General features: G+C 31.6%; 9 protein-coding genes, 1 long non-coding RNA gene and 1 other non-coding gene across 14 annotated transcripts in view; 4 read left to right on the forward strand and 7 right to left on the reverse strand.

Moving 5' to 3' along the window:
• Positions 1-3,933, forward strand: part of LOC111315594 (nucleobase-ascorbate transporter 3-like) — a 5,037-nt gene extending 1,104 nt beyond the window's left edge. For both annotated transcript variants that reach the window (XM_022917478.2, XM_089758152.1), the window contains 12 exons: positions 1-133; positions 701-801; positions 970-1,045; positions 1,135-1,194; positions 1,276-1,460; positions 1,562-1,658; positions 1,884-1,970; positions 2,114-2,172; positions 2,608-2,699; positions 2,791-2,868; positions 2,964-3,124; positions 3,496-3,933. The exon at positions 1-133 is cut by the window's left edge and continues 44 nt beyond it. In XM_022917478.2, the coding sequence (XP_022773213.1) occupies positions 1-133; positions 701-801; positions 970-1,045; positions 1,135-1,194; positions 1,276-1,460; positions 1,562-1,658; positions 1,884-1,970; positions 2,114-2,172; positions 2,608-2,699; positions 2,791-2,868; positions 2,964-3,124; positions 3,496-3,711 (1,345 nt within the window). In that variant the 3' untranslated portion in view covers positions 3,712-3,933. The remainder of the gene's footprint in view (positions 134-700; positions 802-969; positions 1,046-1,134; positions 1,195-1,275; positions 1,461-1,561; positions 1,659-1,883; positions 1,971-2,113; positions 2,173-2,607; positions 2,700-2,790; positions 2,869-2,963; positions 3,125-3,495) is intronic.
• Positions 3,934-5,438: 1,505 nt separating this feature from the next.
• LOC111315524 (putative disease resistance protein At4g33300) lies at positions 5,439-8,689 on the reverse strand. The gene is made up of 5 exons (XM_022917367.2): positions 7,930-8,689; positions 7,392-7,795; positions 6,945-7,300; positions 6,637-6,842; positions 5,439-6,462 (listed from the first exon to the last, which is right to left on the reverse strand). The coding sequence occupies exons 1-5, from the start codon at positions 8,597-8,599 to the stop codon at positions 5,624-5,626; spliced, it is 2,475 nt and encodes an 824-aa protein (XP_022773102.2). The 5' UTR covers positions 8,600-8,689; the 3' UTR covers positions 5,439-5,623.
• Positions 8,690-15,773: 7,084 nt separating this feature from the next.
• Positions 15,774-17,100, forward strand: LOC149519547 (uncharacterized). The gene has a single exon (XM_089758153.1). It carries the CDS (start codon positions 16,459-16,461, stop codon positions 16,819-16,821), a length of 363 nt encoding a protein of 120 aa, XP_089614279.1. The 5' UTR covers positions 15,774-16,458; the 3' UTR covers positions 16,822-17,100.
• A 762-nt stretch (positions 17,101-17,862) lies between these two features.
• Positions 17,863-20,275, reverse strand: LOC111301054 (uncharacterized). Its single transcript, XM_022896569.2, has 3 exons — positions 20,164-20,275; positions 19,464-20,032; positions 17,863-18,318 (listed from the first exon to the last, which is right to left on the reverse strand). Exons 2-3 carry the CDS (start codon positions 19,926-19,928, stop codon positions 18,139-18,141), a joined length of 645 nt encoding a protein of 214 aa, XP_022752304.2. The 5' UTR covers positions 19,929-20,032; positions 20,164-20,275; the 3' UTR covers positions 17,863-18,138.
• Positions 20,276-20,871: 596 nt separating this feature from the next.
• LOC111315769 (uncharacterized) lies at positions 20,872-21,826 on the forward strand. The gene is made up of 2 exons (XM_022917805.2): positions 20,872-21,132; positions 21,239-21,826. The coding sequence occupies exons 1-2, from the start codon at positions 20,952-20,954 to the stop codon at positions 21,472-21,474; spliced, it is 417 nt and encodes a 138-aa protein (XP_022773540.1). The 5' UTR covers positions 20,872-20,951; the 3' UTR covers positions 21,475-21,826.
• A 1,412-nt stretch (positions 21,827-23,238) lies between these two features.
• LOC111315705 (transcription factor MYB56-like) lies at positions 23,239-24,809 on the reverse strand. The gene has a single exon (XM_022917684.2). It carries the CDS (start codon positions 24,592-24,594, stop codon positions 23,893-23,895), a length of 702 nt encoding a protein of 233 aa, XP_022773419.1. The 5' UTR covers positions 24,595-24,809; the 3' UTR covers positions 23,239-23,892.
• Positions 24,810-29,590: 4,781 nt separating this feature from the next.
• Positions 29,591-31,021, reverse strand: LOC111301065 (protein MIZU-KUSSEI 1-like). The gene has a single exon (XM_022896575.2). It carries the CDS (start codon positions 30,386-30,388, stop codon positions 29,699-29,701), a length of 690 nt encoding a protein of 229 aa, XP_022752310.1. The 5' UTR covers positions 30,389-31,021; the 3' UTR covers positions 29,591-29,698.
• A 631-nt stretch (positions 31,022-31,652) lies between these two features.
• Positions 31,653-33,675, forward strand: LOC149519548 (uncharacterized). Its single transcript, XR_016338145.1, has 3 exons — positions 31,653-31,814; positions 32,721-32,768; positions 33,493-33,675. It is a non-coding gene; the product is annotated as an uncharacterized LOC149519548 (long non-coding RNA).
• A 5,750-nt stretch (positions 33,676-39,425) lies between these two features.
• Positions 39,426-43,921, reverse strand: LOC111301075 (uncharacterized). Of its 3 annotated transcripts, XM_089758155.1 has the most exons (13): positions 43,675-43,921; positions 43,356-43,492; positions 43,174-43,257; positions 42,623-42,724; positions 42,380-42,496; positions 41,985-42,225; positions 41,714-41,871; positions 41,264-41,625; positions 41,060-41,159; positions 40,759-40,818; positions 40,467-40,550; positions 40,256-40,372; positions 39,426-39,947 (listed from the first exon to the last, which is right to left on the reverse strand). In XM_089758155.1, exons 3-13 carry the CDS (start codon positions 43,231-43,233, stop codon positions 39,648-39,650), a joined length of 1,701 nt encoding a protein of 566 aa, XP_089614281.1. In that variant the 5' UTR covers positions 43,234-43,257; positions 43,356-43,492; positions 43,675-43,921; the 3' UTR covers positions 39,426-39,647. The 3 variants fall into 3 exon arrangements, with proteins under 3 accessions (XP_089614281.1, XP_089614280.1, XP_089614282.1); XM_089758154.1 differs by having other exon boundaries at positions 43,356-43,921; XM_089758156.1 differs by having other exon boundaries at positions 42,822-43,257; positions 43,356-43,921.
• Positions 43,922-49,301: 5,380 nt separating this feature from the next.
• Positions 49,302-49,374, reverse strand: TRNAF-GAA (transfer RNA phenylalanine (anticodon GAA)). The gene has a single exon. It is a non-coding gene; the product is annotated as a tRNA-Phe (tRNA).
• Positions 49,375-49,952: 578 nt separating this feature from the next.
• LOC111315843 (polyadenylate-binding protein RBP47-like) lies at positions 49,953-54,615 on the reverse strand. Its single transcript, XM_022917892.2, has 6 exons — positions 54,092-54,615; positions 52,466-52,931; positions 51,138-51,196; positions 50,924-51,054; positions 50,715-50,811; positions 49,953-50,463 (listed from the first exon to the last, which is right to left on the reverse strand). The coding sequence occupies exons 1-6, from the start codon at positions 54,458-54,460 to the stop codon at positions 50,293-50,295; spliced, it is 1,293 nt and encodes a 430-aa protein (XP_022773627.1). The 5' UTR covers positions 54,461-54,615; the 3' UTR covers positions 49,953-50,292.
• Positions 54,616-70,884: the final 16,269 nt, after the last annotated feature.

Genomic DNA, 70,884 nt, shown 5'->3' on the forward strand with positions numbered 1-70,884 from the left:
CATTAATACTCTGCTTCAAACGCTTATTGGCTCAAGGCTTCCCACAGTGATGGGTGCATCTTTCGCATACACCTTACCATTGTTGTCGATAATCAATGATTATACAGATGAGGCCTTCACATCTGAACATGATGTATGTAAACTTTAGTAAGACATAAGCAAAAGTAATATGAACTTATAAATTATAAAGGTCTTTGCTCTGTAATTAAGTTGGGACTATTCATCGTTTAGTAGGTAGATGTAATATAAATATTGTTGTTAGGTTTTATAAGTTATAGACTTCTACTAGTAATGTCATGGTTATGTGTTTTGCGAATGGTCTTGACCTGAACATAGAACTGTTGAACCAAATGAGTACTTCTTGATGTCAATATGCCTGCTTTGCATAACACACATTTTCCATCCCAAACTTGAACTTTAATTCATTTTTCTCCAATGCCCTTTGAGAAATGGTTTTAATTTGTCTCCACTATTTTTGTTCTTTCTGATTAGATCTCAGATATCTCCCAAAAATGTTACTTATATTGGGTTATAAGCTACAGCATCCTTGGTGTTCTAACGTAGTATATATCATATAACTAAGTTGATGTACATGTTCAATAGATTTGCTCATTGTTGGTGTACTCTTCCTATATTCCCTTGCTCATTCTTGGCTATGACCATATTACTTAATGACTATTATTTGGGTGCTTGCTTGCAGCGGTTTGTTCGTGGTATAAGAACCATTCAAGGGTCACTAATTGTTTCTTCCTTTGTCAACATCATCCTTGGGTATGGCAGGGCATGGGGGGAGTTGACAAGGTAATAGCTAATGTAGTTTTGAGTATCAATTCATGCAACCTATTTTATTTATTGTTTGCAGCTCCTTGCCCGCTCCTCAGTTATGGCTTGAGATGTTTGTTCAGTAAATTATCAAGTTTTCATCACTGATTTCTCTAATAGCTTTCCCTTTAATCTCTTTCTCTCTAGATTCTTTAGTCCCTTAGTTGTGGTGCCAGTGGTTTGTCTCGTTGGTCTTGGTCTGTTTGCAAGAGGTTTCCCATTGGTAATTTTCTTTAAACGTTTCTGTGCTTGGTTGGGGCTGATAATATACTGATACAAACTGCTCTTTGATGCAATGCATTTATGAGACAGCTAGGTAACTGTGTGGAAATTGGCCTGCCTATGCTCATTCTGCTGGTTATTTCTCAACAGGTAATATAAATTACTCTGAGTGTAACGTCTCATACTAACATCCTTCTTCATTAAATTGACTAAAATACTTGTTTGCTGCAGTACCTGAAGCACCTTCATTCAAGGGCCCATCAAATACTTGAGAGGTTTGCTTTGCTTTTCTGCATTGGAATTATCTGGGCTTTTGCTGCTATCCTCACTGTCTCTGGTGCTTACAACAATGTCAAGACTACCACTAAACAGAGTTGCCGCACAGATCGATCTTACCTACTGTCATCTGCTCCATGGTATGGTTATGATGTGCTTTTCTCCTTGTTTGATTGAGTTATAATTGATTTTGCAAAAGTCCTCCTTTTTGTGACTCATTACTTCATGTTATTATTTCTAGGATTAAAATTCCATATCCATTTCAGTGGGGTACTCCTATATTCAGAGCTAGCCATGTCTTTGGGATGATAGGTGCTGCACTTGTTTCATCAGCCGAGGTTTAGTCACTATCTTAGAGGATTTAATTCTATTTAGTATTTTTATTTCATAAGTTTGACATTTTGGTTTCACTCAATCCAATTTGAAACTTTAGTCTGCATCAAGCTACATAGACTTTGCTGTATTTTAAGTAGCCTTAAAACATTTTTTATGTTCATTTACCTTGTTCTGATAAATCAACTGCTAATGAAACTTTTCTAAACTATCTACGATTTTGAATGCAGTCAACTGGAACATTTTTTGCAGCAGCTCGCCTTTCTGGTGCCACAGCCCCTCCGGCATATGTACTCAGCAGAAGTATTGGCTTGCAGGTCCTTCCTGGATGGCTGTGCATTTTTTTTTTTGGAACTTATTCATCAATCATTTCTCTAAAATGATAAACGGTAGTCCTGAATCTTGTGATTTTATTTTGTCAGTGGTGAAGATAACTCAGTCATCTTGGTTCTAAATGCAGGGTATTAGTATGCTGCTTGAAGGGCTTTTTGGTTCTCTTGTTGGTACTACAGCATCTGTGTAAGGAAGCATCGGTTTTGTAAAGAGAAGTTCCATTCTAAATAGAGTAGTTATTAACTATAAAAAACCATTACTGATGGGCAGCACCATATTTTAGAAAGGGTAAACTTCACATACACCCTTTGTGGTTTGCAAATTTCTTACTTACACCCATTGTGGAATTTTTTTTTTCACCTATAACCCTGTGGTTCACTGCCGTTACTAGAAAAGAACGGCGTTACAAATAAAGGTGAGGATAATTTTGTAATTTCACTAAAATCTGCTTGATTTTTAATGCCGTTACTCTCTTCTGGTAATGGAAGTGAACCATAAGGTTATAACTGAGAAAAAAATTTTCTTAAAGAGTGTAAGTGGGAAAGTCGCCAATCACAAAGGGTGTATGTGAAGTTTTCCATTTTAGAAACTTTTTTCAGTCTCATCCCAATGATATTGCAGTGAAAATGTTGGCCTTCTGGGACTTACACATATAGGAAGCAGAAGGGTGGTGCAGATTTCGACTGCTTTCATGATATTTTTCTCCATATTTGGTTTGATTTTTTTTCACTTATTTTTGCATCTAAAAATCTGCCCTATATTTATCATGTTGATACTTGATTGCATTACCTTACGTTCTTTCAGGAAAATTTGGTGCATTCTTTGCCTCTATTCCATTGCCAATATTTGCTGCCATATACTGCATTTTATTGGGCATTGTTGGTGAGTGACTCTATAGTCATGATAGTTTTTGTATCTGATATCCTATTGTTTCTTTAATTGGGAATTTTCCTCCTTTCTTTTCCCTCTTGATGCAGCTGCTTCTGGGATCACATTCATACAATTTACAAATAATAATTCCATGAGAAACATCTATGTTTTGGGTGTCTCTCTATTCCTTGGGCTATCGATTGCTCAGTACTTTTTACTGAACACAACTTACGACGGTTATGGACCAGTTAGAACAAATGCTAGATGGGTAAGTTATGTACTGCGATTGTTTTATTCTCCATATTCTTGTCACAATCTAGTCAATTAGAAACTAATGTATGGAACAAGGGTCTGAAGAAAATAACTAAACTCGAACAGAAAACAGGCATGCATAATCTTTACAGGTTTACATTAAGATAGGGAAGAGGATTCATCATGTGAATCACATAATTTTACCTGATTATAGTTTCAAATTCCTAGCTGATGGTCTGTTACTGTGATTTAATTGTGATAAATGTTCGAAATGTTGGTCGGTTTCCATTAATTTACCCGATTTTGAGACGCATTCACAGTTGGAAATATATTTTCTTGTCTATTTGCTTCATCTGTCTGATACACATCCACTTACACTCCATGCAGTTTAATGATCTATTGAACACAATCTTCTCATCACCTGCAACTGTGGCGATCATTGTCGGGACTGTCCTTGATAACACACTAGATCCGAAACATGTGGATGATAGAGGAGTTCCATGGTGGAAACCATTCCAACACAGCAAGGGAGATGCTAGAACCGAGGAGTTCTACAGCTATCCCCTCAGAATAAATGAATATATCCCCACCAGGTTCCTCTAAACATAGAACATTGTTTGTATATTAGTTGCAGTACGGTCATGTTTCATGTTTATATGCAGGAACTTTGTGTTAAATCATTTACAAAACTGTCACAGTTGGTCAATGTGCGGAATTTTAATCTTCTACCGCCATAGTTATTTTCTTTGCAGTTTAGATTGTCAAGTATTGTAGCTTTTCATGGTAGGCAAGTAGTGAAATAGATGACATTTTATTTCTTATTGATATTCAACTGGGTGAGAAAATAAGAGGGAACTAGTGAAAATAGTTATCCTACTTTTATCAAGTAACAGTTCCTTGGTTATTTGGAAGAAGAAATAATCTTCTTGAGAAGTCTTAAAATGAGGCTTTGAGATCATATTCTAATATCTTTATTTCCCTGTGTTGAAAGGAATGGGAACAAGTGAAAAAAATGGGCTTCTTTCAGCAGTTGGCTTGATTATGAATCTTGGAATGAAATTTCAACTTTTGTCACGATTTAAATTTTGGTCGGTGGAGAGTCCAACACTTTACCAACAATTTACGCGACTATCATCCTGCTTATAACTTCATTTGATTTAATTATCATTGCTTTGAACAACAAATGCATCCCAATAACACCGGAGTTGCTTACATTTTATGCTAACTTGATCTCAATTCACTTCGCTGTTTAGTGATGCCCACCTCCAAGAGTTGATCAAAAAGTTGAATAACGTGTATTTTTTCTTGAAGTTGCAAAACTTGAGAGTGATTTATCACTTTCTTTTGATCTTTTCAAAACGTGGAGTGGTGGCAAAAGCAACATCAATTATCATCTACAGAACTTCTAGAGCCGCCTTAGTATAACAAAGTGGGGGTCATTGTGGGATTTCTTAGTCAAGGAAGACTTTGATTAATAATAACCAGTTAGGCCAAAATAGTTTAAAAAATGAATGGCTTTCTACTATTCCATCACACTAACTCATGTTTTTCATCACTGATGACTAAGACGCAAAATTTAACTGAAAATTATTAATGGGTTTTGGTTTAGATTGTCAATCATGGATTTGTGAAGTACTTTAAGTTCATTTAAAACAGTATAAAAAGGATTGAAGTGTGAACGCATTTCATGCTTCATTGCCTAGCAGCTAGCATAGCGACAAGAAATCTATGAGAATAACTGGGGAAAGCAACGGGCCAAGCCCTCACTCTGAGGTAGATTTTATTTTGGAAAATCTAATTTGTGGGATCCACGCGTTTCTATCTCTTCACTCGTTTTCTTCCCTTATGAAAGGGTCTTTTGCCGCTTTTGTCAGTTGGACTCTAAAGTAAGCAAACCGACAAAAAGACTTGATTCCATCTGCAGAACAGATGATTTTTACTTGATGAATGCGTTGTGAAGATTTTGCAAAACAGGGTTTAGGATCAGGATTAAAACGAGGAATTGAATTTGTATCCAATCCTTTTGCGGACAATTATGGTCAGAACTGGTCTACATTCATCGAATTGATAGAATATTCCAGTCCTAACTATTGGAACCATGCACGAAAAGCATGGTTCCCTAAGCTATCCACTAATGCTTCCTAGCCGCCTATCACTATCTTAGATGATAACATAATCCTCAATCATGGCGTAACTTTTATACATTGCTGGGCCTCTTCTTGACTTGACAAACAAAAAAATTGTTACCCTTTGTTAGAAAGGACACAAGGTTTTCATATAATTCTAATATTTGTAACTGATTCTACAGGAGAAATCGGTGCACAACAATGTTCAGAGCCAGGATCCAACAAATTTATTAAGTCATGAGCTATCTTACATCAAGAAGCCTGAGAAAGTCATAAAAGAGGCAGTAATATAAAGAATGTAATCCACCAGCACCAAGTCTAACAAACATTGCAATTATTAAAATTATGTACATTAATATTAACATCGACAGCCAGATACCCATCCTGTTTCAGCCATTAAGCCAGTCCAAACTGTACCAATTCTCTGCAACTTGAACATGAAGGTCTGGAATGACCTTCTTCACATTTTTCCAACTCCCAGAAACGTCATCATCACATACAACTCGACGCAGTGACTTCAAGTTCGAAAAGGCAGCCGACGTTGGTAGATTCAGATTCAGCGAACACTCCCTCATGTCTATCTTTTCCAGGCTTGTTAATCTACCTATCTCCTTAGGTAGGCACCTCAAGTTAACGCATTGTGAAACGTCAAGGTATTTTAACCCAATTAGCTCGCCAATGCTGGAGGGGAGCACCTTAAGTTCTGGACAAGCATACAGCCTAAGTATCTGTAGTTTCTTCAGCATACCCAAATCAGCAGGCAATTCACATAATCGGTGGCAGTTGGTTACGCTCAGACTGTGAAGTGAATTCACCTTACAAATGCTTAAGGGCAGCTTAACTAAATCACCACAATGATCAATTATGAGCTCTGATAGACGAGGGAAGATCTGGGGCATGTCTAGCACCGATGGATCAAAGCTATTATTAACCTTGCATAGAACCATAGATAGTTTCCGCAAGTTCCTCAATGGAACAGTGGCATTGGACAACTGAGGAACGGACACTTTTTCAAGCCATAGGCTCCGCAAATTTGCCAGATTAGTAAAAACTGAAAAATTCTGAAGCGTCGCCTCAGTTGTACCATAATTTATCACAATAAGTGCCCTAAGCTTGGGCATATCATCTATGAAAGGAGGCAAGAAGTATTCATTGGAGGAAAAATTCACAACGAGTACTTCAGCTTTAGGGAACTCCATGCGGAACCAGTCCATTTCCCTCATTTCTCCTGTCGTCAAGTAATGAAATTTCAAATATAATAAGCAAGGACAGTGGGACAGCAAGATGTATTGCAAAAGAAATACTAAATAAGTTTCAGAATTGTTAGCTATGCTGGTTTTAGTGGAGGTAATACTACAAACTTATTTAGTGCAAAGCAATTGAGAACAAGTGATAATGATACCTGTATGAACTGAAACAATCTGAGCATTGAATGGCTGATCTGTATTTCTTTCCCATTCTCTAGGAAGATCTGTATCTCTTCTAGGCATAAGTAACTGCTTTCGCTCATTCACATCTCCACGATTGCTTAGATGAATAGTAAGATCCCTCAACACATCATGCTGAGTAACACAGATGTCATAGTAACTGCTATAAGCATCTCCAGCCCTATCCAGTACAATTCAGAACACAAAAATCAGACGTCTCAAGTAACAAAAACCAACCCAATTTACTGACTTCATTAACAATAAAGAGTCTTGAGTAACATACCTTGCATCTTTCACCAAAGTGAGTAGGTTCTTATCCGCAAGTTCAACAAGAATAGCAAAAGCGTCTTCCTCATCGATGTCATGAATTTCAACCCACATATTTATGAGAACATCAAGGGGAATTTTCTTATCTTCTGGAAACGATCCCAGATCCAAGAAGCATTCCTTAACCTTCTTGTTCAAGTACTCCACGCTTATTGCCATCCGCTCAAGCAATTTGTTTTCGTGAGACTCGCAAATCGGTTCTCCTCGAGATAACCTATTCTTCGCACTAACCCAACACATTTCAGGCTGGTCTCGCAAAGAAGCTCCAATCACTTTAAGTGCCAAAGGAAGTCCTTTACATTCATTAACAATCTGTCAAATTCAAACTTTCATAACACCATCAGCAAAGATAAAAAGTAACCAGTTACCGAGCTCGGAGAAACAAAAAGAAGATCATCGTTACCTGCTTGACCAACGTCTCATTGGCAGTAGGAGGAATCAATTTTTGCCCGAAAGCAGAGTGGCAAAACAAGGACATTGATTCATCTTCCTTCAACAACTCAACTTTATAAACTTCATTAACAACACTTGTTGGGAACTTAAACCTCGAAACTACCAGGGTTTTGTACGTTGGTATCCTGAAAATCAGTTGTTCGAGTACGGACAACGACCAGACATCGTCCAAAACAACCAGAGTTCGCGGTCCACTTCCCCACTGACACTGTAAATTCCCTGGTGGAACACACAAGTTATTACTATAACCCATGGCCTCATTTCCTGTAATAAATCCCCATATTTTCGCCCTCAATTGTTCCAGATCCGGTGATTGTGATACAGTTAGAAACAAAATTCTGTTGTTGAAGTAACCTTTAAAAAAAAAAAAAAAAAAAAAAAAAAAAAACAGAATAGATATTATTTTCATAATCGGCCATTAGCAACAAAAAAGAAAAAAAAAAAAAAAACTTGCTTGATCAATTACTTAGATCAAGGAAGAAGATTACTTCGAACTTGATTGTCTCTACAAAGTTCATTAGCCAAAGTAGTTTTTCCTGATCCGCCAATGCCCCAAATTCCAACAACGTTTAAATCATCTCTTCCGATAATCATTTTTTTAACCTCGCTTTTCCCTAAATCCAAACTAACACCACCCAAGATTGCCAAACTAGCCTCCTCTTCAACTTCCATTCTCTTAACTGCTTCTTCCACCCACCCTCCACCTCCAATCTTCATTGAATTGAGTCTTTGCTCCAACCGGCCTTCCAACCGGTCGAACCGCTCCATCGTTTCGAAACGCATATGGTGCACGTCAGCCAGTAAGTGAGCCTGCATCGGCCCGCTCACGAACCTCGCGACTTGTTTCTCTAACTTCTCCATCTTCCTGGCCAGCTGGAGGTTTTTGTAGACGTTCCAACGGCCGGAGGCGAGGACTTTTCGGGCCAATTCAAGGCCGCCACGTAGGGTCTCGGAGAAACGGTCGAGTTGAGATTGGCGGAGGGCAGGGAGTTCGACGCCGGAGTATTTGATTTCGTCGATGATGGGAAGGAGTTCATGGATGCTTGTTATGAGATTGTCCGCACTCGATTTGCAGAGGCAGGACTTGCGGGAGATGGTGATTAACTGTTTAAGAAGTTCCGTTGCGATTTCTCCGGCGAAAAAGTCGTTAAACGCCATCGTTTTTGGTTTAATTGGCCAGCAGCGTTTCGTGAGGTATTGAGTACAGAGTTAAATCCTAAATGGCGGTCGCTAACCAAATTGCTGCACGGTTCGGCTGCCTTCAGTTACTGTCTTTTAAAAACGTAGCATTTATGTTAAAAAAAAAATAATTTTAAAATAGGACGTGCAATTCTTTTTATTTTTCTATTTTTTTTCCCTATTACACACCTTGGATGCATGTAATTAAATTTTTCTCTTTTTTTTTTATTAAAAATTTTTCTGTCAACTTAAAAAAAAAAAAATTCTGTCAATTGAATATTAATTCAAATCTTATGCATATTAATCAAAATTTTAAAAATTACAAATTAAAAAAAATTTATTAAAATTTTTAAAAATTACTAGTTTAAAATGTTTAAATGTTAAAAATAAATTTATAAATTAGATAATTTTCTATTTTTGGTTTATTTAGAAAAAATATTAGGTACTTTTTTTGAGTGCTAAATGTTTTTGAAGTATTTGAATCTTATATTATTAGTATCTTAATTAATAATAATGTTTTATTTATTTTATTTTAATTCTAAAAGAGAAAATTTGAGAAATTCATAAATTTGATCATTGACATGAGAATTATTTTTATGGGGGAGGAGGGATTGGTCAGGTGTTGATATCTATTGATATCTTCAAAATTGAAGTTCTTATATCTAAAAACAACAATATTCTAGAGAACTTGCAAACTTGGATAGAAATTTTTTTTTAATATTAATTGTTTATGGTCAAAAGTTATATTTTCCATAAAAAAAATAGTAAACCATAATGATCCAAAAAAGTTGAAATAACAAAGAAGTTTTATGAATTTTATAATTTTACCTAATAGATTAGTATATTTTTGTATTTAAATAAATTCTTAATCTTTAATTTACATTCAAATAAATTTTTAATATTTAATTTATATCAAAATAAATCTTTAAATTTTAAATTTATACTTATAAAAACTCTTAACATAAATCATTTGAAACAATGATTTATTTGGATATAAATAAAGTATAAAGACTTATTTAACTATAATTAAAGTATCAAAACTTATTTAAAAACAATGAAATAGTTCAATGACTTTTTTTTTTTAATATTTTAGGCATCCAAAAACTATACCAAATTTTGTATTATCATTCCTTAAGATTTAACACACAAAAAAATCCAAAATAAAAATTAAGTGGTAATACCAATTCATCATGCCATATCTTTTGATAAATAATTTAAACTTTTTTAAAGTCTTACTTAAAATGGGAACAATTTGTTTAGTGATGATATCCTAATTACACGAAAAACCCTTGTTATAGTACTTGAAAAATTAGTAGTATGTTTTTCAACAAAAATATTCTCCCAAAGAACACTTAGAAATTGCAATAAACCTTTTTTTTTTGTCATTTTTTACCTAAAAATGGGAAGAAAGGTTTTTTATGATTAAGATGAATGGGAATTGGAATACTTTATGTTTTGAGTTTTGCTAGCCACTTAATTAAAAGTACTTTTTTAAATAAAAATAATCATATCAGTGTCTCCAAACCTTTGATTTAGTGATTAAAAGCGTTTAAAAGGACATCAAAAATTTAGTTTCGAATCAAGTCTCTCTTCTTCCTCTTATTTGTACTAAAGCTTTGTCTTCTTGATATAATAAAAAAAAAAAACATATTAGTTAATGATATATAAATAAATAATAATTTAACTAATTTAAAGAGTAATCTTTATTCTTAGATATGCTTGTTGACAAAACTATATTCTTTTATTATAAATAATATGTTATAAATTTATCTCTATTATTTTTTTTAACAAATTGGTATCTATTATTTATTTTGAATAAAATCTTCATTTATTAAAAAAAAAACTTTATATTTGTTACATTTTAAGTGAATTATATTAAACAAGCCAAATTTTCTTTTCTTTTTAATTTGCATCCTTAAATAAAACTTAGAATCTTATGGTTTTTTTTTTTATCCTCGGTCTGTCCAAAGTCCAAACAAAAAATAAGTCATGGAAGTAGAAATTCTTTTGGTTTGATGTGAAGTTAAAGAAATTAACTAACTTTCAAAGAGGAGAAGGGAATGATGACACTTTGGTTCCTTATGCGTATTAATCATATGACCAAAAAAATTACTCACAGTATTGTAGTCCCAAGTCGACGACCAATAACAAAACAAAGGGCGTAATTAAAGGAATTAAATAATTGAAAAGCATGCAAAGAAATTTTTTTTTTAAAGAAAAGAAATGAAAACGTCATCTTTGCGAAGATAATTAAGCTATGATGATGTGTCCATCACCGTCGGCCATTGACGAGTGAAATGGCCGTCGTGCCCTCATCATGTCCAAATTGGAAGAGACGACTTGCTAGGTCAAGCCTGTACATAGAGTCAACACACCAAAAAAAAAAAAAAAAACTTTTAGGGACAAACAGCACTCAAAATGAGCTGATCAGTGCTTCACTTTCAGTAACCCTAACATCACATTAAGAGGACGTCTGATAAGAGAGAATTCATAATATATATTTTTTTAGAATTTTAGTAGTGAAAATTTGTTTCTTACGTTTAATTTAAAGCAATTCAGTTACAAAGAAAAATATTATATTTTCAATAATATTCAAAATCTTCAAATAAAAAATTTATTTTTTATGATATTTTAAGATTTAAAAAAAATTATTTTATTTTTAAATTTAATTTGAATAAAAAATTTATTATTTATCTGTTATATTTTTAAAAAACAAATATGAAATTCAGTTTTAACTTTTTTTAATTTAATTTATTTTTAATTTAGTTTTAATATATAGGAATTAAGACATTTTCTTCCTATAAATGTCTTAATTGATTATCAATTAAAACATTTAAAAAAATAAATAAAACGTTTCTTTAAAAAAATGATCTTCTAAAATTTTTATAAATTAAAATAAAATGCTTCTTTAGAACAAATGTTTTATTTGATATTTTTTTAATATGTTTACAAATATAAATAAGACGTTCAACTCTTTCAAACATCATAATAAATATTTTTTATATTTTAATAGAATAATTATGACTTGATATTTTTATTAAAACGAAATGAAATGTTATTTACAATTTATCAAAAAGATTATAATAATTAAACATGAATTAATAAATTAAAATTCTCTTAATTAAATAAATGAATTTAATTACAAAATATCTCAAATTTTAAATAAAATTTTAAATATTAAAAATTTTAAAATATCATATATATTTTTTTAAATTTAAGATTTCATGAAACGTACGTTAACCATTCTTCAATGTTACTATTGTTAGATTCCTTCACATAGTAGGTTGATTGATCTACAGTAGGTGGTGACAAAGTTGATTTTTTTTCTTTTTATTCTTATGAAGAACGGGATTTGATAACATTGACTTTACTATGTCTTTTTAACAACTTTATAAATATCATACTGATTTAGGCTTGATTTGGATTTAAACATAACTATAGTGAGACATGATTAAAGATGTAAATCGCGTAATTTTTCGTTTTTGAATAACAATAATGCGGTGCCTCACTATGATAAAGCTTCAGTTGCTCACTAAAACTTCATTGGTCCAATGAATATTTTTTAATTTCAGTCGTAGGAATTATTTTATTTTTAATTTTTATTTATTTATTTTTCAACTTTGTTTATTTTAAATTTTTTATTTAAAAGTTTTTATAAGATAAAATTATTAATTATTAATATTTATTAACAAAATTATTATTTAACATAAAAATAATTTATCAATTTTATAAATATTTAATAATTTAAAATTTTAATATATATAAATTTTAATATAATATATTTAACGATTATTTTTCTTTTTACTACAATTTATCTTATCGTCATCATTACGTTTGCATTTAAATATATATCTTCATTACTGATTTTAATCTTATAATTACAATAACTAATTTTATTTTTACTATTATTTTCAATTGGATCGAAATTAATTTTATCATCCATCCAAATGAATCTTTATTATGATAAATTTTAGTTAACAAGATATTTACTTTAGGTATCATTCATCTCATTTATTAATTCATAAAATTAAATTGAGACTTAATTCAATCACTTTGACAATATAATATTTAATAAATTTAAAATTTAAATTTCATAATTTTTTTATCCTTAAATTATAATATCTTTTATAAAAAAATTAATTCTATATGTAGCATGATTCACCAACCTTGACGAACTAATGTAATCAACGACTAATCATGTAAAAAAGTCAATGCCAAAACAGAGATCTTTTTTTGTTTATTCTATTGTTTCAAAGAGCCATCATCTCTTAGATGAAGATCAGTTCTGTCCGTACAATTTCCTTTGACTCTTTGGTTCCAAGATACATATAAAATTAGAGGTAAACCACAATTAATAATATTGGCTTGTCAAGAGCTGGCAATTATGGCTATTTGAAAATCGACAGAGACTTTTATGTTTGCATAAACATGTAGGAAATTAACCCATGGTTGGGTTAAGATTGAGCTACATGGAGACCATATCAGCCCTTTGGCAGTTGCCATTTGGGTTTGGGGTATGTATATGCCTTAAAGCATGGAGCATACCTCACTAACTACTAACACAGTTTCAATCCCAATGAGTACGTAATATTTGTTGACTATCTTTGTTTGACCATGGAGCATACGGATTATGGACCCTCACCCTAATTCTCACAAAAACGATAAGTCTTATGCACCAAGATTTGCTCTTTCTCCTCTTGTCCGATTTCATCAGCTTTCAACATTATCTGCTGCATACGGTATACTAAAAGTCCCTTTTTTTTTCTAATTAAATTACGATAGAGATAAGCTAATTTAATAGAAAATATGGCAAATGGAGTATATCCATGTTTTCTCTTTGCTAGTTTACCGGTCCTTTTATCACGGGTCGAGACTTAAGCTTCGAAATCGCGCGACTTCGGGACCCAAACATTCACCTTTCCGACGTCCCAGATCAGTCTACATGTCACGGTTCACACCCTTATGAGATATTGTCCATTTTGACCCCCCGACCTCACGGTTTTATCTTACAAAAAGCACCTCAAAAGGTCGAGATAGTGTGAACTCTTATATACCTCAGTGACCTTCCTATTATATTCGATGTGGGATTCAAGACTTCTCTTTAGGTCCGTGACATTCTCTCGCACCCAATCTCGTGACGCCCTCGTCACAGAGGCCGGTCATCTTACCTACCTCTTTCGAAGCGCTCGGCATGGATCGAATGGTTTAAGATTGGCTCTAATATCACTTTGGCTCTAATACCACTTGTCACGGGTCGAGATTTAAGCTCCGAATTCGCGCGGTTTCGGGACATGGGCATTCACCCTTCCGATATCCCAGATCAGCTTACATGCCACGGTTTACACCTTTGTGAGGTATTGTCCGTTCTGATCCCCTGACCTCACGATTTTGTCCTACAAAAGGTGTCTCACAAGACGGAGGTGGTGTGAACTCTTATATACCAAATAACTTTTTCATTATGTTCGATGTGGGATTCAAAACTCCTCTTTAAATCTGTAACACTTTCTCTTGGACTTTACTTCAATCGGTAAAATTTACATCAACTATAGATTCTTACGGATAAACTATAACTGTTGGCAACTAAAAGACTGATGTCATCCCTTGTTCCCTCTCGTTACATGTATCAATTGTATGTAAATGTTGTCCTAAATATGGTGGCTATTTGATCACCAGCTTTTTGTATGTATATCATCTTATGAGATTGCTGATTTATAGCTTCTTTCTTTTCATATTGCTTCAGATCCATGGCACAACATCCTTGAACCTGGGTCTAGATCTTTTGGTGTCTAACAATATGGTATTTTGTATTTTATAATTTCAATATTTTTTGTTATTCTAAGTCTATAACTATTGATTAACGTTCATATCAGCCCTCGTTCCCTGTCCGTGCATTTTTTTTTTTTTGGTTCAGGGGAGGGCATAATCCTTCAAAGGAGAAAAGAAGTGACGATTCTAACTCGAAATCAGGATTTCAATAACCTCTTAAATCCTCCTTAGCCACTAAGCCAAAAGGCGGAGGACCTCTTAGTGCATGTTTATTATTCTAAGACAATTGCTTCTGTCTTTCATGTAACCTTTAGATCCATGGTATTTTGTATTTTATAATTTCAATTTGCGTTCTCCAGCTTTTTGTATGTATCACCTTGTTAATGATCTAAAGTGAATTTATGATGTATAACCTTGTTAATTGATCATCATATGACCCAAACTATTAAATGTCCATCCATGTTTTGCTCAAGTGTTCTGTATGGTTGAATTACATTGTGAGGCAGGCGTGCCTTGCTCTTTGGAATTTAATGACAACTTGATCTGCTGCCGGTGAACCATGAAAGCAGATGCGTCTTCTGTTTCATTGGGTTATCATCTGTGAAACAGAAAGTATAGAGGAAAATACTGCCCCAAGACCAACCTGTTTGTTTGAGCCATTGAAAGACATTATTCAACCAGCTGAACATATGTTAGAACAAAAATGGTAAGAAATTTTGCTATCAGACGTGGTTGGTCAAATGTTTATGAAAGAGTTAAGGGTTTAAATATGAGCAGTAAATATTATAAGATCTTTGACTCCATGTATTACTGTCTTTAACAGAGCTCAACTACCATACCAGTGAGATTGAGCTCTCCCCTTAAGATCTGCAAAGCCTTTAAGAACAAATGCACGAGTAGTGTATTCTGATTTTTTTTTTTTTTAAATAAAACTTGGTGTTTGCTATGGAGAATTTGTGATCACAAAACTAAAGTAGTTTAGCGAGCAGAATTTTGTCTCCTTTGACAACAAAAACCGGTTAAACCTATCTCATGTTTGCTTGAATCAAGCCTTTAACCAGTTATTTGTTTGGCTTTATACGGATTTCTGACTATTTATTAGCATACACTCCCACCCTTTTTCAGATTCCAGTACTATCAAACTGACTGGTGCGACTGTCCTTGACTAGAGATGGTACGATGTCATGTTCTTAAATTTCTCTTACTGTTAAGAAAGGATGTAAATACGGGAGGCAATAGGAGAACAATGACCCTGTATTTATCAGATTGGTGAGATTTCAATAGAGTTGTTCGAACAGCAAGGGGAAAAAGGAAAGAGGAGGGATTCACCATGGAAAGAAGAGAGAGGATGCCGAGCGGTAACCATTGGTTGGCTACAAAAGGAAGGAAGACTGGCAGATGTGTTCACGGGCTTCCGAGTGAGAGTTAATATTTGGGGTTTCTGAATTGTATATTCGTTAAGGTTGTTTTCCATGGTTTCTTACACTGACCACAAAAGTACTGCAAAAGCTAGTCAACTTTTTTGAAAAGGGCTTCTCTCATTGGAAAGGTTTTGGACTTTTACCTTCCCATAGATTCCCACTACTACCTTTTCTGATTACTTTCTGTTCCTAGGGTTCTCCAACTAAGTTTTTATATTTTTCTAATATGCTGCTGAAGCTACCCCACATCCTTGTCATTGGTCGCCTGTAGCAAGCAGATTTATGATATTTCATTTCACTCATTTTTGTTTGAATCTTTCAGACATCTCTCTCTCTCTCCTCTTCCCAGATGAAATTCCAGACATTGTTCCATTGGGCAATTTTTTTCTCCCTTGTGCGTTGCAGACACTGGAAATGAGTAAGGTCCTGTTTCTCTTCAAGAGCTGAACCCTCCACTTTGAAGATTCTCTACCCCTTTTGCTCCCAAAAACAAAGAACAAAAAAAAAAAAAAAAAGAGTTGCAATGCTCCTTTTAGACCCTGTATAGTCTCCTTTGTGCTAGAGAATACATTGCCCTTGGCAACATTTGAAACTTTACAACCATTTCTAGACTTGGGCAGAAAACAAAATTTGCTCTGGGTCAGTGCTAAAATGTCAATGCCATTAGTCCAGCAACCACCGCCGGTGACTGTAACACAGCAGCCATACAACTCTCATGCCAGCCATGCTTCTATTGGTCCTGTTATAGCTGTACTTTTGGTGATCATAATCTTAGGCATACTCGCAGGCATGATCGGACGGCTCTGCACAGGAAGGAGAATCATGGGCTACGGTCAGTATGATATTGAAAGTTGGATAGAAACAAAATGTTCTTCCTGCATTGACGGTAGGATATATCCTCCTTCCCCAACAAGGGCAAATGCTTCTGGTACCTCTGTTCCAGCATCAATTCAACACCAACCTCAGCAAGAAGATCAATCTCCTCAAACCCCACCACCTAACGTTGATTCTTAACCTGGGTTCTTGCATATAACAGCATATTTCTTGCTGTTAAATATTTTGTACGATAAATTCTTTTCCTTCTTTTTTGGGCTAGATTGTTGTCAACTTTGTTAGCTTATTGTTGCTAGTTTAGTGTGAGCAGCAAGCTCAGTTGGAGGACATTCTGTCGTGGGTTAGGAAGTTGCTAAACTTAGAAAATTTCCTTTTATTTTTGAATTGAAAAATGTTTTGGCACTTTCACTAGACTTTTAACAACATCCAACAGAGAAAAGAAAAGAAAACAACTCTTTATCCTGGATAATCAATCGGCATTGATAATGTTAAAGCAAGTTTCTAACCAATAATATGTATTAAAGAGCGTATTTTGCTGCCTTGCTCACTTTGAAAACCATTCTTTTGTCAGTTGAGTATTAACGGTATTGAGTTCTGCAACCGAAAGGGTAAAATTAAAATTGGAGGCGCTACAGGCATTGCCACGACAAGAAACAATTAATTGTTGGCTGCTGCCAAGGCAGTCAGAGTTGCACCGTTAGGCATGTCAGTCACATTATTTCTTACATAAATCATTCTCCATTAACTGCTTAGGCATGTCAGTCAGATTAAGCGATTACCAGAAGGTTTGCTTCATTTACATCCCCAAAGGCCAAACCCTTGCATTTGATTCCTGCTCCATAACCCAATAGTCAATCAACCCACATGCACATGGTGAACATTCACTATATATTTTCTTCATCAACTTATCAAGAAAGAGAGATTGAAGAGTGGAGTGGGGCATGTAAAAACTAGTAGTAGTTTTAGCACCATGTGAATGATGTTAGAAACTTAACGAGAGAAATATTTAACCAGACAGGCGTCAAACATGGCCCGGGAGCTGCGGTGAAAAGGGGAGACCTTTTCACTACAAATATTTGTTTGCACTTAAGCTAAGAAAGTGGCGAATCAAATCATGCCGCATAACCAACATCATGTGCTCATTCTTACAAATCTTCTCAAATGTTGGTCTAACGTTAAAGGTCTGGAGCTACAAATTTGCTGACAGGTGACGTCAACGCATGACTGCAAATATGCAAATGCTGAAATATATTGATCATAAACATATTTAACCTCTTATCAATTTGCATTCTTCATAAAGACAGTTGTCAGCAATGCCCCAAAAATGAAGTTCCAAATATCATGGTTAACAGTTATAAAGCTGTCAGTTCGAACTCTTCATCATAAAGACCTCTTAATTGACTACAACTACATATTAAGGCATTGCAAACACCCCCTCCTTCCTACAAAGTGAAGGGAGAAAACCTGTCCTCAAAGAACTTACAATAGTTAAAAATTTCATCCATGAGAAGATGTGCGGAAGCTACTACCACATGTAGGACGCTTTATCTTGAGAAGGTGAGAGAGACCTGCCACTACATGCAGCCGACTGCTAGGAATATCTGTCTTTGCAAGTGCCAACCCATTTTTGTCCAACAGCACAAAGCAAGGAACATATTTGATGTCGTAATGGAGAAGCTACAGGAAAACGAATATAACTAAATCAACCAGAACTTATATCAAATTAGTTTGTAACTGAGGTTCAGGAGGAATTAGTTCTCCAACATGGGAAGAACATATTCAACACGATAGAAAATCATCAATTATGGTTCTCGTAACTCTTAACTCAATACAGACATAAATACTTAGGTTGTTATAAATGAAAGTTAACATATAGTAGGTAAGCAAAAGAAGATATAATCATAGTCCACGGTACATAATTTTATGAAAGAAAAATAGAAAAAGGAAGAAGAAAAAGTGGAATAACATGAACTTACGCAAAGAGGAGCTATTTGAACTTGCTATATCTTCTAATTTACTAACTAGTACTTGAAGCATGTTGTCAAACAAACTTCCTCAAATGCTGCAATCCTAAAGCGCAGCTTCTATTTTCTTACACATTTTCTGACTAAGAACCAATTAAACAAAATTCAGTTACTCATCCCTACAGGCACTCTCAGATGCCACATGGATACTGAAATATCAACTTACTTAAGAGGTCCTTCAAGATCCAAGTAAAAGCCATATAAAACAGGGGAAAAGAACCCTAAGCCTTAACTTAAACCAGTAAAACGAGTGGCACAATGCTGTCACAAGAAATCCTGATACTGAAGCTTCTGAGTTCATTACTACAAAGTCTTTAAGCAGATATGGAAATGAAAGAGATTGATATATGGAAAGGGAAGACATGCATTGCACCATAAATGTCAAAATTTCTGGCACAAAGTACAGGATGTCCTCTAAGGTTTAGATATAATAAGTAAATCATCCCTTGTGATGCTTAATAAATCAATACCAATTGATCACAACCTATAGCAATATCCATAATCCAAGTGCATGACCATCAGAAATTAAATGCAAAAATGTCAGGATATAGAGCATTTAGTTTACATTGATACCGTGTACTTATTTGTGGAAGCAAAAACTAACCGATTTAATAGAGAGAACTTTTAGCAAGTGGTGGAAGAACAAATTCAACCATATACTTATTTGTGGAAGCAAAAACTAACTGATTTAATAAAGAGAACTTTTAGCAAGGGGTGGTAGAACAAATTCAACCAGGTAAAACAGTAGTATTTCATATTTCAATCTCTAACATATTATCAAAATCAGGAGATAAGTACCTCAGGCAGCCATTTCTGATTCTCAGCATCAGCCAAGACAATGTTGAGCCAATCTGAATTCCTATTCTCCACCCCCATGACAAACTTGAGTAAGGAATTACATAAACTACATTTAGGTGAGTAAAACTCAATCACTGTAGCCTCCTTCCCACTCGCTAGAGCTGATGCAAAAGCTCTATGCTCTGCCTCCGCTTGTTCTTCAGGACTCAATGTTTTTCTTTTCAACCTCAAGTTGCTATTTTGATTAGTCCCAGCATCCAATTGGGCAGGATTAAAATTATTGACCCATGAACCAGAAGATTTCGAAACCGAATTGAAGGTATTTAGAACAAGGGACCCAAGATTTTGCATAGACTTGAATAACCAAGGGCCCTCAAAGGTACAAAGGTTAGGACTTTTAGGCTGTTTGTTTACATCCCATGGCCATTTCGGACAAAAGAAATTATGTTTTGGAACAGAATTCATCCTCTAATTTTTTTTTCCTGAAATAAGAAATCTTCCAAACTGGGTATTGTTTTTTATCCTTTTTGCCACACAATGGTAGAAGCAAGATTCAGAACTAATAAATACTGCATTAAAAAAAGAGTACTTTTAGAGCTCATGTTCCAGTTGCTACTAAAATTGAAAAAAAAAATTTGATAACCCAATAGGAAAAAAATACCAAGGGATGAAATATCGGAAGGTACTGTAGAACACTTACCTCTGAACACTTCAGTTCGAAACTCATGAAGAAGGAAGACACCATGAGTAGGCTGGGGCAGCATAAAGCCATAAACCGATAAGGATTTCTTCAAATTGTGCATGTTTTTTTTGTCTTGGGCTGGGCTGCCTTGACTTCCATGGATTTTTTTTATTTCTTTGTTCTAAGTTAAGCCTTTTTGTGTTTTAGGACATGAGGACTTGCCCATCTTGTCCAACCCTATAAGCCCAAATCTAAATATCAACCTAGTGATTAACGAAGTTCGGTTCTTGACTTTGTTTTAAAGTTGTAACAGGCTTCACCTAACATCCACGTCCAAGTAAAAGAGTTGGGGCAAATGCCATCGGTGTCAGGTGTAAGTCTTTATCATCGAAAATCATTTAGCTAACCCACAATCAGTTGTATTTGGATGACCTTAACAACTCCCTAATCATTTCCAAACCCTTTTGTTCAATCTCAAAATGGAAATCCACCCAATTTTTTATGACTAAATGTTGCTCCTCAACCCCTTTGAATGACTGTTAAGACAAATTTGCTAATGGGAAAAGAATTAAAACTAGAGTCAATGAAGTTCCAAAAGTTTGAATTATGAGAGTGTTGAATTATTTTCCATTTTGTAGAGATAGAAAAAACAACAAATGTGACTCTACAGGAGGATCCTATTGAATTATAATGCCATTCCTGTCCTATATAAACCCCAACTAGTACTCCCATTGTCATCGCCATCTCATCATTTCAATTCCCAAGCAACAGCTTTCTTCAGGCCCACTAGAGAAACTCCGAGCAAAATGGCTTCTTCTGGCTTCAGTGCTCAACAAATCATCCTCTTGGTAGCTGTAGCTGCCTCTCTTTTGGCAGTCACTCAGGCTGCCACCGTGGTCGTTGGGGGCTCTGAAAACTGGCGCTATGGTTACAACTACACGGAGTGGGCTGCCAACAATGCACCGTTTTACTTTGAGGACACCTTAGGTTCAGCCCATATATAATAAGTTTATGAATACATTATTTTGCCCTTTTTTGGTTCCATTTTATATGTTACTGATGTTTATTTGACCGTTGTTGTATAAATTTGCAGTGTTCAAATATGCGAAGTCCCCAGCTCATAGCGTTTACTTGCTGCCAAACTTGTGGAGTTACTTGACATGCGATTTCAGTAAAGCCAAGCTTTTGGCTAAACCAACTCAAGGGCACGGTGATGGCTTCGCATTTGTGCTAAACCAATGGAGGGTTTTCTACTTTGCTTCTGCTGAAGGTAATGACTGCAAAGATGGGCTGATGAAGCTGATTATTGTGCCTTGGCCACGTTATTAAAATCCTTGATACATCACAAACAGAAGGCACATCACTGTGTTGATCAGATCATCAGTAACAAAATTGTTCAATCATTTGGGAGAGGACCATCAACCATGATTTAACAATTATAATACATATCATCGCTTGATCATCTAACTAAATAAAATTGTTCAATGTTATTATACATTTTGTTTTATTTTTACTTTTGTTTATTATACTTTTTAGGAAAAAGTGCTGAATTAGTGTTTGTTTTTGTTAAACAAAATGAATTGTGTTTTTCTTTTTCATTGTTGAATGCATATCAGATATATGCAAATGGAGTATATTATTATACAAAATAAAATCTAGTTTTCTTTGTTTACAGTTTCAATTAGTGCTGATCCCTCTTAACCATACATGTCTACCAGTTTTCCTATTTGCCGTGCAAGGGTTCCATGTCGAAGTTCCACTGATGACCCTCCTCCATCCTTTCTAACATTATAAAGATCCAAATATAAATTTTTGACATGACACAACTCCATAGTCTTATATCTCTCAAGTCTCGACCTTGTCTGCAAAAGTGTCAAATGAATCAGGGCTTGTCTGGACAGGTGGTGCTTGTACTTTGGAATCACCTAAAAAACTCTTTAATCTTATGGAAGTAGTTCCAACTTGAATAAGACAACAAAAATTTTAACTTTTTCACACACAATCTGTAACTTGGTAGCTTATTTTTCCTCCTTTAGAACTTTAACTCCCATGAAATAAAGAGCATGATTGATTACCTTGAAATTAAGATTACTCTCGTTCACACATCTTAAAAAATTGGTTATTGGATGTATTACAGGGTTGCAGCAATATAATTGGACCGCTGAACTGAAATCATACAGCATTGATAACTACATCCATTAAAAACTTTCTTTTTTGCCTAAGGCACAGGGCATTAACACATTTAAAACATGCATGCCTTGATCAAATAATATAAAACCCAAAGTTGCTGCTGTAAAGTGGGACAGAGATTTGATTAATTGAATCTGCTTCCAGCCAGATACAAACAGAGTGCGTTCCCTACTCTCCAATGCTTTGCTTTTTCCACCCTTCCATCAAAACAAATCCTCCCCATTTTTTCATCAGGCAAGGTCCACAACTCCACATTCTTTGAACTTGTATGGGTAAAGACACCCTGGCTGATTTTAACATGCAGATAAGATGAAAAATGTGTGGCTAGTATGTTTTGGCACTTTTTAAAGTTGCTTCCAAAGTTAATTGGCAAATAAGAAACGTGCAAAGAGTTCACTGAACCTGAAAATGAATGCTTGACGCTGTAACACTCCATAGCCAAAGCTCACTGTGGTAAGTGGAGACTGCTGTTTTGTACAATTGGGTTCTTGTTCATTTGCAATTGTTTCAGGAACAAGTAAAGCTTTTGAATGGTGAAAAACACAACTTCCTTTTGGTCTACAGCTATTTCCAGTTTGATGTAGGAAGTAACTGGGAATCAAAGCCAAATACAAAAAGGATTTACTATTTTTTTTTATTGAAGAGCATTTATGAGTTTCTTCATCAGGTGTAAACCAACCAGCAGCTTGCTATTTTCACATGTTCCTCCAAATTGTACTGTGAGACAAAAATATAAACAAGTTGGAGAATTTTGTACTTTGAGCAAAAACATCAGTACTAGTTTGTCTTTCCATGTGATCACAAACAGAGCACAAATTTCCATAAATAATTTCTATTGATTCCTCTGAATTGTTATCCAAGGAATAAAACAATGGGGATATTAAAGAATTTTACACACATCCATCCTAATAAATCATCTCAATCCTTATCATTTCATTACTCAAACACTGATACAAGATCTAAATTTTTTCAACTAAGATATTGAGAATCCAAAGTTTTAGAGAATATCTCCCTTCCGAGCTTCAAAAGGTGGAGTAATGACATCTCGTGAATAGAATTCTATTTTCTCTTAGCCAATATAAAAAGATTTGAGAAAGAACATTTACTCAGCATGTTGCCATGAGAATCAACATTGCCTGAACTAGCTAGTTTATGTATTTGTCCTCTGGTTGCTTTGCCTGGCCTCCCACTATCCCTGGACCCTGATTTCCTAGAATAGGGAGAATTGTCAACAGAATATACTCATCGTTTTTCCCAAAACTTTCAATTTTTTAGCAACCAATTTTTCTTCTTTTTCACTACTGGTGACAAGCTGTATTATCTTGAAAAGTAATTTTTCTTTAATGCCTCGAGCTCAGGCATTCATTCATAAAATCTTACATTTCTTCAAAGCATTTTGTCCTTTGACGAAAAAAAAAGAAAGAAAAGAACTAAAGATCACCATATGAAAACCAAGAGAAATGGGACAACCCCAAAGGAAACCCTGAAGTCATAAAAAACAGAAAACACAGATTGGCTCAGCAATTTTTTTCTTTTGTTTTAATGAAACCTGATGTCTCAGCTCGATAACGTTGAGCTCATATACTCTCTAACTTCTCTTGCTATCACATTTCTCATCAGATCCCAAAACTCCGCCGGCACTCTCTCCTCTCTCTTCCTCCCCTCAGCCACCACCGTACTTCCACTACCAGGCGGCGCTAGAGTCAACGCCGTCAACGCTTCCTCATCCATCATCATCCCCACAGATGCCAATGCACTATCACCACCCTCCACTTGCTGATGATGAGTACTCTGAATGATCTGTTCCTGTGGATGTAGCAGCCGCGGCTGGTGTTGCTGTTGTCCTTCTCTTGCCCTCCTCTTCAACGTCGAGTTCCAATGATTCTTCACAGCATTATCAGTCCTTCCCGGAAGCAATCTAGCAATGGTGGCCCACCTGTTACCAAACCTAGCATGAGCAGCCAAGATGGTCTCATCCTCAGCTTGAGAAAACGGACGGTGCTCAACTTTGGGGCTGAGCTGGTTACACCATCTAAGCCTGCAAGATTTCCCTGATCGACCCTTTATATAACGGCTTATCAAAGACCAGTTTCTAGGTCCGTATCTTTCAACCAGTCGAGTCAAAATCCTATCTTCCTCCGCACTCCAAGGACCTTTGATCTTCTCATCTTTGTTCGAAGCCCTTGCAGAGAAAGATGACTCTGAAGAGGATGTATCAGATGATGATGTAGAAGATGAACACGCATTCATTCCTTCCATCTTTAGTCACTTACCCAAGACCAAGAGAGATCAATCGAAAAGAAAAGTCGTTTCTTTTGTGGTTTATTTTCGTTTGATTTGTGACTTTGAGTGAAGCCAAGAATCAGATGCAGTGAATTGGGGTGGGGTGGCTTATATATGGAGAAGGAAAGGTACATGAACATATCAGGCGCCTAGCATTTAGACATTGGGGGGTACTTCCAGGAAACAGGCTTTTGGAAAGTTGGTGGGGGGTCTAAAAAATATAGACTGGAGAGGGAAAGGTTTGTGTAGATGTGCAGCCCTAGCTTTATTTTTTCCTGGTGAGAGATATCTTGTCATTGTCTTCACTTGCCAATTTACCATTTTGTCTCCAATTCAATTCAATTTGAGAATTGAGAAGAAATATTTGTATAAAAAAATGAGCTCCTCTTTGCATGGTAAATCTAACAATGAGTTTTGATTTTAAATAATTAATTTGATAAGATTATTAATAAATTTTCTATTTATAATAAATAGATAATTTCTTTTAATATTTCAATCAAAATTTTGTAAATATGATTTAGTCACATCAATTTTTCATGATAATTTTCAAAAAATTAAATTTATGAGATTAAAACTTTTTGAACATTAATTTTTTCAACAATTAAGATCAATTAAAAATTCAAATAACTAAACTAGATTTAATCTTTGATTTTTCTTATACCCTTTAACATAGATTTATTTTTTTTATTGTTGAATTAATTATAGCAATCTTTTTGTTGAATTAAGTGTAAAATGAAGTTAGCAAATGTCTTTTATGGAAATAGTCATACAAAATAAATCCACAACATGAAAAATGTGTCTTTTTTAGATGTCAATTGGAAGAGGGATATAACACTCATTTCATTGAGTGCACCATTTTCCTACAACAATGTAGGCTACTTTATGCTCTATAACATTTATTTTGTCGTATGAAACACATGGTCGTGGATAAGGACTTTGAAAAGTACATTTATATGGAAAATATAAAAATTAAATTACACATCATTCTTGTGATTTCATGTACTTCTAACCATCCAAAAAAGAAAAATAGTATCACCCCTTAGTCTTAATTCAACCAAACTTAGGCTTTGAGTTTAAATTTCAAATAGAGATGATAATAAATTGAGTTGAGATAGAGTAAATTTTTATTTATTCTAAATCTAATTTGATTTTATAATATTAATATCTGAATTTAACTTGACTTGATAGAATATTAAAATATTATTTTTTGTATTTGAATCTGATTAGACTTACATATGTTTAAATTTTTAATCGATTTAATTCAAAATCAATAAAATATTAATTTTTTAATATAAAAAATATTATTTTTAAATATAAATATAAAATTAAATAAAAAAATAATATATGTATGGTTGGGTTTGAATGAATTTACATAAAACTCGACTCCAAATTTATTTTAAAAATATTTAATCTTATTCAAAATTTGATTAAAAAAATTTAAAATATCAAGTTAGATCGAAACCTAATAAATACAGACTAAATTATCAATTCTAATTTCAAAGTTAAAGTTTGGTTCGATTTAAATTACTATTTAATGAATAAAAAATATTTTTATTTAAATTTAATTTTTAAAATATAAAAATATTGATATAAAATATTTCTTTAATATTTTAATAAATTTTAACAATAATCAAGCATGCTCGAACTCAACAAATCGAGCTTGAGTAAGAGATTTTAGGAACCCTAAACTTAAAAAAAAAAAATTTTAATTCAAATTTATGGACAAAATATTGAAGAAAATGGGAAGAAAGAAAAAAAAAATGTATCCTCAAAGTAAGGGGTAGAATTGGAATTCAAGGGATACCAATGAGGATCTGAGGAAGGGAAAAGAAATCAATAAAATCATTCTCGTACGGGCACAAACACAATGGTTACGGGAGCGTTTAAAACATAACAGGAAAGGTAGAGCTGTTTTACACAAAACAAACGTTTTAAAACGGAAAGTGGGGCCCTTTTACTTTTTTGACTACTTTTTATTGCATCAGATTTACAGCTGTAAGTCCAAATCCGTAGCAATTTTAAGATTCACGCCAAAGCAGCGGCTCCCAATCAACCGTCGCCAAATAAAAAGAACACTGTAAAAAAGAACCATCATTTAAAACAACCTGTTTGAAGATGACTTCAAAGCCATCCACGTAGGATGGCCTACTTCCAGCCTGTAAGAATCTCACGTGATTCGAGTTGAATCCCTTTGACTTTGTGGTTTTATTAAAAAAAAAAAAAAAATCCCTCCCTAAGGAGCGTGTGACTCACTCCCCAAAACAATTTGTCATCAATTTTAACTTTTTCACTTGTTTTTAAGGAGCGGATAAATGAATCATTTTGTTTTTTCAAACGATCTAAATTTTTATCTTTTGCGAGCGGGTAATGAATTGTGTCAAAATTTAAAATCAATAAATTTTTTATTTGTTTTGTATTTATTTTCTATTAAATTTATATAAATAATAAATCTATCATATTATAGTTAGTATAAATATTTTAAATAAAAATATTATTTTAATATATTTTAATATTATTTATTAATTTTGTTAAATCTATCCAAACTCTAATCACACCGACATTTGTTTCAAAGTTTTTATTTAAAACAGCGATTGAAATCGAAAAGATGGATTACCGAATGGTATGTATAAAAAAATATTAAAACCACAAATAATATATATATTTTTTTTCTTGATCTATTTTGGCTTAAGAAAAAAGGACGGTAATAATTGCGTACTGACGGTTGTATTTGGGGGACATGAATTTGGACGCTATCGTTAAATAGATAAATATAGATATTTCTTCTTTTTTTTTCTTTTAAAAATGTGATCAAACAGATTCTGAGCCAATTGATTCGTGGTAATCAGGGTGGGGCCATTGTTGTCTCCTTCCAACCCATTTGCCGGTCGGCTTTGCCCCTTCCGTAGTTTGGAGGGTTTTAGCTCAATCCGCGTCAGAATGGGTGGCTCGTCCTCTTTGTACCAGTCAACGCACTGGCTACAAACATGGTTGTTGAGTTTTTTTCCCTCTTTGTTTCTTAATAGATTTATCATTTGACAGTCGACATGTATCAATATTCATATATTCGATTACATTTATTCGTATATTTATATTATATAAAATATTAAAATTTATATATTTATTTATATTTTATATAAAAATCTTATATCATAATTATTTATATATAAATATAAATATAATTTATATTATTTTTATATTTTATTATATTTATGTTTATATCATATTATTATATTATATTTTATATTATTAAATTTAAATTTAAATTTTTATTTTTATTAAAAAAATAAAAATTATTATATTATAATTTATATAAATATAATAAATATAAAATATATATGTTTTATTTTTGTTAAATTCATATTTATATATTATTTCAGGGTTACGTTTTGTTGCGTGCACGTAGAAGGTGTTTGGTATGGTTTCTTTTCGGTTGTAACCTGGTCCGTCCAATAAGGAAATGGGCCGCGAAGAGAGGTAGGTGGGGTTGAGTTTTCTGATTGGTGGTGGCCCAAAATTTCCAGATATGGGGCACGCATGGGCTAGTCTAGATATTTTGGGTTGTGTCGGCCGAATTGTATGATTCAGATTAAGGCGTTAAGCGTATACTTTCATTTCAACCATTCCTACCAACCAATGAATGATCATTCTCATGATTTATCGCTCAACTTCAAATTTATTTTCTCATGATCATTCTATAATTTTATTGGAAATTAATAATTTACATTGATACTCAACGAATAGCCTCTTGAACCGCTTGCTCGTCAGCCTTGTTTCAACTTAATTTCAAAGCATTGGAATAGAAATTGGAGACGAGAATTAAATGGAAATTTCCTGTTAAGCTTGTGAATAGGACTTTGCAGAAGCCGGGATTTAAACATGGATTCATATTTTCATGGACTGATTGTTTTGTTGTTGTAGTTTGTTCTGTATCTGCTTGTTTTCTAGTTTTTGTTCCAGCAGGTTGCTTCTTTCTTTTCCTGTTGGTCTAGTTGTTTTTTTCTTCCACTTTCCTGCCCCTATCAGACCGTCAGCAGCTTCATACTTTATTTTATAATGGGAACTCCAAGTCCTCCTTTGATTTGAATGATGGGATTTTTATTTGATTCTATAGGGTGCAATAACTACCTAGCTAGCTTAGTCTCCTCTTGTGTTGCTTTTGTAATCTTCTTAACAAAACAGGGATTTGCAAATCAAACCAACTTCAAATAATTTTACTTAGACAGAAGTTAAAACGCAAAGCTTGTCCTTAATGAATGAAGAGCATACTGACAAATTTTTTAATACAAAGGAAGCTGTAATAAACTTGTTACATGTCATTGTATAAATTAATTGAGTTCATCCATAGTTTCAGCAAATTGACAGATTGCGAAAGGGATTGTCTGCAAAAGATGTTAACATATATGGCATATGAAAAGCAAGTGGGAATTGTTGGTGGCTAGAATTTATGCCTGGGAGGCCTATGAAATGGAAGTAAACGCTCAGAATTTCAGCCACCAGAGAAAATTCTATTTGGGAGTCGACGTCAATTACTTAAACCTGAAGACATCGATTTTTGAGTATGCTTAAATGCTAACCACTAGTATTTTCCACAATATTAACCACTAGTATTCAAGCAATGATTTTCTTAATTGGTTGTGTTTAGTAGATGATAATCTTTCTTGACATGTTCGTTGTCAAAAGTAACTTAGATAAATGTTTAATTAAAAAAGATAAGCACCTTTTTCCTTTTCTTCCAAAAGTTTTCTGTAGAATTTGTAGATATTGAATTACACCAGACTAAAAGTTTTTTCCTTCATTAATGAAGATTTCATGTTCATTGTGCATTTTGAAATAAAGGGTTTATGGTTTGTCGGCATTCATCTTATTCTCAAGCAAGAAATAGGAGATGATATTGGCTTTAACTCCATGAAAGTGACAGAGCAGCTAATTTAGGTTTGGTATCTAGCTTTAACCATGTGACATAGACATAGTAGACCAATGGTGATCTGTTTGCTTCCGTCATAGAACAAGTTAAAACATTAAAGAGAAAATAGTTTTATGGCACTCATGTAAAATTTCAAGTGTACAAATAACATGAATTCTAATGAGCTCTTACAAAGAAAATACTTAGTTCCGGGCCAGCTGCACCATCTGGATTAATCATGTATAGAGCTTCCGAGTCCTTTGATCCAACCACCCTCTCAAATCTTGCTCTCATGTACGTCAATTCCCCATCGGCTGTTTCCTTCTCATTGGGGCCTGGAAGGACCCCTGCACCCATTGACACACCTCGCAAAAGCTGCATAACATGAAGCTCATCTTCAGACAATTGTTTCCTTCTGATCGAGTAACCCATCTTTCTTCCATTACAGTACACTGCCCAAACAAACTCCTCCAACAGTTTCTTCTTGTGAGTCTTGGTCTCACTCTCTAGCGCTATTCTGACAATATCAGATGCCATCTCCTTTTGAAGTAAGCTGGTAAGCATTGGTAGCTCAATGACAAACAATGGCACGCAATGAGGATCATCCTGTATTGCTAAGCAAACTCTGCCTTTACGGTAGCCAAAAATAGTACCTGTTGTAGCACTATCCTTCAGCAAAGGCTTCCGGGGTCTACCCAATAGTGCAACCATCTTGCACCCTGATGTTAGCATAGGGAAGAGCTTGAACATACGCAAGAGACCACCACTACTGGACTTTCGTTGCTTCTCTCCAGGTGTAGGCCGGAGCAATGACAGTATTGCCGGATTGTCCATTTGGAAATATGGACTAGAGTGAACCGGTGGCATTATTGGACTTTGTTTAAAATACGCAATTCAAGAAGCTAGAAGAGAGCTATTCTAGTAGAATTACAAAGATCAAACTAAATAGAGGGAGAGAAATGGGAGGCTGGAAGGGGGGGTCTGCTATAGGAAATAAAAGGAGTGAGTTAGGCAGGTGGTGAGTCACTTGGTTTTGATTGTCCTTGGAATCTTTGAGGTGGGGAAGAGAAGAGAAGAGAGAGCCTACAAGTTGGTTAAGAGAAGAAAAATGAGACTAAAGCTTGATGTGACCAAGTTTAGTGATGAAAAAGAGAGGGATTGAATGCGATGAGATAAGGAAGGTCGGACCAAAACTTGTGGGGAATGGGATGAAGAAAAAGAACTCTCAAAAAAGATGAAAAAAGGACTCTGGTAATGTTGGGTTTAGCATGTGCCTTTCTGATCATTACATAGGGCATCAACATCACCTTCTTTGTGCTTTTGCAAAACTCATCTCAAACTCTCACAAATTATTGAGGTGCAGCTCATCTTCCCTCAAATTTGCTACTGTTTACCGATGGAAATGGAAAAAAATTGTGCTTTTTTGTGTCAGACCATAGTCTCATTCGATAGAGTCATTTCAGGCAGTAGCACAACTGAAATAATGATCATGTTCTTTTGAAATTCCTTTAATTCTTTCTTGATATAATGCTACTGTTTTGGTATTAAAAGTGCATTTCTCATCATTTCAATTCCAAGCAACTCATCTCCGGTAGTTACATAGTAAATTTCCACATCAAGATTTTGAATTCTTCTCACATTTCCTGTTAATGATTGCTTAGCAAAGTAATTCTACTTATGTTTAGCAGCCATGTGGAAACAAGACAGGTCACTGTCCGAGAGGGGTTCATCTGAAAAAGACTAATTAAAAAAAAAAAAATAGACAAAACATCTTGTCTTAGCCATCTTCTGCTGTAATGTTAAACAGCAAGCTGCTGCTTTTCAAATTACAGAATAAGAATTATGTACATTTCTCTTCAATAATTGTGTGATAGCTAATCATGGACCCCTGAAATAAATTGCTCTATCTTAACTTGATAATAACACTTCAAGAAATTTGCTCAAGATTTAGAGATTGATATGCTTTAAATCTGCTTTTGGTTATTGGCCCCCCAGACTGATTAGACAAAGGGTTACACTTCATATAAATATATATACTTGGCGTGTGAGAGTTAAATTGTAATACCCCAACCCAAATAATAATTGGCTAGACTAATATTAAAGTCCATCAGTTTATTAAGATATTATTTAATAAAAGAAAAAGGGCTGAAGTATTAGATGAAAAAAAACCTAACTATCGTGAAATAGAAAGGAAATAGAGTTATTCTTCCTCATCTTCCTTAGGGTTAGAGAATATGAAAAATCAAGTTGGAGATTCACAATCAGAGGCTACAATCAAGTTAATCCCTTAAAGGTGAGTACATGTTCTCTTTTTATTTGAAAAGAAATATCAAGTTGATTGCTATTATTTGGAGTTAAAGTTTTGAGAGCAAAACCAAGAAAAATCATGAAATCTTTCATTAATCTTCATGATCTATTTGGGTGAATTACTGAGCTTTGTTTATTTCATGTTCTTAAGATTTATTGATGATTATTGAATGGAGTTTGAAGGCTGAAAGTAAGGATTTGAGTTTTTAAAGATTGAAGGAGAAATTCTATTTTTGGATGAGATGTTATGATTTATAATAATGAATTAAAATAGAATTTTGCATTAATGGATAGATTATTGCTGTGATTATTATATATCATTGGAAAGCATGTTGAATCTAGTTTCTAATGAAACAAACGAAAGTCAAATATGAGTTTTCTATAAAGAGTTGTCTAATTTTAACTTAAGGATATGCAGGTTGTAAGACAATAGCATCAGGGTTGAATTACGAAATTCTTCTTAATCTGTATACAAGGATTTACAGATTAAGCCATATATGTTTGGAAAGCTTATTGAGTCTACTTTCCAATGAAACAAGTGGAATTGAATTTGGAGTTTTCTGTGAATAAATATATAGTTTTTATTAGAAGGTATACAGGCTGTTTGGCAGCAGTATATGACGTGGATTTCAAAAATTGTTATAATTAATCTACAAGGAATTACAAGGTGAGCCATATATGGTTAGAAAGCTTATTAAGTCTAGTTTCTAACGCATTAAGGAGATCATAATTCCGATTTGGATATATTGAGATATGACTGTTTTAATGAAAAGAGGTCAGGCTACCAGTATTAATTAGTTAAGTTAACCCTTATGTAACTTAGTTGATTTTTGTATAAATGATCTCAAAAAGAGTTGATTAAATTCTGATCTGTTGAAATGATCTTGGATAGGTCATTAATTATTTTGGGAGAAAAACTAAATGGTATAATCGAATTGAGGTAAGTAGAATCTCACACACTTTGCTTGTTTTAAAATCTATGTATATATATATGTTTTTAAATGAATGAATGTTTTATTTCTTTATTTTCGATATATGAAAATAGGATCAAGCATATGATTATTTTGTGTTTCTCTATATAAATGATGGATCATGCTTATGAATGAAATGAGAAAATAATTTATGATTAAAGAATGATTTTGTGATGGCTACGTTTTTTTTTACATCCCTGGGAAGTGGGATCATTAACACCAGAACTTAGTTCTACGACCCTGGCTAACGGGTAATAGTAGTTAGCGTAAGCCCTAGCTAACGGGTTATAATAGTTAACAATGATCATGAGAATAAAATTGTCGATACGACCAATATCACAGGTTATAGCAGTGATCGTAGCTAATGATTTGAATGATAATGATAATGATGATTTACGATTATTTTTAATGATTGATCCATGATTTAGTTTGATTGTGATGTTTGAATGATAGCATATTTTACAATGATTTATGAAGTGACATATTTTGACATTAATTTATGAATGTATGAAATATTTGACAAAACGATGATCTTGAAATGTTTTGATATTATGATTTGATGAATGTTTTGAATGATCTATATGATATGTAAGAAAACGATGCTTGATCTGATAAGCTTGATCTGATAAGGTGTGTGAACCTATACTTATTAAGCTGTGATTTGCTCATTCTCCTTTTACTTTTTCTTTACAGATGACTAAGTGATAAGTTTGGTTAATCTTATGTGAAACTAGAAGATGAAATGTGTATGATTACTTAATCGTTAGAGAATATATTGGTCAATGAGATTTTAAGAGGCAGTTTTGTATTTTATATGGTTTGTATTTGGATATATAAAGATATATCATCAGTTGGATTAAAAATATAAATTTTACTTGGTAGATTATTTTATTAAAAAATTTTAAAATGTTTAAGAAAGAAGGCTTCGTATTACTTTGAGATATTCTTTAAAGTAATATGATCGTGTTATGTCTCGATTCGGGACATGACATAAACAGCTCAATAGCCTGGGCTCCATGTTAGAGTTTGCTAATGGTATTTGATGAATATGGACTGCAAACAAAAATGCAAGCTAAGAAGCAGTCTTGACTGTGTTTGAAGATAAAATCACCCATCAACAAAGCTAGCTGAAATGATAGATATGATGTTTTCGGCTTGAAAAATATTGATTACATATCATTTGAAGACGATGAATGTTACTTTTCCCGTGTCCTAAATGTCCTTCATATTCTACCCTCTTTTTAGATTAAGTCAATTGACTTTGATATTATTATATCCAAATCAGGGAATTTCAAATGGATTAAAGTAATCTAAAATGATTCCACGATCTAAATACTTTGTCCCTGCCTTTTAATTATTGTGCCCATGATGGGACTTCCCGTCCCATGTCCACTTTGCTTGCTGCTGTTCTACCTGACTTGTGGCTGGTCTTCGTTTATTTGCAATTATTACTTTCTGGTAAAGAAATGAACTCTGCCGCTGTAGTTCATTGCTAGTCCATGATCAACTCTCGGTTTAAACCTGTGTTAGAAAATTTAATTTGGTCAATTTCTAATGGCTTTAATATAATTATTCTTGATGATTGCTTAATCATGTTTAAATTCGGGTCCAGGAAAAGCCTAATCATCAGGTAGCCTTCCAACAGAAAAAGTTGGCAACAAACACAACTTCTGAAAATGGAAAATGGGCACCTGAATAATTTCTTTGATATACAAATCTTGATAGTTGAAACCGGCAAGGGCAAATCACACTGAAAGCTTTCACTTTTTAGAAAACATAAGAAAGTATATGTTGCAAGCAATTCTATATTCTTCGAAAGGTGCTTCTTTTTGCTGACTTTAGAAGCTTTCGTACGCAATCATCCTACTGTGTTCAGAACCAGATGACCTGAATCTGGTGCTTTTTTCCAACATTTTGCTTTTGAGTATTTAATTGGAATATTTTTTATCTTACAATTTGCAAATGTAAAAGACTATGATATGGTTATCAGATCTAGCATATTATATCCAAAGAACCTCATCCAAACTAATCAATTAATTATTCATCGGTGGATAGAAGCATGACCATAAGTCCCTCCTACTACCTAAGATGTGGCTTTGATTTAATGTTGAGAACTCGGGGACGCTGCCCTTCAAGCCCAAAACACCTCAGAATAAGCTAAGAAACATGCCCTTTCCCTCTAAAGTTTTGAACTCCTCGTATGTTTGTAGCAAATGGTGCCCTAGTTGTATCTCACTAAGGAAGCTTTCTTGTTTAGAAATTATGCTTAAAAAGTAAGACCATGACCCTCATGCAAGTTAGGCAGTCTTGGGCCCCCAAATGTGGTCTGCTGTCAGGTAATGGATCAAAACCTAATTTTATTTATGGTAAGCGGTTACTTTCTTTTTAAAGAGACATCAGCATGTGGAACTGCAATTTGCAAGGGATGGGCTCATGGGCAGACAGCAAGAGGCTAATACTGGCTATGGTCTGTTAACGCTGCCTTTTTTTCTATTTCCCACTTGCTTTGTCAGGAGGCAACAACTGTTTTCTGTTTACTATCTCCCAGGTTACAAATGCAAGAGATTAAGATAAATTCAATCGATTAGTATATTTCTTGACATGCCTCGATACTAAAATGCAACACAATAATATTATCTTGAAATAAAATTTAAAAGTAATATGAAATTTTTTCTTTTAATCATTTTAAAATTTTTTAATAAAATAATCTGTCAAATAAAATTTATATATTTAATCCAACTAATAATATATTTTTACATATATAAATACAAATTATATAAAATACAAAATCATTAATAATATCTCATTGGCCAATATTATCTTCGACGATTAAGTAATCTTTTTCATTTTGATCTTCGAACTTTTTACAAGACTAATCAAACTTATTATTTACTCATTTGTAAAGAGAAATAAAAAAACGAATAAACAAATCACAATTCAGTAAGTATAGACTCATATACCTTATCAGATTAATTTTTATTTTTATACATATTATATAGATCATTTAAAAATATTTATTAAATTATAATGTCAGAATATTTTAAAAATCGTAATTCTATAAAATATTTCATAAATTATAAATCAACATTAAAACATGTTAATTTTTAAATTATTACAACGTATATTGTCATTTGAATACCATAATCAAACCAAACCATTAATCAATATCTAAAAATCATTGTAAATCATCTTAATATATAAATCATTGATCAATGTTTAAAAATCATCATTATCATGGTAAAAAATCATCATTATCATTAGTTTATCATTAGTTATGGTCACTGTTATAACTCATGACATGAGCCGTATTAACAATTTTATCATCATAATCATTACTAATTATTATAACCCGCTAGTCAAGGCTTTACACTAACTACTATAACCCGTTAGCAGGGCCATATGATCATGCATATGCTAACTACTATTACCCGTTAGCTAGGGTCGTAAAACTAGTTTTGATGTCGATGATCAAATTTCTCAAGGATATAAGAATGTAGTATTATAAAATCGTTTCTTAAATATAAATCATTTTCTCATTTTATTCATAGGCATGATCCATCATTTATATAGCAAAAACGTACAATAATCATATGCTTGATCATATTTTTATATATAAAAAATAAAAAAATAAAATATTTACTCATTTAGAAACATACACATATATATATGTTCGAAAACAAGTAAAGTGTGCAAGATTTTACTTACCTTTTTTCAATTCCATCACTTAATTTTCCTTTCAAAATAATTAATGGTCTATTTAAGATCATTTCAACATATCATAAGTTAATCAACTCTTTTTGAGATCATATATATTAAAACAATTAAGTTATACAAAAATTAACTCAATTAACTAATACTAGCAGCTTGACCTCATTTTATTAAAATGACCATGTCTCAATATATTCAAATCAAAATTAAGATCTCTTTAATGCGTTAAAAACTAAATTTGATAAGATTTATAATCATATATGGCCCACCTCGTAATTCTTGATAAATTAATTATAATAAATTTTGCAATCCACATCATATGTTGTTACCAGACAATATATATACCTTGTAATAAAAATTACATATTTATTCATAAAAGATTCCAAATTCAAGTTTGCTTGTTTCCTTTGAAAGTATATTCAATAACCTTTCAAACATATATTCAAACATATATAGCTAAAATTTTAATTTATTGTATAAAATTTAAGATAATTTTCGTAATTCAACTCTGATGATGCTACCATACAACATACGTATCCTTAAGTAAAAATTAGACAACTCTTTATAAAAAACTTAAATTTAACTTCTGTTTGTTTTATTAGAAAGTAGATTCAACGTGTTTTTTAACGATATATAATAGTCATAGCAATATCTAATCTCTTGATATAAAATATTATTTTAATCCACTATTATAGATAATATCATCTTATCCCAAAACATAATTTCTCTTTTAACCTTTAAAAATCTAAATACCCACATTTAGCTTTTAAAATCTACTCAATAATCATCATTAAATCTTAATAATATGAAGTAAATAAAACCCAATAATTTACCCAAATTGATCATTAAGATTAATAAAATATTTCATAATTTTTCTTGATTTTATTCTCAGAACTTCAACTCTAAATAATAACAAAAAATATGGTATATTTTTTAAATAAAAAAATGACTTATACTTATTTTTATGAGATTAACCCGATTGTAATCTCTGATTTAAAATCTCCAATTTGATTTTTTGCGTTTTTTTAACTTTTAAAAAGATAAGAAAAAAGAACTCCTATTTTTTTTTTTTTGTTTTATGATAGTTAGATTTTTTATTTAATATCTTAATTTATTTTATTAATTAATATTTTAATAAATTTATAGATTTTGATGTTAGTCTAGTCCAATTATCGTTGGAGTATTTCATTTCTATAGTATGGAATTCGGCTCTTTCAATTCCCATGTATATGAATTTCCATGTAAGTTCTCTGCGATGACGAACAGCCCAAACTAGGCATTAAGCTTTAAGTAGAACGGGTCTTTCATGCAATACATAACAAAGGGCTTTAACTGTTTAAAGAACGGCATCATGGATCAAACTTTGACAATGTTAGGCCGGATAAAATACTCGCATGTGGATCATGGGAGAAGGACGGATCAATCTTTTTCTTAACCTTTTCCTCCCACTCAACTCCAGGCTGGGCCAAAGTTTGAAAATCTTAGGCCCATTTAGCCATTCTACTAAAAAGCTCAAAATCTTGAGGCAGAGTTTGGGTTACAGTTCACCGGTGATGACAGGCCTTCCCTTCCCTTCCTTTCATTCCAATACTCAAAACTCTGATGGGAACTTTTCCAGTTCATCATCTAGCTATTGTATGTGGTTCAGCAGTCACCAAAAGAAAATGTTGATGTATTTGTACGTTTTCTAAAGGATCTTATAATTCAGGGCCACTGCCCGGCCTGGCACGCATGGCATGGCATGGCTTAAGTCAGTTCATTTTCATTTTTATCACAGCACTGCAGATGTTATATGGGTAAATCAATAGTAATAAATGAACTAGAAATCTAGAACCAACAAGAAAACTAAAGGCTTTGCCGCTTTAGATTTGGCTAAGTTATAGGTCTGACAATCACTTTGCAAAAGCTCGAACGTTCTTTGCTCCAATATAGGCTATAGCGGACGCATATAATCCACTAGGTCGTGTACCATTTGTGGGGACAGAAGTCAGGACCACCTTATTACCCTTGTCTTGACAAAGTTTTGATTCCACCAACCCTTCTTTTCCAGAGTTTCACAACTGTTGGACAGCACCGGTTTTATTATCATATTCCTACTAAAATCTCTGTTACTACGGTGTAAGCAACAAATATGAATGTATCAAACACGGATTATTCAATTCTCTGGAGTTTTCTATAAAAAATTTGAAGGAAATACCCTTGCTTTCATCTATATTTTGAATCGTTGATGTGTTAACGTGAATTCGACAGTGATATATCTAGAACATGAAGAATCAGAATAGTTTGGTTTAGATGTTGTGCAACTAAATGCTGATATATTCTCAAGGTTTGGTGGCAAACAGTCAAGCTCTCAAATTAGACTGCTAGAATTAAAACTTCAATTGGTATTGTTCTTAAATGGTTGTCTGAACAGGTCATAATTAGTGGTACAGCAGGAGCGAGCTCGCACATAAATGGTTCCTTGGCATGCCGTGCATTGATTAAATAACAAAGGGGATTGGAAAAAAACTGACCTGCTTCATATGGACCACAAGAGATAACGTTTGGTATTAGCAGGGTTTTCCTGTATCAAATATCAGTAGCTTTCCTTGAATGGAAGGCTTCATAATTTTAATTGGAATTCCAGTTCTGTTTCCCTTTCAATGAGCCATTAATGCATGCTAATATCTGATCATGCCAGTCAGAATATTGGGCTGCCAATGCTTATACCTAATTTTCTTGAATGAAACTTCAGACTCTTATTGAATTATCATTGTCAAGTAGTTGGCAATCCTCTCAATAACATTAAGAACATCATCCCGAGGAGTTCATGGTTCCTTTCTTTTCAATGAAGATAGCTTAAAACCTGGATATGCTATCCATGATAATTATTCAATTAAGAAATCTAGATCATCCTGTGATATGGTAGGCACCAAATGGAAAAAAAGGAATTCACCTTTTCGTATAGCTCTTCTCAAAACGTACTTATTACATGCAGAAATCCATTATAAACATTCCTCTCACAACTACTTACAATTAAAGATAGGAGACTACATTACAGCTTTAGTTTTATAGCATCTAATCTAAGACCGTGTACAAAAGCAATACTCCAACAACATTAGAACTGTCTAAGCAAAATTTTACGTGAAGCAAATAGTTTATTATGTGCATAAAAGGTACCTAAAGCTGAACTCATACGGTATAATTTGAACAAACTGTAAAAGAGACTCACTTTTAGCTGTTCCAAGATGCTTAATTGCCTCTTTTCCTAGTTCACTAGGTAATTGAAGGCAAATCCAATCGAGCAGCGAATCCAAGTCCTTAGCAAAGTCAAGCAAGTACCAGTCCAACAGCTTAGGAATTGCAAACTTGATTGATGAAATTCCAACGGCAGCCTGTAAGTAGTCTTTCTTTGCAACTTCCAATTCGTTCTCAACTTGAGAAGCAGTATATACTCGCACCTTCATTTCACAGAATTGATAAATCAATAACGAGTATTATGTAATGTTAGTTAGTGCTAAAAAGAGGAGAAAGAAGAAGAAAACAATCTGCTAATAATTTTAAAATAAAACAACATCCAGTGCCTGGGAATAGTGGTTCCTATATTTTGCCTACATGGTATACAACTGGGTGATGCATACAGTCAATTATAAGATAACATTCAACTCAGGACCACTGAAAGACTTGTAATTATCACAAGAGTAGATGCTGACTAAGGTAGAGAATTAAATTAACCAAGCTTCTCTTTCATACAAAGTTACAAACTTACAGCAGGAGAGGACCAGCTTCCGCATGAGAGGGCAAATGTTACTAATGGTTCAGATAGTTCCAATCCAAATATGCTCCTGGCAGTCATTTCATCATTCTTGGCACCCTTTGAAAAGGTCTGATCAGAATTCAAGTATAAGAAATATGGCATTGAAGACTTGATTATCAAGCTGAATAAAGTTTGCAAAGAATTGAAATAAGGTAACACTTACAAATTTTGAGTGGTAAGGCAATCTGAGAATAAAATGTTCAATAGTAATTCCATTGAGCAAGCGTCCCCCAACATTTATGGTTGCCTGTTTCATACAAAATTTTGTATAAAACTACCAACTGCAAGCAATATGATAAGTTGATGTGCAGGCAAAATGACTTCTGGGAGACTTTAATCATCTGATAGAAGTGCTGCTGGGCCATCGTGGTTGAAAATGAAACAGGACACTATCCTACGAGTGACTGAAATGCAACAATATTATAACAAAACCATGTGGTCTGGGACATCCATACCTTTCTCATCAATTCCATAACCACCTCTGGACTCTCGGGTGTTCCATGTTCTAAGAAAGCCTGAATTAACATCATGTAATAAATGATTCCATCTACTAGAGTAAAGCAGCTATGGTAACAGAAACTAATTGCATTAAAAGATAGAGTACCACCATAAGAGAATGTGGGGTTTAAGAAATTCATGTAAAAGAAACTAGTATGAAATAATTAGTTTGGATTTTGATACATATTAAACCAACAGTTAATAATTAATACAAGCCCAAGCCTTTTCTGTTTATATTTCACAAAATCCTTCACATACATTCATCATGCAGGAATTGTAGATATTTATCCAGAAAGCAAGCTTCTGCTGATGGTTGAGGTTCTGCAAGTTGGAGAAGGCAAGTCTTTGCAGGAGGAGTCTGAGAATTCAACATAAAAAACAATCACAATTCTTTAGAATTTTTACAGACATTTGAATACCTTTAAGAAACAAAGAAAACTGATCTAATAACAGATGACTTACTTCAACCTGCGCAGCAGAAATAAACAATTTGATGGTCGATTTAGATTGATTGAGCCAGCATCAACTGAAAATAAATGCTTATATGGGCCAACATCTCTCCTTCCAAAAATTGAACAAATACCATAAGGATCCCGAAATTCTGTTTCTTCACTGCTTTCTTGCGACCCTAACATTGATAATGAAGCAAAACTTTCAGCAGTGGACTTTATCTTTATTGAGCTCATTCTCAAGAAAATGCTGGACAAGCATTTTACAAGTTCCTCAGAAACTTTATTCGGGCCATCATTTCCCAACGATCTCTCATCTGGAGTGCTTATATTTCTTGCTTCCGCATTGTCTTGGTCTCTCACTCGGAATTCCAGCTGAACATGTAAAACAAGTCATACTCATTTAACAGCAAATAAGTCGACTACAATTCTATAACTTGATGAAAATGAAACTGGTTCATGCCTGCAATTTTTGAGGATCTAAATGCTTCTCTGCTGGCTTTGAATCATTCGGAGGTCTCTTCACAGGAGTTCTTACTGATTGGCTTTTATGTACCAAGTATCCCTTATTGCTTTTTGTGGAATTAGTACAAGATTGGTTCTCTTTTCCTCTCGCATCATCTGAAAGAAAGATGAGGAGTACAGTTTTACTTTCACTTCAATACCAATTCTATAGGTGCATGTATCAAATGTTAATGGCAGGAGAAGAAGATTTAAAAAGACAAAAATCTTACCTGAAAAGGGTCGCAAATGCCTTGCCATGGATGCATTTCTTGTTAAAATTTTAGGTTGCTGAGGTTTAGGACTATTATCCAGGCAAGGCTGAATCAAATCAGCTGAATTCTTCATGTTCCTTTTGGACGATGATACATAGACTGCTTCTTGATACAAGTCCTGTCTAAAGTGCACGACCTGTTCTTCGAGCCGAACAATCTCCTCTTCCAGTACTGCCACTTCTGCTAGAAGCTCCACTGTCTGAAAAATCATAACCCAACATTAGAATTCCTGTTTGCGTTGCCCATATGTGACCTTTTTCTCTAATCGATTGTTTCTCTAAATTTTTTAATAAAAGGGAAAAAAAAAAAAAAAAACAATGTGAGGAATCAAAAAGAGGTGCTGAATTACTAACAGAAGGAGGGAGATATGGAGGAAGACGAGGCAAAGCTCCCAAAGGTCTGTTAAAAGCCCTCTCCAGAGCTCTGTGAATGTTTTCTTCCTGTCTAAGCTTCTTCTTCAGTTTATCAACCTGACAAATATTGGAGTTTCAAATTTCAATACAATCAACAAAAGAGATAAGAAAATGAAATCCTACAGTAAATTGTGGTAAGAAATACAAAAACTTGCAACTCTGCTTAGGAAAAGAAGTCAATACATCTTGTTGTAGGGCTATTTTTCTCTCTTTGCTTGACGCTTGTCGATTTTTCATTGCCTTTGTGGCAACTGTTGGCCTGGTCCCCTGAATTTCAGCTTTCTCCTGCAAAAAGAAGAGAGTTACAAACAGTCAGCTTGATTAGGCACAAAGAATACGAAAATGGAAGAATCAATGAACTACTGATAGACTAGGACCGCACCACTGCCTACTGATGAATGAAACCAACTCACAATTGCCTGGAAAACTTCTTGTGGCAACTGAGAATTTAACAATCCCAGAGAATAGTATAGATGCTTTCTTTCGTTTAAGATTTCAATTGAAAAACCCCACCTTGGATTCCAAACAAAGTGCTTACTTTTCAAAATTTTCCTGGAGCTTTCAGCCCCTGGAGAGCATCTTCTTGAAATTGAAGATAAGTAAGGAATAATTCATTCCAATCTACAGTGCAAACCGTTTTTAAAAACAACATTGTATTAAAATAATAACCAGTAATCCAGGGACCCCAGTTTAGCCATTGATTAAAATTTTTGATAACTGTGATTAGTGATTACTTTTTCATGCTTCCCAGGAACTTTCCTTGACTGCAGGGACATCCTGACTCTGGTATTCATCTTTTTAACACTCCAACACCAAATCTGCAAACACCCAATTCGAAAACTTCAACAAAAATCACATAAACAACAATAACAATACATCGAATGCCAAAAAAAACAGAGAGTGATCAGATTCAGACCTCTAACAGAAAAAAGTTAAACTTTCCATTTACAAAACCGACACACTTCAACGCCTCCCTCCAAGCAAGTAAAGACTAAATGACAAAGCTTTCATATTTTAACATCATTGGAAGAAGCAAACACCCCAACACCAATTCTAACAAGAACAAAGGGAGTAGGTTACTAGGCTTGCAGCAGTGTCTTGTTTGAAAGAGGTATTATTATAATATTTAAAGCAAAGAAAGAGAGTAAGTGAAAGGTGAAGTGGAAGAAGAGGAGGAAAATGGAGGTTTGCAAAACGCAAAAAATGCGCATCTTGGAAACAAGATAGAACCGTACATAAACTCCACGAAGAAACACATCATGGATCAACGTGCGTCTTCTCCTTTTCCACTTAACCACCTACTACTACATTCTACTAACACATTCTTCAGTTTCCCTTTTAACCCAAATTACCCCTAAAGCTTGCTTTTTGTTTTTCCTTTCAGGATTTCAGAGATTGCGTGATTTTCTTCTTTCAGTTTGTGAAAAAGAAAGGAAGTGTTTGGTTATTATAAAAACAAATGGCAATGGCTCGATGATGGTTATTGCACTATTGGGGTTGACTCTATATATATAGATGGGAATGGGATTTCTTTTCTTGCTTTTCTTTCTTTTTTTTTTTTTTATGTTTGTGATGAAAAATAGGAAAAAAAAGGGAAAAGTTTTAATATTAATGGCTGAAAATGGGGTTAGAGAGGGTATTAGAGGTAAGCAAGTGTTGTTTTATGCTTAATAATTTGGAAAGTAATGGGGTGTTTTTTGTAGGCAAAAGCTGCACAAATCACATGTTTGCCAACTAAACATTTTTTGGTTTTCTGTAGGACTTGCTGGTAATATTGGTATAATATTTTGCACTTGCCTTTCTTTTGTCACTCACGATTACAAAGATTAATATAAATAAAATTGAACTGGAAGAGATTCTTTTTTTTTATTTTATTTTTAATCGAACCCATTTTCGATCTTTAAAATCTAGTCCACTGGAAATTTCTATGAACTTGAATTACAAACAATCTTTATTCCATTTATTGATTGAAAGTGAGATGATACGTACACATGGAATTTTTGCTAAGCTGGGAAAAGCTATTATGATGAATGGTGGCAGAAGATGAGGAAAAAGAAATTAAAAGTTTTTTCTTTGAATTTTGTGTTATGATTAAAATGAAATGGACGTAGCACCCATAAGCATGTGATGTGGACTCTCAAAGCACCAGTATGTTTAGATTCAAGTTAATGTTTCAAATCAGTACTAGCTGTGGAGCGAATTGATCAGCCATTTTTTAACAGTTTTATAATAATGCATTCACCAGGGTTTTATTATTGTTAATTGACGAGATTGTCCAAATCATAATTACCAACTTTGAAGAAGCCAAATGGGCTTGGACAATTAATGCAAGCAAGACATTTTCCCAATAAAAATTTGAGTAACAAATGACAATGACGAATCCTTCCATACGAATCCCCTCTTTCCTCTTTCAATGTTAGGGAAGGATTGAGGTGAGGGTGGGTGGGTTTTTTAATTGATATTGAATTAACATGCTTGAATAACAGCTCAATTTAGAACATATGGTTTGAGATTCAAACCTTGAATTAATAATGCAGGAGGAATTTGGATTTTCTAGCTTTTAAGGGGTATAAAAAACACAGTTCTTTAATTGGATTTGAGTTACTGAACAAAGAATTTTAGTAACTGAGTTGTTTCATGGAAGTGTAATAAATAGAAGACCCTTTCTCATTCTTTCTTTCTTTGTTGGAACAATCAAGTAAAAGTATAAATGATATATTAGTATTTATAAATTATTCGAATTCGATTCGAATAAAATTTAAATTCGGTTTGATTATTATTGAATCGAGCTCGAATTTAAATAGTTCGACTCATCAATCGAGTCAAATTTGAGTATTTTTATATCCAACTCGAATAATTTTTTAACGTAATCGAACTTTTATATTTAAATATATTTTTATTAGTTTAATTAATAAAATATTTCGAATTCAAATTTAAATTTGAGCATAAATAATCGAATTTTTATCGAGTATATAAATTAAACTTATTTTTATATATTAATCGAATTTAATCAAACATACTCGAATAGTTCAATTTTGATCACGAATCGAATTCGAATTAAAAAAATAAAATTCAATCGAATTTCAATTAAATATCAAACTATGAATTAAAAGTTAAATTTGAACTTAAATTTTTTATTATATCAATTTGATTCAACTCGATTATACTAAGAGACATTAGGACAAAGTTGCAGGTATCAGCCAGGGCCACTGGATAAGCGGGGCTGACTAATCTCCCTGGATTAGATTATGAGATGTCAATCTCGAGAAAAGCTAATCAAATTGAAATTTCTGATGTAACATTGATTGTGCTGTCAGTTTAATGTTTGATTGAACTGGGGTTTACATATAATAAATCACTATTATACAAAAAAAAAATGGTTCATTATTTTACCAATTAAATAATTCACTGAAACCACTGTCAGCATACACGACAAGTAGCTGTCTGCAAATTCTTTTTCTTTTAATTACGATTATTAATGTATGATAATAGTTTCATTCACTTCTATTGGATTAAAGCAATGAAAGGACAGAAATTAAACATCAAGATTTCTCCAGTAATTCTGTCTCTAAATCCTTATGAATCATCACATGACTGTATGGAGAATATTGGTATCAGCAATGAAGAACTCAACAGGGAAATAATCTCAGTTCCTGGATTGAAATTTTTGACATGTATAAGAGACAGCTACAATCATCTGTCACCAATCAAACTATTGGAAAAAAGAAAATGTCATTGTTGATTTCTGTAGTCTTCTGTGCAAGCAATGCTTTCAGAAACAAAATGCAGACAGTTTTCACTCAGGTGAACGCTGAACGCCGCCCGTGATCGTACGAGGGTGATCGGGAGACGATTTTCCATGCCTTATGGGGGCCATGGTGGAAACTTGAAAAAGGTTCTTCTTCAACATCATTCGATGGATATGTCACCAAACATTACTTTTTGTTTTTCATTATAAATCATAGACATTAGGACCTACCAAAGTACGTAGCAGCATCCCGTTTCTATATTCATATTTTCATTCCCTCCATAGATAAGCCATGGACGAATTAGGTTCTGTTAAAATCAGGCCAAATGTTTTGACCAATTCTAATTGTCTAGTAATTAGTTGGCAAGTCGTAATTTAGCAATTTTTGGAATCAAATAAGTGAAACCAACAATGATAATAGATTTCTGTTATAGATTCTCGAGTTGGCGATTAAATGATGTTATGAACTATGATAATTGAACATACTTGTTCATGAATTATTTGATATGGTAAAAAGGGTAGGATTGGAGTAAAAAGCTTGAAGAACTTTTACAAAATGTGTGAATTTGAAAGCGTGGGTAGGTCCCTGTTGAGCCCTTAAAAGAGAAATATAAGTAGGTCGATTGAGAGACAAAAGGAATCGTTAATACGCAATGAAAAATGTGACTCTCCACCAGAATCCACTCTGGTTTCCACCCCTCAAAATTTTCCATTGGTCTGGTCCTGGATTAGTACTAGGGCTTTGATAAGTTACAGAACGGTAGAGAGGGACAGATTGGTGGTCCGGAATCCATAAGGACGATACCCCACGAAGAAATTGGCCTATTTCACTGTGGGCATTTTTTAATTTTTTTTGGTGATAATGAAATGGCATCAATTGTCATGCCTCCAAAATCATTGTACCTCTTTCACTAAAGCTGTCATCTTCCTTTCGTTTAACATCTTTCTTCTTCCCTCTTAATTTCCTTCATCCCATGTTCATAATTTGCATCATCAGGCAATTGAAAACGGTTTTTTTAATTAAGCAGCATCACTAACTCCAATGAGACAACTATCATTGCACTCAGTGGCCCTGGAGATCAGAATTTTTAACATTGGGTGAGAATATAATAGAATGATTGATGGTTGAAATTAAACAATAATTCAAGTAATGCACATTGATCCTTAGATATAGGAATTAGAGTCAATCTGAATGGCTATAGACACCATAATCTGGATGTGTTTATGGTTGAAGAAAACCAAGATTAAGGCCAAAGCCATCAAAGGCAGTGGTCCTACTATCTATAGAAGCTGGAGATCAGTTCATCCATGGGTTTCTGGAGTATAACTTTTTAAGTGGGAGAATCAGGCCAAAAAAGAAAATGGACAAGCAATGGACTTTGTGCGGTAGAGTCCTAAATATCATAAAAGGGCAAAAGCAGATGCATGCTAAAAGGTATCTCTTTATTAAGTGGCATGAATCAAAAGCCATTTTGGCTTGGGGCTCCAAGTCTGTTACGTATGATTACTTTTACACAGCCCCAGTTTTGGCCTTCAGTAATATCATCATTTGAAGAGACATTCTATTATTGAATCCTGGAGCTTAATCATAGTGCTTTGATGTAAACGTAATTCAATTAGCAATCAGAATAAAGGAATGAGCTGGTATGATTTTTTTTTATTCAAGGTGTCCCTCTAGTAGAACAATCACTTGTGCCCCATCCTTGGCAGGTTGGCCTACCTTCCTTAGATATAGGGCTTGTCTTCTGATCGAAAGAAAGGAAATTTATTGCTATAAAATCCAAGCTATACGCGCATTTGTTTAAACAAACATAGATGAATGGCTTTTACATTAGAATGCATTGTTTTTTATCTCAAGGGAAGGTAAGCCTTATCCTCTTTGATCGTAAATGTGGTCCAAGGAAAAAGGAAACGGAAAATTTAGAGCAAAAAGTTTAACCACAGAAGAAACTGATGAGGTGAACCCACCACCATTTTGATAAAGATGATCGGTTAACATCTTCCGTTACCATTAACTTTTTCCCATTTCTTCAAGGGATTACCTTGGACAATTTTGCTTGTTCTAGTTGATCTAGTTTTACACCATGTGAGTCTCAAGAAACCAAGGAAAAAGACTCTTCGAGCGTAACCGGACCCCATATCTAGTTTGACTTACTTTAGCTTCATTTCTAGATATTGCTCTTCCCTTCACCCTTACATAACATCCAGATTCATTTTCCACTCTTGACATTATAATTCACAAGAAACAAGTCATTTTTTCCCCTTGAATCAGCCTTGTTTTACACATTATAGATGTCCAAGGAGAAAAGTGATCTAATCTTTCTATATATTGAAATTTAAAAGAGACAAACACGTTTTAGGATAGTTTGTTTTGGAATTGATTGCTATTTCCATTAAGAAAACAAACAACAACAATGTTCAAGTTCTAATTGTAGCATAAAATGCTACATTATCCAGGGGAAACATTGAAAGTTGAAAAGCTGAAGTATCTTTGTTAAGTCGAGAAGAGCAAAAACTTTTTAATTTTGGTTGTTTGGGAAAATTCCAGCTAATGTAGTCTCCCTTTCAGTGGCAGATGATGTTGAAATGTGTGTACCTTTAAATCTCTAAGAGTTACGACGAAGACTTGAGAATGGGTAAGGCAGTCCATCAACAGTCATAGTCCCTAGCTAACTCCCTATTGCTTTCGAATGTACACTAAATATAGTTAGATTAAACATCAAGGCAATTACAGCAGGGTGGATGGCTCTAAACCACAGAGCCCATGAATTTGAAAGTCAAATTTTGTGTTTCTTCTCTGGGCCTGTGTTCAATGTTATCATTCAAAGTGACTAAAATTCAGGAATAAAGAATAAAGTAACTTGATCGGTCAGTTAATGATAGTTGAAGCATGCCTGTAAGCCAACCAACTTCAAGGTCATTCTAGATTCTTGGGATCTATCTAAACTCCTGAGAAAACCATACACTTCAGATAATAGATTGTAGAGTTCATAAAAAAAAGCACAACTTAACTTATGGAACAAACAGAAGCTCATGTGAGCTCAAAGTAGCCAGAAGATTTTCTGCATTGCTCTGATAATCAAAAATTGAAGAAATCAGACGCAAAATGACCAATGCGGTGAGCGTGGATCGAACACGCGACCTTCAGATCTTCAGTCTGACGCTCTCCCAACTGAGCTATCCCCGCACTACTTGTGCCCTTACTGAAACATTAATAATAAATTTATTATCATATGGTATGTTAAAAGCTCATTTACATTTTACTGTCATAATTCCTATAGGCCAGAGTGGTTGCTAGTTTCAAATTCTCAAGGAAACGGTGAATATTTCCTTATCCATGGCATTCCTGCAACATCCCTGTCGATATTCCGTTTTGGGGGATCGCTCTGGTAATCTCTTGTAGTTTGTCTCAGTAGTACATAACTAACCCCTTTTTCATTTTATCTCGATTGTTAGTCTTGGCGGTTTCCTGATAATTATTTCTGAAAACAGTAGAGAAACAAATCGGGAAAGATAAACCATTAACAGTGTTGCCAATCATTAAGGACCTAATTGAAAGAGGAGTTCGCTTTTGGATCTACAGATTAGTCATTTGAGAAAAAGCTCAATCTCAATCAATCTTTCACACAAGGGGAGGTAATAATTTGGACAGAATTTCACTAATCCAGTTATTGCTGTTAGACAATGAGTCTATGGTCGATAAAAGCTCATAAACTTGTTTGTCAAGATTGTAGTTGCCGCAAACTTAAACGTGGAAGGCTCAAATGAAATCCAAGCAGGGCAGAAGTTGTTTATGAACTTTTATTCACCAAGCACACTACCACACACGTCTGCCAATTCATCTATTCCAATCACCAAGTTTCCCCCCTAACTCACATAATAAAATTAAACAAATAATGAATCCAATCCCTAAAAAAAAAAAAAAAAAACTACTTAAGGGTCAAAATTCAGTTCCACTCCACATTTGGAGGGATTTATGTAAGAATTCTACACAAACCAAGAGAGCTACGGAGTAACAACCAACAAGGCAGTTTGCTTTTGCCCACCTCTAGTGTGAGTGTCTACTTACTAGAGCTACAACTTCTTGCACTTGTTGTCTTTAATTTCAGCTTACTTGCTGCTGATGACTGCCGTAGATTGGATATGCACCATATGCGGCAGCTGCAGCAGCATACATGCCCGGGTCATGAGGTGATGGCAAAGCATATCCATAACCATCATACACCTGCCCTCCATAGTAAGCTCCACCCCACTGGTTACCATAATCACCTCTAAACTGCATTGTCCAAAAATAATAGATTAGATTTAAGTAATTTATTAAAGGATAGGAAGATTATGCAAAGGTTTGTTTCAGAAAATATCATCTGATAACCCCTAAGGAATGTCGTAAGCTTTACAAATATAAAATTTCACACTACTTTTTAGTATCTCTCATCCATTTCTTTCAAAGCAGTAGAAACAGCTTTTGTAATGCTGCAAGAAACAATTAAAGGTGGAGTAAAGGGGACAATGGGTAGACAAAGATACCTGCTTATTTGCTGGATTGCGACCCCAAGAAAGTCGCACTGTTTGCTTGCCAATTACTGTCCCATTCAACTTCTGCAATGCCTCCTCAGCATTGTTCCTGTTGAGACTCAAGAAGTTACATCAAGGTAGAAACTCACTAATGACTAAATTACACCTTTAAAATAGCAGTCTATTATAGGCAAATGGAGAAATAGAGCCAAAAATCTTACCTGTTGGCAAATTGTACAAAACCACATCCTTTTCCAACAGGTATTTTAACAGAGACTATTTCACCATACTGAGAGAAAGGTTGCCTGAGATCCTCCTCGGTGACATTTGGGTCAAGGCCTCCAACAAATATCTAAAATAAAATTTGATTAGCCAAGGGGCACAAATGGTGGTACTCCTAAGAGTTAAAGCCGAAACAAGAGCTGAAAAACTCACAGTTGTGTTTGAAGAATCTCCATCGGATTGGGTTGATGCACCATTTGATGCATAGCCACCTTCCAAGAACAAAAGAAAGCAAAATTGTCCAATTAAATCCTAAAAGCTTTAAACCATAACAAGTAATTTTTCCTGGAGAGGTTAAAAATAGATGGCGCAAGAATGAACAGCAACCAAAGGTTAATTCTGTGTAAAGATGCAGATATAAAACCAGGTAAATAAGCATCTGGATTTGGCAATGATCTCAGTACTGACATTCTTTTACAATGCCAATCATGCAACTACTACATTTACAAAAGCCAATTTTAATATTTAAGAAAGAAAAGAAAAAGGTAGCAAGAAGGTTACGTTTAAGATTAATTCTTTGAATAAGTTGAGATAAAAGGATGTTACAGTCATGAAAAAAATGATAGAAATTCTCAAACACAACTATAATCCAAATTTGAGATAACCAAATAACTTCTCTCATAAAATACAATCCTATGGTGGTTTCAATTTGATAAAAAAAAATTCATGTGAATATATAATAATCTTTAAACTTCTTCAAATCCAACTTAAAAGGAACTTCATAATAACAGTTTCTGCACAAAACTAGTCCTTACCACAAGCAATAGATGATCTCAGCAAGTTCTGACAATTCCTAAGCTATTTTACTGCTCACAAAAGAAAATGCCAATAGCTGCTCTTGAAATTTAGTCATTGTCACTTAAAGAAGGAAGCAAACAACTTACATGACATTGCATAATAAAAAGACAGTGCTTATATAAACAGTGAACTTAAAAAGGCATAAGCCTCCATCAAAAGAGGCTAAACCTAGTTTCCCAATAGAAAGGGTAGAGTGGGATTTGTAAAAACTTTGTTACACAAAACAAAAACAAAAACAAAAAACTAGCATTTTATTGCCCAACAAGGTTACTATTTGATACCAACACATTCTAATAACCAAAGAAATGGCAATCAACAAACAAAAAAGAGGAAGTACGGACAATTATGAACTGTCTGAGAAGGAATCACCGATCTCCTCAGTCCAAAACTTTTAGTCATAGTAGAAGCAGCAGCAACAAATTTGTTTAGCAGGTGTATCAAAGGGGAAACGTGGAGGAAGAGTGAAGTTTAACATTTGCATCTAGAACTGAAGAGGATCCTTAGAGAAAAAAAAACAATCATTTATATGCAAAAAGTAAAAGCTACAAGTCAATAAAGAGGTAAATAATAAGCTTTAGCAATAAACATAAATCTTCAAATAAAATTTTAAGAAATTAGAAGTAACAATGCTTGTAAGCTTAAACACAATGCACAAACAAAAAGCAAGTTAAACAATCAAATACCTTGCTGATACCCAGAGGATTTCCTCGGAGTTGCAGCACCAATACGCATAGGCCTGCTTGAACAATATACACCATTCATTTCATTCATGGCTTGTGACCTCTCAGTATCATCCCCAAACCTCACAAAACCATAACCTTTTGATCGACCAGTATTAGCATCAATTACAACTTTTGCAGCTTTAACGGAAGGATATTTGCTAGCAAAAGTTTCATGCAATAGGCTATCAGTAACATCTGCAGCTAAATCTCCTACAAAAATAGAAAGATCAGGACCATTTTCTGCGCGTTTCTCTCCTGTGCTAAAAGTTGCCCAGTTCAGACGGAAAGGTTGTTCGGTATTAGGCATCAAAATGCCACTATAATTTTGAAGAACTTTCTCTGCTGTTGCATGTGAAAAAAATTCCACAAATCCATATCCTTCTGATAGACCAGTCTGCTTATTGCGAATGACCTTAATGGATGCAATCTGCTCAAACAAATTCCAAATTGTCAATTGAAGTTTGGTAAGCAACTAAAACCCTTACTCATATTTCTATCTTTCTTTAAGATCCTACTTTTTCTTTTTTAAGTACCTCTGCCATACTTGGTTTGAATTTATGCAGTCACTATCACTATGTGTGAACCCTACATTTAAGGCAAATGCAACAACCTTATTGCATACAACACAGGACAAAATGTCAGAAGATATATTTTCAATTTATCTTGAATTTAATGTTTAATTTAACCTCAACATTCATACAAATCCAGAATTATGTAAAAATAGTGTCTTTTCTAAGTAGTTTTTTTACATTCCAGGCTATATCTTCAGACAGGGAAGTCAAATTCCATAATTGTTAGAGGCTCTAGTCAATTAAGGTTTTCTCTTAATTTTATTCTTTTTAAATGCCTCCAATAGCCAAATGAGGAATTGACGTCACCCAATTTACTGGTTGTACTCATCCAATTCATGGCTTTAGATTAGTAGTTAAGTACACAAGTATGGGTGCTATGTATGCATTAATCATTGTACAAATCCTATCTTTTGATAGACTAATAATACCAACACAGATATAAAGACTCATATTTTTGCTACGGAATGCCCTAAGAATACTTGTTAAGCTTAATATTTAAAGAAATATTTCCGTCCAATACGCCATGATAATCATTTTAACAGTCAATGGAGATGCATTTAATTTGAAAATATTGCCATAAATTGTACTAAACAAGTGCCCTTATAGCATCCCTACATGGCTACATGTATACGAATAGATTAAAGAAGATACAGGCACATTAATCTATAATTCATGCTAACTATATTAATGACAGGCAGTGCCATAACTGCAGTAAACCACGAAAATAACAATGTAACTGCAATCACTCAATAATATAATTTGAAAACAAAAAAAATAATAATAAAATATGAATCACAGAAAATCAGCCAATTAAAAAAAGCATCTAAATATTTATTAAATAAATATATTTATGAGATGTTGTTCAACCTCACTCAACAATGTAACTGCAATCACTCAATAATATAATTTGAAAACAAAAAAAATAATAATAAAGTATGAATCACAGAAAATCAGCCAATTAAAAATAAGCATCGAAATATTTATTAATAAATATATTTATGAGATGTTGTTCAACCTCGCCAGTGGAAGCGAAACAGCTATGAAGATAGTTCTCGTCCATCCAATGATGCAAATCACCAACCCAAACGGTTTTGTTCTCACCGCCACCGCCGGATCCCTGCTGCTGTTGACCGTGCTGCGAGTGGCCATGGTGATGCCGGTACTGGTGATGATGGTGGTTATAAGGAATGTAGTGCTGAGGAGGAGGTGGCGTCGCCACGAAATGCTGCGGTTGCATCATTTGATGCTGCATTACCATAGCTGCCGTCGGATACTGCATCGCCACCCACTGCGGCTGCGATTGCGGCGGTTGTTGAGATTGTTGTTGCTGCCGATGGTTCTGCTCCTGCGACGGTTGCGTATCCGAACCACTGTTTTGCTGCATCCTTATTACTATTTTCTTAAAAAATATATAAATAAATAAGATTTGAATGTTTATTTGAATTGAATCTGAGTTTTATTTATTTTTTTTATTTGAAGGAAAGGAATAAAAAAAATGTTGAATCTGAGTGTTTTCAGGGGAACAGCAAAAAGAAGAGAAAGCGCGGCTAGGGTCTAAGCAGAGGATTTAAGCTAAGGGTGATGGGAAACGTGAAACGCGTTCGTAGTTGACCGTTGGATTAGAGAATTGATAGTATGATCTCAACCGTTGATTTTGAGAAAACGAGGTGGATATGCATGTGATACTGTTTTGTGGTCACTCTCACCTGTATCCGCCGCCGGCCACATTCTTTAGCTTTGCGGAATTCTATAGATTTTTTTTTTTTAATTTTTGAAATTTGAGGATTTAATTTATTATTGTTATGTATAGATAAAAATATTTTTTTCCTTATAAGATTCCTCGGAGGTTAGAGACTTGAATTATATTTGATAATTTAAAATATGATAATAATGATATAATATAAATAAAATATAAAAAAATAATATGATTTAAAATTTAAAAAAATATTAAATAAATTTAAAAAAAATAAAAATTTTATATTTTTATATCGATATAAAGTATAATAAAAAATTTTCATGTAAAATTAAAAAATATATATTTTATACGATATTGTGACACAAACTATCAAAGTCTACTTAGAATACTATTTTTAGCTTTGTTTTAATGTTTTAAAGGGAATTTATGGTTTTTCCAAAAAAAAAAATTTATGTTATCTTAATTTGATAATCATGATGAATATTATAGTAAATGAATGATGTTATGATTAATCGTTTTATGAAGTGGATTGGATTGTGTGTATATAATAATATCTTGTTAATATAATTGTGAATATAAATAAAATAAAAATAAATACATATAATCGCCTTATGTAATTATATTAATTATTAGTTATTCATAGCATATATATATATATATATAATGATAAAGATTCGGTAAAAGAAAAATGTAAAACTTCAGTTTTATCCATTTGATTAGATTTCCTTATAATAGGATTTTTAATTTTAATTGCTCGATATATTCATTAAAAATATATAATCTTAAAGAGAAAAATAAGTGAGAGAATAATATTTTTTTAGTTTTATTATAGGTGGAGTGAACTATGTTTTGTAATAAGAAAAATAAAATTTTAAACTTAATTTAATTAATTTATGTAATTATTTTTAAAAAAATGGTATAAATTTAAATATTAATATCTATAATCTATTTTCTTATCTTCAAATTATTACTCTCTTTTTATATATATATAAAAAAACGAATAAAAGATTTTTCATTAAAGAACATTATTAAAAAATATCCCATTTACTTCAACTAATAATGTTTTTTTATTAAATTGGATTAACTACTAATGCCTTAAAAAATAATAACAATTTTACCATAATAGAATGGATCAGCTTGAAACAATTATTGAATATATCAATTTACATTTATGTAAATATATTAGTTTTCAATTTAATATAGAATGTTATTTATTCACCATAAATATATATAAAAAAAATCAATATTTAACATACATGTTATTTAGAAGGTTAAAATTATTAAAAGAAACTTTAAATTTTACCATTTTATTTAGATAAATTCTTATATTTTTATTATACTCAAATAAGATCTTAATTTTTAATTTACACCAAAATAAACCCTTAATCTTTAATTGATATTCAAACAAGTCCCTAACTTTTAATTTATATCTAAATAAATCCTTAACAAAAATTAATCTTTCATTTGAAATAAAAACTTATATGAATATAAATTAAAAGAAATTATGAAATATACTATTAGTGTAATTTTTTAACTTCACAAATGGTGATTAACATAGTGATACATGTATTTTAGGATATATTTTAAAAAAATCTATAAAAAAAAAGGAAAACATTTGTCAACATATTAATTTTACTTGTGAAATTAAAAAAACTTTAATACAATATATCAAAAAATTTCTCATAAATTAAAGAATAAAATTTTATTTAAAATGAAAATATAAAATTTATTTTAAAAAATAAATATTTCGAGACTTTTTTTATATTTTAGCCTATTTAGAATTTAGACCATGTTTTGTTTTGGAGCATGAATCAAACAGCACAGTGGCTGACGGCCCAATACCTTGAAGTTAAAGACAAAACAAATTGGCCCAAATTTTCAAAACAATTTGGCCCAATAATACTAGGGATAAAATTAAACAACATTAAAAATAAAAAATCATTAAAATGATATTATTAATGAAACTAAATGTTAAAAACTAATAGACTACTAGTAATAAAAGAAATTAAAGGTTATGAAACCTCGACTATTTTTTTGTTGCAAACAAAAAAAAAAAATAGAAGGCTTTTATTATTTATTTTGTCCAATAAAATTTTTGGTCCATAGCTCTAAATTGGCATTTTTTTTTCAAAAATTTATTTTAATATGTGTGTGCACTTCCTTTTTTGAAAAAAAAAAAAATGAGAAAGGAGCACATATGCGTTCAAATGAGATTTTTAGAGTGCTGGATTTTAGGGTTTGAATAGGTATTTTCGGAATTTAAAGAAAAATATATAACCGCTAAATTATATAAATTAAGTATTTTTTTAAGTATATAAATTACTTCAAAAAATTATATAAATTAAGATGATTTCGAATAAAATGTTAAATATTTCAGCCTTAAAATAAAATAATCTTCTACTTAACTAATATATAAAAAAGGTGGTAATATCTTTAATAAAAAAATACGCATGAAATGTCTAAATTTGCTAACAATCGTGTATCTGTTAATAGAATATTAATTTTTTAATTTCAATAATCAATTTTCTTTATCAAAAAATTTCAAATATAAAATATCTAAATTTGCTACTTTATTTTTTGATATAGCTAACATGGTTACGTGCATCAAAATTTCAAATAAACTATATTAAGTTGGTGGATGGCAATTTGGAATTATGATATTCCCAACGATTAAGTGATTTGTTTGTAGAATATTAAACTTTTAATTAATTCTAATAATCATAATTTTCATTGAGATATGATTGAATTTATTTATTAATTTCTTAGAGAAAGAATTAACTATTTCCATTCCCCTCAAACGGCAAACATTTCTAATTTTCTATAACAATTTAAATTAAAAAAATAAACATTGGATTTGCTCATTAAATGACAGTATTATATATATATAATAATCTCATATAAGACCTTGAAAAATTCTATTTAATATTTTTATTCTATTTATTCATCACTTGCTTCTTTATCCTTAGGAAAATAATATAACAAATATTTTTTTGAATTCCCATCTAAATTCTTTCATCATTTGGATTGAATTTAGAGAAAAACATTTTACCTATAAATCTTATTGAAATTCAACAATTTGTGATTTTTCTTAAGATTTTATTTTTGGATAATCATCATATATTTTCACATCAAAATTTTTTTGAAGTTATATTTTTTTAATTAAAAAAATGTAATTACTTTTATTGAAATTTTATTTAAATTATTTTACCATTTTAGTTAAATTTAAAGAAAATTTCTTACTTAAAAATTTATAAAAAAAAAATCAACTATTCTTGATTTCTTTTTATTGGGGTTAACTTTCAATTGTTTTTAAAGAAAATTTTATTTAAATTATATGATAAAAAAACAAAATTATTGAATTTATAAATTATTTATTTTATTAATTTTATTGTTAATGAACTTATGAATAAAAATTATTGATATATGATGTTTTTAATTAAATCAACTACATCTCTAATTAAAATTTAAATGGCCCTACAGCATATCACTAACAAGAAAGAATAAAAATACGATAGCCAAAACAAAAAGGTCTTATAAAATTAATGGTCTTTTGACTACGTAAATTATGTACAAGAAAACAATGGGCCACCACAATATCGTTAATATAATTGACCTGGATAGCAAACAATTGTCATCAACACAATGGCCTTTAGGAACAGTAATAAAGAATACTAGCAAAGAATGGCCGTTAGGAATAGGGAAGGCAAAAAAATTCGTACCCGACGGGTTTCGGTTTGACCCGATTTTTTAGGGTCGATTTTTTTTTTTTGAAAATCGAGGGTCGGGTAGGGGTAGGGTCGGGTAGCATGAAGATAAAGTCGAGGTCAGGTTTTAGGCAAACCCGACCCGATATATATATAAAAATAATTTTTTTAATTAATTTTTTAATTTTTTAATTTTTTAATTATATATATATATATATTTATATAATGATATTTTTAAATATTTATATTTAAAAAATAATATTTTATTAATTTCGGGTCGGTTCGGGTACTGTTTATATAGTGTCAGGTCGGATTCGGATTCGGGTATGAAAAAATAAAAAAATTTTCGGGTAAGGTCGGGTTCGGGTTTTTTAAGCATTAAGTCGGGTCGGGTTCGAGGCGAGCAAAACCCGCCCCGAACTCGACCCGATGCCATCCCTAGTTAGGAATAGCTTACTTGTGACGACAATCTCAAAGCTTTTTTTTTTTTTTTAATTATTATTAAAAGCTATGTTGCCAGCCGCTTCCCCCTCTCCAATTTCCTCTGTGGGTTTCGACTTTGATTTTTTATCTTTTTACTGATGATTAACAGGTTGATTTTTAATTTAAATAGTGCTTTAACTCATATTAAACTCTTGATAGAATCTTTTGATAGAATCTATCAGGTAGTTAAATTATGATTTTATTTTATTTTTTAAAAAACCTTTTATCCAACTAAATAAATTTTCTTCAACTAAGTGTATGTAATTTTTTCTTAAATAAATAAATAAATAAAATAAAATAAAATTTAAACCTCAAACAAAATAATTTGTTTATAGTTACTTTTTTTTATGTATTTTATATGAAACAGAAATTATGCAAAGATATATACATTCATTGTGTCCGAGTGTGGCATAACATCAATTATAAAATCTTAAAACTTCAAAATTTCACAATTTGAAATATTCAAGAACTTCACAATCTAACAATTAGTAATGCAAGTTAAAACTTAAATATTCACAATTTGAGTTCAAATAATCCCCATTTCAAAATTCAAAGGTTCACAAGGCTTTTAGATTCGCAATAATTTTCAAATTCACAATAATTTTAATTCTCAAGGATTTCAGGTTCAAAAGAATTTGATTCTCAAAATTTTCAGGTTCATAAAACATAAAAATTCGTAAGGACTCATATTTGCAAGATTTTAATATTGACAAGATTTTTTAGATTCGTAAGATACAAAGCATTCACAAGATTTTAAGATTCACAATGATTTAAGGTTCACATGGCTTTCTCCAACATTTAAAGATTCATAAGAATTTTCAGTTTCGTAAGAATTCAGATTTGCAAATTTCTCAGTTTCGTAAGAATTTTCAATTTCGCATTTAAGAATTTCACATCCAAAGTTTAATTTAGAGATTCGCATCAGAATTACTAAGCTCACATACAATATTTAAAGATTTACATTATAAAATTCTAGAGATTCACACCAAAAAGTTAAAGATTTTAATTTGAAAAACTTTAGGTATTCACTTTGAAGATTTCAAAGATTCTGATTCAAAAATTTTATTGTTTCACATTCGATATTTCTCATTTAAAAACTTCAAGATTTCATCCAAAATTTCAAAGCTTCTCATTCAAATTCAAATATTCACATTCGATAAATTGTAGAGTTTCATATCTAAATTCAAATGTTCTAATTCAAAAAATTTAGGGGTTCATCTCTAAAATTTTAAAGCTTCTCATTCAAATTCAAAGATTCATATTCGATAAATTTTAGAATTTCACATCTAAATTCAAAAGTTATCATTTAAAACTCTTTAATGATTCTCATTTAAAATTCAAAGATTCTTATTTAAAACTTAAAGATTCTCATTTAAAACTCAAAGACTCTCATCATTTTTAACATTAAAAATGCTTTAAAAGGCTTCATAACTTTAGAATTCTAAATGCTTTCTTCATAAAACAATTTTTCATTCAAGGATTCCCAACCTTATCTCAAAAAGCTTTCCTCAAAAAGTTTAAAATTTCTTGTCATAAAAATTCTCAATCTTTCATCAAAGTTAAAATTTTGTATATAAAGAATGTCATGATAATAATGCAAATGTAACAGTCTAGATTCTCACATTAATGCAAATTACATACTTTAAACCATAATACAAATATTCACTCCATGATGCAAATGCATGGCCAAATCAAAGTTTTAAATATTCACCAAGTTATATACATGTATTGTTCAAACAACAACGCAAACACAATGTATGGAATGTAGATATCACTATCATTAATGTCATAAAATTTTAATTAATTATGGTAATATGATTCTCAAGACTCCATCATCTCATTTTTTTTTCTTTTTAACTTCTTAGAACTAACCATTTTAGAATAAATTTTATCCATTGATTCTCATTATTTCCATCATCTGGCCACAACTCACATGTTATATTGATTAATTCATCACTATATTCATCACTTGATCACCCTATTTGTCATTTCAAATTACATTTTCAAACTTCTTCCATCTTTTCATTTTTTTTTACCCTCTAGATTTCTTTTCAAAAGAATGCGTGAATCTTTTCTAAATATTATTATTCATTCATTATCATTTTAATTCTTGACAAATATAATGTAATCATATATTTTCTCGATTTATTCTAAGGATGTAAAAATAAGAGAGTACAAGATGAATTGAGAGAAATGTAATCAATACAAGAACGAGTATGGTAAAAAATAAATGGACAAAGAAATAAATTCAAAGCATATCACTAGAGATGGTATTGAATGGTACAATAATGTCCAAACAATGAATATTTAGACAATTCTTAACATTAATTCAAAATTCTTTTTCAAAAACTCATTCCATTGACTTTCAAAATCATTTTGAGCTCATTAAACTTTGCCCCAACTTCGAAAGTTCTTTAAATGACATTGATCTTTCATATATTGAACTATCCATCCAATACTCAACTCAGACATTTTTTTACCCAAATCGTCATTTCAATTTTCAATTTAATTTTTTATTTTCTCTCATTTTTTTCATTTTTTTCACTTTTCATTTTTTCACTTATTTATTTATTTTTTACTTTATCCATTATTGATATCTTCCACACATCAATCTCTAAAACATGAGAATATAGCATGATTTCATTACTCTATCACAAACATGCCTTAGCCTAATACATAATCATTCAATTCGAGCATTCACATTTAATCAAAATAAACTTTTAAGGGTTGTAATGTAGGTATGGTGAGGGGTCATGAAAGAAATGAATAAAATAGGCTCAAAACATATGTTTAAAAGGTTCAACCAAATGATCATTTCTTATCATATGATATAACTTGGCACTTTACCCTATTCCATATCAGTTCACTATTTTTTTCTTTTTTTCATTCATCTTATTTCTTATAAAAAGATTCTCATTACTTTGTACTAAATTATTTATGACATTTATTTTTTTGTAAAGGGCTTTTTTTTTTTTTATTATTCTCTATCTTTGAGGTTTTTGGCAATCTTTTACCTTTTTTTTCTTTTTAAATAGGTTCTTCTCAAAATTTATCTTCCAGTATGAAAGGTGATCTTTGGTTAGAATTTAAAAAAAATAAATCATAATAGGCTCAAAAGGGATGGCAATAGATGGTTTTATGAATTGTAAAAGAAAGACGATCATTCATCATCTTAAATATGAATACTTTCTTCGAAGATCATTTATTAAATAAAGATAAACTCGTGGATCATTATAAAGGACTACATATCTTTAAGACATTTATTTTATATCTGTTAGCTACTTGCTTCTTTTGCTTAAATAGTCTCCATAAATCAATATGAATAAGTTCTCAAATTAAATCATAGAATTATTATTTATCATTATCTAAACATTCATCATTTAGAATTTGAGAATGAGAATAAAATGACATGAGAAAAAACTAAGCATGGAATAATGGCTTAGCAAAAGAAAAAAAATATAATAAAATGCATCAACTTGCCTTTTGTTAAAATGATAAAAAATAAAATCTTATTACGTAAAAAATTTTTAACATTACTCTGAAAAAAATCTTAAAATGACAAACAGTATCTAACCAGCTTTAACATATTTATCTTTCTTAAAATTATACCTCTATATGATCAAACGAAATATTTTTATTGACATTTAAGCCCCTTGATTCGTCGAAGCTTACCAAGTCTTTTTAGATCAAACTTTACACCTTATGTTTAAAAGCAAGGCAAGTTTAAATAGAATAATTCACGTTTTTATTATGGTAATCGCATGCAGTATTAGCATCATACCATTTGGGATAGGATAGCTTCAATGATTTTAGAATAACTGGAGATACCAAGTCATTCTTGACCAGTTCTAAAAATATCTCAGTGTAAGTTATAGGGATAGGATCAATGTGGGCTTTTTTTTTATTATTTTAAAATCTTTTCAAACTACTTACTTGGTTGTTAGGCCTTGAAGTTGATGTAGTGATATGACTAGACCTATATATAGGTATTTAAAAGATTGATTGATAGGTTAATAAGTAATCTGACTATGAAACAAGTTGGTAAGGGGCCTGTACAATACCATTAACTGAAAAATGGTAAACAAGATAAATAGGTGGTGGATATGGAACATAGCTTCTGGATTATTACCCATCAAAATTCACAGCTTAGGTTTTGGTTTCTTTTTTCTAGGCATCCTTTTTTTCTTTATACTAGTTGTTTCTTCTTCCTTAAGCTTGTTACTTTTAATGGCATTTTTAATAATTTCTCATAAGATTATCATATCAACAAAGTTCTTAGTGGCATTTTCTTTCATCTTTCTATAATATGGTGCCTTTAAAGTATTGTAGAATAATATCTTGGTCCCTTTTTAGTCAGAGGTGATTGTGATTGAACTTGAGTAGCCATATCTCTTCATTTTTAGGCATATTTTTTGAAAGATTCTGTGACTTTCTTCTTTATACTCTGCAAAGAGAGGCAGTCTAAAGCCAAATCTATGATGTATCGATATTGGATGATGAATGTCTTTGTTAATTTCTTCTATGAGGTAATATGAGTTCTATCCAATTGGATGTACCATCTAATAGTAGAACCAATAAGGTTATCTTGAAATACATGTATCAATAATTTTTCATTATTTTTATAAATAGTTAATTTTTAATAGTACATGATAACATGAATCATCGAACATTTTGTATCATCGTACTTTTCAAACTTTAAGACCTTGAATTTCGATAGGATCACTACATCTGAAACTAAGTAAAGGTCAATTGCATCAATTGAACCATAGAAACCAATTTTCTCCACTGCTCGTAATTTTTTCTTTAACAAGTTCATCTTTTGTTCGACTTTTGAGCCTTCTAAAGTCTCTACCACTTTCAGCCTTAGCTTTTTTTTTTCTCTTTTGGATCATTCAAGTTAGGGACTGATATTGATTCTATTGTCTTTTCAATAAAGATAGGATTTACATAACTCTAATAATGTCTTGGGTTTGATATCGATGGCATTTCGAGGTATGTATATCTTACAGGGTATGTAAACTGCTGTAGTAGTGCATCTTGAATGGATTGGGCTTGATACAACCTATAACCAGGAGGTATAAAGGGTCAGTCACATTTTATGATGGATGATCCTGCTGGCTAGCATTTTTTTTGTGACTTTTTTTTATTTAACTTATTTAGGGCCTTTAAAATTTTACTCAATTTTTCTTCAAGTTTTTCTTGAGCTTTCTCTATTTTTTTAGACGATTTGCATATTCCTGTTCTATCTATTTGGTTCAGGCTCTAGTATTATATTATTGAGTTAATTGTAAGGGGTTATTGATCGATAGAGTTATCCTTGAACTTTATGTACCACAATTAAGATGCTCATGTTACTAATCTAACCTTTTTTAAAAATCCTATATGTATGAATGAATGAATGCATAAACAATGTACGGATGCATATATTAACATGTCACATTATAATGCATGGATGGATACATATGTTAGTGATGCTGGAATAAGAATACAACATACAAATATAACAACTTAATCAATAAGAATCAAATAACATTATTCATAAAAGTGATATGAATGAAGCTCTAAAGGTCTACTTATATGTCCTAACTAAGATTATATTTTAATGATGGGTAAATATGACTCTAACCTAAGGTTGGCTTCTGATGTTTCACTACTTGTGATTTGGGTTAAATCTAAAGGTTTCTAAATTATTCTCACATCATTGTCTATCATAAACTAGTAAGACACTTCAACCCTCGTCCATCATAGTCTACAAATGAAAAATATTCAATTTGAGTGAGAGTATTTCATTAACGATTACGAAGATTATTATCTCACAAGAGTGTAGATGATTTATTTTCTCCTAAGGAAAATAGAGTTAGGTAAAAAGCTATGTAATACATATGCTTGTGATAGTATGTGTGAAAAAATACATATATATATATATATCTTTATTTGCCATGTTCACAAGCCAAGTCAAAGAATAAAAAATAGATAAATAAATAAATGCAAACAAAAACGATCAATAATTTAAGACGAAGCAAACCAAAAAATTAGGATAATTTAAAATTAATTAATGGCCTGACTCTCAATGTCCCTAGTAGAGTTGCCAAACTATCATAACATATAGATCTATAAATCTATAGCTAGACTTTACTTCAGAAAGTCGCCACCAATATTTGTTTAGGTGATATTGGTTACCTAGGTGAATATATGCTTTTAAAAATATCCTAAGCTTGACTAAGCATCCCTAAAAGAATAAATTTTGGTCTACATTTCAGAACTAAGTTCGGGAGTTTGATTACATGTAAAAAATATTATAGCATTCCCACAATGCTCATCCTAAGATGGTGTCATTTAATTTTAAATTATTCTAACAATTATCTTGGTTCTAATGGTTTTTATTTTAATGTTAGAAATAACTTTTAAGATTTTTCATCAATCTAACGTAATTTTTAAAAATATTTCATTACTTTAAGAGTATTTAAGAATCATATTTATTTTATTGAAGAGACGCCATAATTAAAAAACTTAATAACTTATTTTTGTTAAATTTTCGTTTTATTGAAAATGTATCTAATTCTTTCACCATTTAGGTCTAAATTAAAAATATTTTCTTACCTAAAAATATCTTAGATAATCATCCATTTTTAATTATTAAGGATTTCATTCACGAAATTTATTTTTTATTTTACAAGTTTTGTTTCTAAATTTTTAACATTTGGGACTATTTAGAAATATATTTCTTCTATTTATTCATCACTTACTTCTTAATCCTTAGAAAAATAATATGACAAATATTTTATGAATTCTCATCTAAATTCTTTCACAATTTGGGTTAAATTTAGAAAAAAACTTTTTACCAAGAAATCTTATGGAAATTCAATAATTTGTGATTTTTATTAAGATTTTATCTTTGGATAATTAGCATATATTTATCATATATTTTCACACCAAAATTTTTTTAAAGTCATATTTTTAATTTTTAATTAAAAAATAATTATTTTTATTAAAATTTTATCTAAATTATTTCACTATTTAGGTTAAATTTAGAGAAAGTCTCTTACTTAAAAATTTATAAAAAAAAATCAACCATTCTTGACTTCTTTTTAGTGGGGTTAACTTTCATTTGTTTTTAAAGAAAATTTTATTTAAATTATATGATTAAAAATATATAAATATTGAATTTATAAATTATTTATTTTATTAATTTTATTATTAATGAACTTATGAATAAAAATTACTGGTATATGATGTTTTTAATGAAATCAACTACATATCTAATTAACCTTTAAATGGCCGTACAGCATATCACCAACAAGAAAGAATAAATTTATGATAGGTAAAACAAAAAGATCTTATAAAATTAATGGTCTTATGACTACGTAACTTATGTAAAAAAGAACAATGGACCACCACAATATAATTAATATAATTGATTAGGAACAGTAGCAAACAATTGTCATCAACACAATGGTATTTAGGAATACTAATAAAGAATGGTAGCAAAGAATGGTCTTTGGGAATAGCTTACTTGTGACGACAATCTCAAAGCCTTTTTTTTTTTTTCATTAAAAGCTATGTTGCCGGCTCCATCCCTTTCTCCAATTTCCTCCGTGGGTTTCGGCTTTTATTTTTTGCCCTTTTGCTTATGATTAACAGATTTATTTATAGGTGGGAATTTTAATTCAAATAATATTTTCAACTCAAATTAAATTTTTGATAAAATTTATCTCATAATTGAATTAGAATTGAATTTCATTTTTTAAAAAAACTTTTTATCCAACCAAACAATCGTTCTTCAACTAATTTCTTGTCATTTTTACTTTTTATTAAAAAATAAATAAATAATAAATAAAATAAAATAAATTTTAAATTTCGAATAAAATGAGATGTTTATAATGCCATTTAAAAAATTTTTTTATACCTCAATGACTATCACTTTAGTTAATTATTTGACCAGTAGATGAAATTTTATTTCTCTTGTACAACAATATTTAAGTACAAAATCTTTATATTATCTCTCTCTCTCTCTCTCTCTATATATATATATATATATATATAGTTGATGGATTTAGAATTAGTTAAATGACATAAAAAAAATAGGAAATAACATAGTTAAATGAATAATTAGTGGCAAAGAATTAATGTCTCAGGTTCAAATTTCATCCCAAAATTATTTTGAAAACTAAAATTCAAAGAACAACACACAGGGTTTTTTATATAAAGAAAATACTAAAAGACCGTTCTTTAATTAAAAGAAAACAAGTTATTAATTCAATGATATTAAAATTAAAAGTTTTAGAGTTTAAATTTGCAAAAATTAAAAATTAAAAAAATCCTCCAATAGATGCATGGGACATGCAGATAGATACGAAAATACATGGGATGGAGTTGGAATTATGGTTAATAATCAATGCCTTCAAATTAAGGTCATATACCAGAGTCTGAAGTCTATAAATACCCAGCTATAGGCAAAGGCAAATCGGCATCTCATCATTAGTTGCCATTTCCTCTTTAAGTCTTCAGCTTTCTCTTTGATCTCTTCTCTTAGATATTCCTTTTGAGCTTAATTAAGTCCATATCTGGTTTCTTATGGCTAAGATCATTTTCGGTCCTACCTTTCTCTTTGCTTTATTATTGTTCTCTCATGGAATCAGCTTCACTTACATCCATAATATTGTTGGTATTTTAAAGTTCTATTCTTTTACTACTTAGACAATCATTTGAATTGAAACATAGATATATAAAGTTGAAACCTAAAAATTATAGGAGTACCCATTAATTGTGTTTTGTCTTTTTCTTTTTAGATATTTTATATAATGGTTAAGATTATATTTTGAAAAGTATATATATTTCTTATTAATTTCGTTACTCATTACATGAAGTCAAAGATTTCAAAATTTATTAATGTGTATAGTATGATACGTTGGTAGAATACTGAACATTTAATTATAATAATCAAAATTTAATCTTTAAATTTGTAAAAATCTTAATTAAAAAAATCAATAATTGATACATATATATATATATATATATATCATAGCTATTTGTTAATTTATTTCATATATAAATTCCTTTTTCATAGAATGGATGGATTTGCACCTTCATTAACATTGGCACATATATCCAATGCTCAAATTTTAAAAATAAAAGATGGGTATGCTTTCCTTGAACATACATGATGCGTACTTGATTAAAAAAAAGGGCCATTACTATTTTTCCTTTTTCTAGTGTACTCATCATGCCCCCTCCCCTTTGACTTTGATATATGCTTTCATATAAGAATAAATGAATAATTCAGCCTTATAGCAATCAAGGAAATGGGAAATTATTCATAGAAATCAAGGACTAATAATTAAAACATTTTACCATTGTTAAAAACAATTTGTCCAACTATTGTTATTCCATTTATTAAAAAAAAAAATATTCTTTTGAAATATCCTTTTTAACTAGCTAGTTCTTGAATATAGGTTGCATTTTGTTTATATTTAAAGCATCAAAATTTAAATTCTGATCAAAATTAAGAGTTTTACACTCACCAACAAATTACACCACTGTTGATATAGTTTTTTTTTAGTAGCTAAAAAAAACTATGTTGCTTTTTTTATGAAGCTATAGCCTATAGACTAATTAATATATATATGAATACTTTAATATACTTTAACAAAGCACCGAAATAATAACGCAAAACAAGAAGTAGTGGTCTAAGGGGCGCCGAATTTAAAAAATCAAAGTGCTGCTAGGAGTTGGAAACCAAAAAAGGCAAAAGGATACCATAGTAAGATTGTTAATACAGTAACAAATATCGTTTTCGTTTTTTTTTTTTTTTAATGTGATATATATTGATACTAGTTATTTTGATATATTATTTCAAATTTTTTGATTTAGTATAAATATATTTATAAATATAAATGAACTTGTCTATTATAATTCTATTAATAATTTACAAAATAAATATGCAATATCTTCAAATATCAAATAAATAAATTTAAGAGTATAAGAAATATTATCATAAAATTTTCATGATATTTTTAAATATTTAATATGATAATAAGATATTTAAATAAATATTTTTATGCAAATATTAATAAAAAAACAAAAAGATGAAAAAAAAACCTTAATTTCATGATTGTTAAACTTTAAAAATGGAGCACAATTGCTTTCTTGAAAGAGATTGAAATACTTATAAATTTTGGTTTTAAAACATAAAGTATAAAAGAAAACAAGTTAGAATAAAAAAAAAATAGAAAAGCTCAACTTTTAAAAGTTATTTTGTCAATTAGACACATAAATCATGAAATCATCACCAATCTTTTTTATTTAGGTGTGATTAGTCACCTATATGAATCTATTCTTTTTAAGGTTATCTTAAGTGTAAATTATGGGTCCCTAAAAAGAATAAATTTTGGTCAACATCAACAAAACTAAAATTTCAGAGTTGATTACATATAGAAAAAATATTAACACCTTTTTATGCCTAAAATTGGTACAAAATTAATTATGTGTTATCTTATCTAAACCTTATTAATATGGTTTTATCATGCAAATAAATTAATTCCAATCATTTTATTTATTTACAAAGCATTGTGATACAAAAATTTTATCAAAATATCAAGTAATTATGCAATCATGCAATAAATATTAAATCATACTATGCAAAAATTATCATGCAAATATATTATAAATCATACCAAATATCATGTAATAATATCATGTCTAAACCATGCTAAAATATTCATCCAAGATTAAATTCTGGTCTACATCAACAAAACTAAGATTCGAGAATTGATTACGTATAGAAAAAGTATTAACACCTTTTTATGCCTAAAATTGGTACAAAATTAATTATGTGTTATCTTATCGAAGCTTTATCAATATGGTTTTATCATGCAAATAAATTAATTCCAATAATTTTATTTATTTACAAAGCATTGTGATACAAAAATTTTATCAAAATATCAAGTAATTATGCAATCATGCAATAAATATTAAATCATACTATGCAAAAATTATCTTGCAAATATATTATAAATCATACCAAATATCATGTAATAATATCATGTCTAAATCATTCTAAAATATTCATCAAAGAATGTCATGCAAATGTATTAATTACCATGCAATAACAATAATCATGTAAACATATTATATCATGCAAATATAAAATACCATACAAATATATTAGTAACCATTCATGCAAATATATAATCATGAAATCAAATATAAGCACATAAATATAATCATGCAATTATGCCCACAATATAGAAACATGCAATCAAATATCATTCATGCAATAACATATATCATGCAATAAATATAAAATCATGCAATAATAATAATAAATAAATAATCATGCAAATAAATATATTAATAATCATACAATCACACCAACAAATAAATTAATAATCATCAAATAGATATGCAATTAAATATATAAACATGTAATAAACAAGCAATTTAATATATAATCATGCAAATAATAATATATAAACTACGCAAATAAACATGTAATTAAATATATAATCATGCAAATAATAATATATAAATCATACAAATAAACATGCAATTAAATATATAATCATGCAAATAAACATGCAATTAAATATATAATCATGCAAATAATAATATATAAAATATGCAAATATAATATTAGTTATACAAATTCATGCAAAAAATAAAAATCATGTAATAACTATAAAAATAAAAATAAGCAATTAAATATTACAAAAGTTATGCAAAAATCACAAAAAAAGTAAATATTACCTCAATGGATCATGTATTCCAATAATTTTTTACCATTCAAAAATTGATATTTCTTACTATAAATCTTAACTTTCCTTAAAAAAACTCCAACGGGATCTTGCAAAATTTTTTTGCTTGATTGTTTCTTCCTAGTTAATTTAAAACTTTACCCAAAATATCTCTTTTTTCAATGAACTTTGT

This window comes from Durio zibethinus, chromosome 3 (assembly GCF_047325235.1).
Source record: "Durio zibethinus cultivar Kanyao isolate XHJ-2024 chromosome 3, ASM4732523v1, whole genome shotgun sequence".
NCBI lineage: Eukaryota > Viridiplantae > Streptophyta > Magnoliopsida > Malvales > Malvaceae > Durio > Durio zibethinus.

Bases quoted from the DNA above. Each gene is read 5' to 3' on its own strand.
- LOC111315524 (XM_022917367.2), bottom strand. From the start codon at position 8,599: ATGGCGTTTAACGACTTTTTCGCCGGAGAAATCGCAACGGAACTTCTT. The intron at 7,301-7,391 runs GTAACGATGATC...TGAATTTGACAG, and splicing joins ATGAGACGTTGGTCAAGCAG to ATTGTTAATGAATGTAAAGG. The intron at 6,843-6,944 runs GTATGTTACTCA...TGTACTGGATAG, and splicing joins ACTTTGGTGAAAGATGCAAG to GGCTGGAGATGCTTATAGCA.
- LOC149519547 (XM_089758153.1), top strand. From the start codon at position 16,459: ATGTCAATGCCATTAGTCCAGCAACCACCGCCGGTGACTGTAACACAG.
- LOC111301054 (XM_022896569.2), bottom strand. From the start codon at position 19,928: ATGAATTCTGTTCCAAAACATAATTTCTTTTGTCCGAAATGGCCATGG. The intron at 18,319-19,463 runs GTACTTATCTCC...GTTTTCCTGTAG, and splicing joins ATCAGAAATGGCTGCCTGAG to CTTCTCCATTACGACATCAA.
- LOC111315769 (XM_022917805.2), top strand. From the start codon at position 20,952: ATGGCTTCTTCTGGCTTCAGTGCTCAACAAATCATCCTCTTGGTAGCT. The intron at 21,133-21,238 runs GTTCAGCCCATA...ATAAATTTGCAG, and splicing joins TTACTTTGAGGACACCTTAG to TGTTCAAATATGCGAAGTCC.
- LOC111315705 (XM_022917684.2), bottom strand. From the start codon at position 24,594: ATGGAAGGAATGAATGCGTGTTCATCTTCTACATCATCATCTGATACA.
- LOC111301065 (XM_022896575.2), bottom strand. From the start codon at position 30,388: ATGCCACCGGTTCACTCTAGTCCATATTTCCAAATGGACAATCCGGCA.
- LOC111301075 (XM_089758155.1), bottom strand. From the start codon at position 43,233: ATGAATACCAGAGTCAGGATGTCCCTGCAGTCAAGGAAAGTTCCTGGG. The intron at 41,872-41,984 runs GTAAGATTTTTG...TCTTTCTTTCAG, and splicing joins GCATTTGCGACCCTTTTCAG to ATGATGCGAGAGGAAAAGAG. The intron at 41,626-41,713 runs GCATGAACCAGT...TTACATGTTCAG, and splicing joins TAGATCCTCAAAAATTGCAG to CTGGAATTCCGAGTGAGAGA.
- LOC111315843 (XM_022917892.2), bottom strand. From the start codon at position 54,460: ATGCAGCAAAACAGTGGTTCGGATACGCAACCGTCGCAGGAGCAGAAC. The intron at 52,932-54,091 runs GTTGAACAACAT...TTGTTTGAGCAG, and splicing joins GTTTCGCTTCCACTGGCGAG to ATTGCATCCATTAAGGTCAT. The intron at 51,197-52,465 runs GTATTTGATTGT...TGTTCTTGGAAG, and splicing joins ATCCTCTGGGTATCAGCAAG to GTGGCTATGCATCAAATGGT.